Source organism: Triticum urartu, chromosome 2A, assembly GCF_056163025.1.
Source record: "Triticum urartu cultivar PI428250 chromosome 2A, HENAU_Tu73, whole genome shotgun sequence".
In the NCBI taxonomy this organism is placed as follows: Eukaryota; Viridiplantae; Streptophyta; class Magnoliopsida; order Poales; family Poaceae; genus Triticum; species Triticum urartu.
The window spans coordinates 138,836,788-138,908,876 of record NC_141874.1 but is presented as its reverse complement, the minus strand read 5'-3'; the positions used below and the strand labels follow the sequence as shown (position 1 = coordinate 138,908,876).

Here is a 72,089-nt window from a genome sequence, read left to right as displayed (position 1 = left end):
AGAGAGGCTAAAACCTAGAAGCTAGCCTATGGTATGATTGTATGTTGTCCTACGGACTAAAACCCTCCGGTTTATATAGACATCGGAGGGGGCTAGGGTTACACAAGGTCGGTTACAAAGGGGGAGATATCCATATCCGTATTGCCTAGCTTGCCTTCCACGCCAAGTAGAGTCCCATCCATACACGGGACGAAATCTTCAATCTTGTATCTTCATAGTCCAACAGTCCGGCCAAAGGATATAGTCCGGCTGTCCAGAGACCCCCTAATCCAGGACTCCCTCAAGTACGCTCCACCTTTTACTCTTGAGAGCTGCCAGCTCTCTAGAAGGTTACGTGTCAAGTCTTTCAAAGAGCAAGAGTAATTGTGATTCAAGAAGACAAAGTCTGTGAAGGTTTGGAGATCGCCTCAATCATCTACCACGAGTGATCGACACTAGTTGACAAACAATTGTCAAGAAAAATGGGACAAAAAGAGTTTATCTTCAGTGTTGAATCACAAGTCACTCCAACCATATGTAGTCCTTTTGCAGAAGGGCGAATAGGTCTACGAAGTGTTGTGTTGCCATCGAGCATAACTTGTTTCATCTTAACCCTGTTTTATATTTGATAGTATATCTTCGGTTAAGTTTCAACCATGTTATTTATGTTCGGTTAACCCTGTTTTTCGGTAGTTGTTATCCGTAGACTTGTTTCTGTTCCATCTATTCCACTGTCATGTTCTAAGGTATTTGAAGTTACTCAAAAGAAATTTTAAATCTCCCACTCACACCCTTCTCTGGTAGACACACTTCGTTCCAACACTTATCGACTCTAGAAATAACACTTTCAACCTATCTGCCATCATTTTGGATATTACCTTGTAGACTACATTACATAAGTTGATGGGACGATATTGTATGATATTCTACGGATTATTAGTTGTCGGAATGAGTACAAGTGTGGTGTCATTCCATCCCTCTGGTATTGTACCCAAATTAATAGCTTACAGAATAGCCGAAACCAAATCATCCAAGTGTGGTGTCATTCCATTCCTTCGGTATTGTACCCAAATTAATAGCTTACGGAATAGCCGAAACCAAATCATCCCCAAGCAACGACCATTTTTTTAAATAAAAAACCATGTAAAGTTTGTCAAGACCAGTGCCTTAGAGATCACCAATGCTAAATAAAGCTTTTTTCACGTCTTCCGCTGTGTATGGATCTGTTAATGACTCATTCATATACTTTGTAATCCTCGGATTAACTTTATTAATAGCTTCCATATCTGGGTTAATAACATCCGCACAAAATAGATTAGCAAAATAAGATGAAATGAGACCATCAAAATTATCACTACCTTCACGCCAGTTTCCATCACCCCCTTGAGTTGTTTAATAAAATTGAGTTTCTTTTAGGTTGTAGAAAAAATCTGGAAGAGAATACTATTGCGGTGTCCATTCTTAAGCCAATTTGCACGGCAGCGTTGCAACCAATAAATTTCCTCATGTTCTAGTACATATTCAATTTCCATTAAGATTTCCCATAACCGAGCTGAATTATCATTTATTGGCTACTCCCTACGGGCCACCTCAAGCCTTAGGGTCCCGTTGGTTCACGGGAGTCTGAAAATGTGGAAATATGAAAAACATAGGATTAGAATGCCATGCTCATCTCAATTATACAGGATTTTAGGTTGTTTGATAGCATCCTAGAAAAAACAAAGTAATCTTTCAGATAAGCTTGAGTGGATGCTAAAAATCCTATGAGAAATAGTAGTACAAAGAAATCCTTGGTAAAAAATCCTATAGGATACAATCCTATGAATGATACAACCAATATAGAAAAAAGTCCTAGGGCTAGATTCTAACCCTCTAAGGCCTCCTTTGTTTGTAGGAATGTCATAGGATTTCTATAGGATAGGATTTGCATAGGAAAATTTCCTTTGAGGCCCTTTGGTTTGTAGGAATGGATTCCTATTCCCATATAGGATACGAATCAATCCTTCACATTTTGAAGGAAAAAAACATTAGCTAAGACTCAATGGAAAAATTCCTATCCTATGCATCAAATGACATCTTTTTCTCTATAGGAATTGAGATGCATGTCATCTCACTTCCTATGATTTTCCTATTCCTACGACGCTGCCTACCGTTAACGTCTTTGGTATCCGAGGTATCCGGATTCCTTGATGTGTTGTTGCTGCGAGCCAGCCAGCTGTCCTCGCCCGTACAAAAGCAGGTCATGAGTGTTGTGAGGGCTGCCATAGATTTCGGCTTCTCCTGGCCGAGGTGGTGGGCGAGCCACTCGTCGCGGATGTTATGCTTGAATGCCGCTAGGGCTTATGCATCCGGACAGTCTACAATTTGATTTTTCTTAGTCAGGAACCGTGTCCAGAATTGTCTGGCCGATTCCCCTGACTGCTGGGTTATGTGGCTCAAGTCATCAGCGTCCGGTGGCCGCACATAAGTGCCCTATAAGTTGTCAAGAAATGCATCTCCCAAATCCTCCCAACTGCCGACGGAATCTGTTGGCAAGCTATTCAGCCAATGTCGAGCTGGTCCTTTGAGTTTTAGTGGGAGGTACTTGATGGCATGTAGATCGTCACTGCGAGCCATGTGGAAGTGAAGGAGGAAATCCTCAATCCATACCGCGGGATCTGTTATGCTGTCGTATGATTCGATATTTACGGGTTTGAAACCCTCCGGGAATTCGTGATTCACAACTTCATCAGTGAAGCATAGGGGTGTGCGGTGCCTCTGTGTCGGGCTATATCCTGACGTAGTTCGTATGAGTCTTGTCTGCTGTATTCGGCCCGGCCGGATTTACTCTTGGTGTATCCGACGCGACAGTCATCGTCCCGTGTGGGCGCACGTGTTCGTGTCCCGTATATTGACCTTGCGATTTTTGCCTTGCTGTCCAAGATATCTCGCAGGTCCTCTGTGTTGCCCCAGGCCTTAGTATCTTTGACTGAGTGGCGACGGGGTGCGGGCTGAACTTTGGGCTGAAACGCCTCTCTGGCTCGGCCGCGTAGTGGCCGGTCCGCCACATTGTACACTGGTGAATGAGGTCTGAATGCTTCCTCCTCGAGGTGAGGTAGCAACCTGCGTTTTGGGTAACTCTTGGATGGGCGCTCGAGTTCATGCTCCTTGGTCGCAAGGACTTCGGTCCATCTGTCTGCTAGCAAGTCTTGATCAGCTTGAAGCTATTGCTGTTTCTTCTTTAGGCTATTTGCCGTGGCCATAAGTCGGCGCTTGAAGCGCTCTTGCTCGACGGGGTCCTCAGGCACGATAAATTCGTCGTCGTCGAGGCTCGCCTCGTCTTCGGAGAGAGGCATGTAATTGTCCTCCTCTGGTTCTCCATCTGCTGCCTGCTCTGGAGGGCTAGCTTGTTCGTCCTCCAGCTCTTCGCCGTGCTGGAGGGGATTGTTGTTGTCTTCGGCGCTATCCGGAGTGTTATTATCTCCTGTGCCGGTATCGCTGCTCTTACTGTGGCGGGACTTAGAGCGGCGCCGCTGACGTCGGCGCTTGGGTTGCATCTTGGAGGGGTCATCCTCCGCTTTCTCCTCGCCATTGGCTTCTTTGGGGGTGTCCACCATATATATATATATCATATGATGAGGTGGCGGTCCAGTGCCCCGAGGGCGATGGATCCTGTTCGTCTCCGGCTTCGTCGTCCATACCGTCGAAGTCTTCGGAGCCGAAGTCGAGCATGTCGGTTAAGTCGTCGACAGTGGCTACTAAGTGGGTGGTGGGTGGGCAGCGAATTTCTTCGTCGTCCGCATCCCATTCTAGCCGGACATAGTTCGGCCAAGGTTCTCCTGACAGGGAGAGAGACCTTAATGAATTTAGCACATCTCCAAAAGGTGAGTGCTGAAAGATATCCGCGGAGGTGAACTCCATGATCGGCGCCCATTCGGACTCGACGGGCACGGATACGAGCGGCTCGGAGTCCGTGGCCGAAGATGAATCCAGTGGTTCGGCAACACGACTCTCGTAAGGGGTGAAGTCAGTATCCGGCTCTATCTCCGCTGAGAGTGCGGCCTCCATGGCGGGGTCCATCCCTCCGCTCTCGAATGGCGTGACTTGCTCCAGATTAAAGGCCGGAGTAGCTGCGGATGCGATCTCCCGAACACTGTCCGAAGGTAGAGTTACGTCTTGCTCTTCGTGACTGTGCGGCGCATCCGGCATGGGCTCGAATCCGTGAAGATCAAGTCTCCGCGGATATCGGCCGTGTAGTTCAAATTTCCAAATCTGACCTGATGGCCAGGGGCGTAGCTCTCAATCTGCTCCAGCTGGCCAAGCGAATTGGCCCGCAGTGCAAAGCCGCCGAATATGAAGATTTGTCCGGGGAGGAAAGCCTTACCTTGGACCCCATCGCTAGCGATGATCGAAGGAGCCATCGAGCCTTATGGTGACGACACAGAGGAACTCTCAATGAAAGCACCAATGTCGGTGTCAAAACCGACGGATCTCGGGTAGGGGGTCCCGAACTGTGCGTCTAAGGCGGATGGTAACAGGAGGCAGGGGACACGATGTTTACCCAGGTTCGGGCCCTCTTGATAGAGGTAATACCCTACGTCATGCTTGATTGTTCTTGATGATATGAGTATTACAAGAGTTGATCTACCACGAGATCAGAGAGGCTAAACCCTAGAAGCTAGCCTATGGTATGATTGTATGTTGTCCTACGGACTAAAACCCTCCGGTTTATATAGACATCAGAGGGGGCTAGGGTTACACAAGGTCGGTTACAAAGGGGGAGATATCCATATCCGTATTGCCTAGCTTGCCTTCCACGCCAAGTAGAGTCCCATCCAGACACGGGACGAAATCTTCAATCTTGTATCTTCATAGTCCAACAGTCCGGCCAAAGGATATAGTCCGGCTGTCCAGAGACCCCCTAATCCAGGACTCCCTCAAGTACGCTCCACCTTTTACTCTTGAGAGCTGCCAGCTCTCTAGAAGGTTACGTGTCAAGTCTTTCAAAGAGCAAGAGTAATTGTGATTCAAGAAGACAAAGTCTGTGAAGGTTTGGAGATCGCCTCAATCATCTACCACGAGTGATCGACACTAGTTGACAAACAATTGTCAAGAAAAACGGGACAAAAAGAGTTTATCTTCAGTGTTGAATCACAAGTCACTCCAACCATATGTAGTCCTTTTGTAGAAGGGCGAATAGGTCTACGAAGTGTTGTGTTGCCATCGAGCATAACTTGTTTCATCTTAACCCTGTTTTATATTTGATAGTATATCTTCGGTTAAGTTTCAACCATGTTATTTATGTTCGGTTAACCCTGTTTTTCGGTAGTTGTTATCCGTAGACTTGTTTCTGTTCCATCTATTCCACTGTCATGTTCTAAGGTATTTGAAGTTCCTCAAAAGAAATTTTAAATCTCCCACTCACACCCTTCTCTGGTAGACACACTTCGTTCCAACACTTATCGACTCTAGAAATAACACTTTCAACCTATCTGCCATCATTTTGGATATTACCTTGTAGACTACATTACATAAGTTGATGGGACGATATTGTATGATATTCTACGGATTATTAGTTGTCGGAATGAGTACAAGTGTGGTGTCATTCCATCCCTCTGGTATTGTACCCAAATTAATAGCTTACAGAATAGCCGAAACCAAATCATCCAAGTGTGGTGTCATTCCATTTCTTCGGTATTGTACCCAAATTAATAGCTTACGGAATAGCCGAAACCAAATCATCCCCAAGCAACGACCATTTTTTTAAATAAAAAACCATGTAAAGTTTGTCAAGACCAGTGCCTTAGAGATCACCAATGCTAAATAAAGCTTTTTTCACGTCTTCCGCTGTGTATGGATCTGTTAATGACTCATTCATATACTTTGTAATCCTCGGATTAACTTTATTAATAGCTTCCATATCTGGGTTAATAACATCCGCACAAAATAGATTAGCAAAATAAGATGAAATGAGACCATCAAAATTATCACTACCTTCACGCCAGTTTCCATCACCCCCTTGAGTTGTTTAATAAAATTGAGTTTCTTTCAGGTTGTAGAAAAAATCTGGAAGAGAATACTATTGCGGTGTCCATTCTTAAGCCAATTTGCACGGCAGCGTTGCAACCAATAAATTTCCTCATGTTCTAGTACATATTCAATTTCCATTAAGATTTCCCATAACCGAGCTGAATTATCATTTATTGGCTACTCCCTACGGGCCACCTCAAGCCTTAGGGTCCCGTTGGTTCACGGGAGTCTGAAAATGTGGAAATATGAGAAACATAGGATTAGAATGCCATGTTCATCTTAATTATACAGGATTTTAGGTTGTTTGATAGCATCGTAGAAAAAACAAAGTAATCTTTCAGATAAGCTTGAGTGGATGCTAAAAATCCTATGAGAAATAGTAGTACAAAGAAATCCTTGGTAAAAATTCCTATAGGATACAATCTTATGAATGATACAACCAATATAGAAAAAAGTCCTAGGGCTGGATTCTAACCCTCTAAGGCCTCCTTTGTTTGTAGGAATGTCATAGGATTTCTATAGGATAGGATTTGCATAGGAAAATTTCCTTTGAGGCCCTTTGGTTTGTAGGAATGGATTCCTATTCCCATATAGGATACGAATCAATCCTTCACATTTTGAAGGAAAAAAAACATTAGCTAAGACTCAATGAAAAAATTCCTATCCTATGCATCAAATGACATCTTTTTCTTTATAGGAATTGAGATGCATGTCATCTCACTTCCTATGATTTTCCTATTCCTACAACATTTCTATCCTATGAACCAAAGGAGACCTAAAATTCATGTGAAAATCCTTTGAATCGAAGGAGCCCTTACTTTCACATCTTCCAGCCTCTTTTTTTGGGGCCTTCAGAAATTATTTGTCCCACTAGTAAAGCTCAGCATGCACTAGAGCTGTACGCGCAACGAAATTAGGCACCCCTGCTGCATCATCACATGCCTTAACTGGCGTTTCATGTATCAATTTTTCCTGTGACCAACCGAGCTTCAAACTTCTTGCATCCACTTGACCAAAGGATAGGGGCATCATTCGGCTCCAGATAAATTCGTATAAGCAGACGGTGGTCAAACTTGCAATGATCTCCATTTGTTACCGTAGCTGAAGGAAATAGACTTTGCCACGATCCGTTCCCTACAGCACGATCAAGACGTTACTTAATGTGACCTCTGCACCAGGTGAACATATCTCCAAAGTAACCAAGGTCCTCTAAAAGCATGCTTAATAATATAGTCAATGGTCGGTTATAAAAAGTTGTCATGTCATCTACAGCTAAGCTCTTAGCCGGCATGTGCAATAATAAGTTTTAAATATGTATCTATTTTGGAACGGAGGGAGTATTAATTTATCAGTAGTTGGCTCATCTTACATCCTCACAAAGTGTCTTGGGTCTCGTGTTGCAGCTGGCTACTAACCAAGAGGGTGCTTGGTTCCAAGGGACTATTTTTAGTCTGACTAAAAATAGTTTCTTTTAGAGGCTAAAGTTCCAAGCACCCCTGACTAAAGAGAGGGTAGGACTAGTCTTGAGGCTAAAAATTTTTAGTCATAGGAAACTTACTAAAATATGTATTAGCCCTCTCTCTCTTCATTTAATTTCTCTCCTTTAACACATGCGAGTTCTGAATTGGAGGGTTTGGAGGATAATAAATGTTCAATAAATTAATTTTAGTCTCTTTAGTATTTGGATCCAAGCATGGGTGAGGCTAGGAAGTTTTAGTCCCACTACTTTTAGTCATGAGACTAAAACGTATTCAAGCAGCCTCCAAGAGCCCGCTTCTCTTCTCTCTCATCTTCCAACTAAGTAAAGAAATATTATTCTATTCTTTATAGCCTACTTATGCCATCTTATTGTACTTGCTCCAACCCATAGTCAACTAGTGCCTCCTTGAAAACCTCCATCAATTTAATCAGTCTCAGGTTACCACCCTCATTTTCATAAGAATACAAGATCTTGTTAAAATCACCAACCAAAAATCAAGGGATATTAGCTTGATGGTGATGATATCTTAGATTACTCCATGAGAGGTGCCTCCTCTCCCACGTCGGTTCTCCATAGAAGCAAGTTAATCTCCAAATATTTTCATCTTTGTTTTCTACTCGCACATCAATAAAACCAGGTTGACTAAAGTGCGGAAAATTATTGACTGAATTCTTCCACATTAACAGCAAACCTCCATCCGACACATCACTTTCCAAACATTCAAATGAATCCAGATCCAAATGTTTTGTGAGCTTTGATGTCTTAACTTTGTTTATAAATGCGACTCAAACAGAAAAATCACATCTGACCACACTCTGGATTTCTAGGAGCGATCTTTTGCCGCCACACTGCCAATGCCGCGACAATTCCACACTAATAATTCATTGCTTATGATCAGCCCCCTCGGAGGCCACCGATCCAATCTGCAACCTTAATTCCCCGCAAAAAATAAAAGAGTAATGCTCGTTAACTTTGTATCCGCATGCAAGGGAGCACAAGTCCCTAAACGTCACAGCGAAGCACAACACGGGTCATCCGTGATTTTCCCGTTGCGAGTCTCAAACGTCGCGGTAAAACTTAAAACTCGTGCGTTGATGGTTCCCAACACATGCAGCTATCCAATGTATTGTTGGCAGAATTTATTAGTAATTGATCATGAGATTACGAGGGGCACTACGATCCAGAACATGGTCATCTTTTCCTTCCTTGATCTTTGACGTCTTCTCTGGAATGGACGAGAGTATAAAAAAACTAAGCAATGTGACGTTTAATACGCACTTTCCACACCTCCATCTCTGCCTATCGAGTCAACTCCCCACCACTCCCCAAACCCGGCCACTAGAGCGAGAAACATGGAGTCGTTCTCATCTGCAATGATCGACGCGATCTTCTGGGCCGTGATCCTGGCGGTCGTGGTGGCCGTCTACGCCCGCTTCTTCTCGCCGGCCGAGATGACGAAGGCGCCGGGCGACGCAGGGATCTTAGTTTCGCGGGAGGCATGCGCGTGCGCCGCCCACCCGGAGCTAGCTTCCCTGCTCGTTGGCTTTCGCCACTCGTTGACCCTCGCCATGGGTCATTTTCTCGCTTCGGAAGCACTGCCGCCGGTTTCGTATATGGCCGTCTTCTTCGTGGTTGCTTCATCCCTCTCGTGTCTTCTCTTTTGAGCTCCGCGGGCGCCGTCGCTGCTTTCGTATTTGGTAGTCTTCTCCCACGTCTCCTGACCTGCGTTGCGTTCTTCGTATCCAGCTCAGGAAGCTACGTCGCTGGTTTTCTAAGCCTTCTTTGTGGTTCCCTGATCCCCGTCATGTCATCTCTTTTGAGCTTCGGATCCGGCGTCGCCAGTTTCACGTACGCTAGGCTTGTCCGTGGTTTCTTGATCCCTGTCGTGTGTTCGTTCTTGAGCTTCGCAGGCGGTGTCGCTGGCTTAATGTATAGCGGCCTTCTATGTGGTTTCTTGGTTCCCGTCCTGCGTTCTCTTCTGAGCTTCGGGGGCGCTACCGTCGGGCTCGCGTATGCTAGTCTTATTCGTGGCTTCTTGATTCCCGTCGTGTGTTCTCTCGGAGGCCTCGTCGTCAGCGTCGCCGGCTTCGTATATGGTGACATTCTTCTTGGCATCTTGATCCCTGCCGTGTGCTCTCTCTGGAGCTTCGGAGGTGACCTTGTGGCGTGCTTCCTGACCCACTTACAGTGTTTCCTATTTGGATGACTGATGACTAGTAACTATTCCAGCTCGAGCGCGTGTACATGCGCTTCTCCTGCACGCATGCTACACGCATATATGGTGTACGTGTGGAAATGTTCTGTGCGCTCTCGTATCTCACGTGGTGTCTGTCATGTCTCAAGTCTCAAGTATGTCATGGTGTACGTGTGGAAATGTTCTGTGCGCTCGTATCAACATGGAGACTCGTCCTAAATTGCGAATGTGTCACTGCTCTTTCTTTATGTGTTTGCAATGCAGCTCTCGTGTGTAGGCTCGGCAGCACATCAAGTCCTACCGTTTTTTCTTTCAGTTTTGGTAAATGTTAGTTTCCTGATTATTATTATTTTGAGGGGGGTTGGTTTTTAAATTTGGGTTGGTCAATTCACGCGAGAAAGAAGGAAGAGACACAGCGAAGCACCGAGGCTGTCGGTTGCGTGAGCGTAGTGAGGGCCGGGACGTCAGCAAGGCCTTAGACAAGAACAAGCTGAGCTGGTGGAGGGGAGTCGGAGGTAGACGGTGGTGAGAGAGCAGGGCCAGGCTCATCGCTAAAGTCTGGTGGTGTGATAGTTTAGAAAGATGGTCGGGAAGGGGCATGCTTAGTGGTGGGTGGCGGTGAGGGGAGGTGGGGCAGCGAGGCTGGCGCGGGAGCAACAACTCCAAGTCGGTGTGGCGGAGGCAGGTGGTTCAATTTCTGGTCTAGATCCCGCGGCGGTCAGATGGGCTAAATTATAAGGGATTGGCTAGAGATGCCCTTACATCCATTGACAGCGACACTGCTGACCGACTCAGGAGCAAGGTGTACGGCATGTTCTCCTAACCGTCTACAAAGATCTTGTCCAGGAATGGGATGAAGTCATGAGGGTTGAGGTGGCGGAGCGTGTGTCGTGTCGGTGCAGGTTACGTGTCACATGTCATGGTTACGAAGGCCAGAACAGAGTAACAACTCAAACTAAACTTTCTTTGTCAACACACCAACCATCCTTGAAGGCCTGTAGGAGTCGGCGAGTGGGTGGCGGGAATTAATCAATCCCAAAAAAGCCATCATCTTGCACTCATCTGTGACAATCATATATTGTGCCCATGAAGATCAACCCAGAAAAGTGTCAAACACGAAATGAATGCAACACACAACCTCCAAGTCATGTCTCCAAATATGATGCTCCCAACAAAGAAATGGCGTCAAGGAGCGCCACCATCATCAATATGAAACCGAACCTAGGCTTTTGCCCTTAGACAACAACCCAAATGAGACGGAGTGGGATGCTGGCACACCTCAGTTATGCATCCAAGGAGGGAAAACGACACCCACAGGTGTCGTCACTGCTGGCACTGATCAAAGACGGGCAGGACATTCATTTGTATCATCGCACACCTCATCCTAGCCCACTGGACTTAGGCAACGCCGTTCACATTGGTCCAATCCGCCGCCGCCGCTCGGCCAACACCATCACACAAAGGACCAGTTAAATCCGCTGTCGCTGCTCCTCATCGTCTAAGCCATAACGGCCATCACCACCACAGCAAGCACACATCACATCATGATGCCTGCCTGAAGCCCGACGACTCCAAGCCTGCTTGAAGCATGCCCTGGGCCCGTAATCTCACACAGATCCTAGTTGGTGGGTCAAGAGCCCCAAGTCGCAGCCGCCACCGAGGCAGCACCACTGGACGGATCCCTGCCCTTCACCCCCTCCACCGAGCCGAGGAAACCTTCACCTCCCCCCCCCCCCCCGGGTTGAGGAACCGTTCATCCATGTCGCCTCCCATACTATATATAATATTTGACATTGTAGATTTTTTTTCTTACATTTTTTATTAAACTTGGCCAGACTTTAAATATTTCGACTTAGGACAATTCTAAAACTTCAACTATTTTGATACCGAAAAAATATTAAGCTATGATGTTACCACCATATACGGCTATATATTATATGCATGATACTAACGTGTAAGGGTGTAGATAGATTTCAGTCGATTGAGATTTAACCAAGTCTCAGTCAACTGATATAGTGTAAGAAGAAAAAAAACTAAAAGAAAATTTATGTACGAATCTTCATGCAGGATCAAAGGAATATAACATCGACTGAGACATAACGAAATCTAAGTCGACTGAGACTTAGCAAAACTGAACGTGTAGGTATTACTCCGTACCATCTCTTGTGCCACTTGAGTTCGAGACAACCTGCATATATGATCCTGTAAAAAGGAGTGATACATAAGTGGCATGGCAGCTACTTCCTCCTTTCCGGTTTATAGGGTTTATTTCAAAATTTTAGTTTTTTCATTTTATAAGGCTCAATTTGGTTGTTCCCCATCACATGTTCAGACTTCAAGATGCATTAAATCATTGCATGCAAGTATTAAGAGAAAACTGAGCAATGCATGCAATTTATGCATGCATATATTGTAATTAATGCATTCGTAAATATATTTTGTTAAGAAAAACAAGAGCATTAATTGAATAAGCAAACTATAAAAAATATTACACCACTCATAAATTGAGCCTTATAAACCGGAAAGAAGGAAGTACCATGTAGCCAGCAGTTGACGATAGTTAACCATTCTCTGAAGTGACCATGGAATGCGAAACGGCTGTCCACGGAACAATACTCGGAGTATGACAGGGCGCCTGTTTGCATTCCATCTTGTAAATTGCACTTGCTATGCTAGTCTTGGAATTGCAACAGAGCCGCCTCGTACTCTGCAGACTAGCTACCGGGTCTTCTCGCCTTCCCAGCTCAAGCTCTCCCAGTCCCAAGAATGCAGAAAATGCACCGGCGCGGCAGCACAATATATAATGCTCCTCAAGCTCTGTGTTAATCCACCCCATCTCACCACCCGTTTCTCCCCTTCCTTCTGCCATACACCAAGACAAAAAAAAAAAAACTCGTACCGAGCGCGACTGATGGCGGTTCCGGCGGGCTTCATCTTCGGGGCAGCCGCGGCGGCGGTGATCGCCGTGGGCGCGTACATGTTCTTCTGGCCGGCGTCGGCGGCCGTGGCCATGATGAAAGCACCTGGATCCGGCGGCCTGCTGATATCCCGCCTGGCGTTCGAGGCCAACCCGCAGCGCTACTACTACCTCCTCCGCACCGCCGGCGCCGCGGTGGCCGCCGCCGCTTTCGCTCCGTGAGCGAGGCGATCGCCTGCTTTCACAAGCTGTTGCAACGGTGATCTTCAGCGTACTAGTAGCATCCAGTGGAGTATACCGGCAGTTATGTAGATGTCTGTCCAATGCATCAGTCGTCCGCTACTGCAGTACTGATTCTACTGAACTAAACCGTGGGGCTTGTGCACCAATAATCGTTTGATGCTGACAAGTTCGGTGAACGAAACAAACTTGTCACTTATTGTCAAAATGTTGCAATCGACAATCATAGTTAAAACCTTTATTCGATGATGTATGCAGTGATTGTGCCGAGAACAGCATCTCTTTATTCTAAATCAAACGTGCGCCAGCAGCCAAGCATACAGTACAATCGAATCACGCATGCAGATTGTCCCGATCACGGAGCCGCGAGCCCCGTGCCGCGAAACTTGTCACGGACGACCTCATCCAGCCGCGTCGCCATCTCCGGCGTCATGTGGTTCACCCAGTCGCCGGCGACCCCTTTCCTGAAGAAAGAGTCCCGGGGCATGGCGTGGTACGCCCCCGCCGAGCCCTTCTTGTTCACCTCCAGCCCCTTCATCTTCTCGAAGCTGCACAGCTCCACCACCGCCTCCACGGCGCCCTCGTCGGCGGGCGAGAACGGCCGCCCCATGAACTCCGCCAGCCGCCTGACGTGCTTCCCCGTGTCCAGCAGCAGGTCCTCGTACCTGAGGAAGAGCACCCTGTCGGGCCGCGCGAGGCTCGCGCGCCAGTAGCTGAGCACGTGGTCCCAGATCGGGCCGACGGCCACGGCGCCGTCGCACACGTGCTCGAACAGCTCCGCGAACGGGAGCTCCGGCTGCCGGCGCCGGAGGAAGTGCCACAGCGACACCACCATGTCCTTGGGATCCCTGCAGACGTACGCCACCTTGCACCCGGCGATGACCGACTCGGGGAGCAGGGTGTGCGGCATGTGCGTGTTCATGAGGCGCGGCGACGGGAGCCTCTCCAGCTTGGCCTCCTGCCCGTCCGCGAAGATCTCGTCCAGGAACGGGACGCAGTCGTGCGGGTTGAGGCGGAGCAGCGGGTGCTGCGCCGGCGCCGGGTACGCGTCGCGCGTCATGGTGGCGAACGCCAGCGCCTTGAGCCACGTGGTGCCGCACTTGGGGTAGCTGGCCAGGATCACGTCGTCGGGGCGCGGGGCGAAGCGGCGCTGGAAGACCACGGTGCCCGCGACCCAGTGGTCCGGCAGCCAGAATCCCTGGTACAGGCGCAGCTCCAGGCCGGCCTGATGCTTGCGCGGCAGCGCTGCGACGAGGTCCCCGAACTCCTCCTTGGCTGGGCGCTTCGGCACCGTGCCGTCGTCCACGTCCGTGAACGGAACAGGGCCGGAAGTGTTGGTGGCCATGGCGGCCATTGGAGATGGAAACAGACTGACTGTCCGCACGCCGCGTCGCGCGCGAGCAGAAAAGTGTAGTGTGGTCAATCAAGTGAGAGCAGGCTGACACTTCCACTGGTTTGGGGGAGAATATATATCTGTGAATGTTGGCACGTTGCATCACGCATGTGCCTTTTGTTCACTTCATTAACGATGGATCAAATTTTGACTTTGAATGTCGAAAGCGAAGTGGTACTACCTTGCCGTGGCCGCCAAGGAGCAGACCCCAACCTCATCATGATTAGTTTTTCTTCCTTAAAAACAGGGAGTAGTTGCTGTCTTAGTTGAATACAAGAGTGAGAATGATGACACGTTCGAGTAGGGTTATAAATACGAGTTTAGCTCGAATAAATTGGAAGTTAGGAAATGCAAAATGAAAAAGGTGTATTTCAAAATTGAATCTGAGAAAAAAAATAAGGAAGGTTGGAGTGAATATTGTGGGTCTCCTACTTGTTGTCAGGGGCTCCGGGTGAAAACCCTACCATGTTATTTTGGGCTTGGCTGAAAATCATAGTATGTTCTTTCGGAGCTTGCCGTCGTGTCATGTTGTGTCATCACATTCTTGGGGTCGTTATTGGAGAGTTCGGATGCCTATTGGTTGATACGCGTCTGGGCTTTTGGCATGCTTTGATCCTGGTGTCAAACTTCTTCGACTGGCATGAGATTGTCTCTTTTGTCTCCTACCTTTCACACGTGACCTTGTGGTCCTCGTTCTCGGGGCAGTACTGTTCGTAGACTGGGTTGATGCTCCGCGGCCTGAAATGAGACGGCATGTGACCCTCTCAGACGACGCCCTGGTGTGTTTGTTGCAACAACGTCCAGTGGTTGTGCAAGTAGGGTACAGTCTTGGAGTTATTCTGATTGCGCCAAGTTTTCGAGTCGTCGAGACGCTCATCAGAATGAAGCCCAGCCTCTATCTTTGCAAGATCCAGGGTCGCACCACCGCCAAAGAGGCTTTTAGAGCCAAAGAAAAGGCTCACTGCAAGCAACGAGGCACATATCGACGTGGCGCATCGGTTGGGAATTGTCCTCGTGCTAGTCTGGACTTGAATCTACTGCACTATACTGGCGAGGTCGGGGAAGAGAACCAGATACGCCGCCTACAAGCCATCTCCCCGTTCCAGGAATACCAATTCGTCTCGGCTGTTGGCGTTGCCACAACATGTAGCAACCACCATTCATGAACAAAAAGACTAAACTCGTCGTGCCGAGAGAACGACAAATACACAAAGCCGACTCTTCATTGATGCCATGGAGAGCATCGCCGTGCTGAGGAAGAAACCAAGGCAAATTTATTCGATGCAACACTGTCCTCATTGCCCCAGCACTACCGAATGAAACAATAACTCTACCTGAAACAACACGGAAGAGAAATAGGAGCCCTCCTCCATCTGCCACCGAAGCAGCAGATGGAGGGGGACGAAAGCAGTTATGTTGTCAGCGTTCGCCAGATGAAAACTTGTCGCCTCCGAATCGCCTATCCACGGATGTTGGGAATGAAGCGGTTCGTACGCGAGTAGCCCGCTAGACGTTAAAAGCGATGAACAGGAGCTCCCCCTCCTAGGGCCTCTTTAACTTGCATGATTTCAAAACACATGAATATTATAGATTTGTATGTGAAAAATAGAGGAATGAAAAACACATAAATTCTGCATATTTTTATGTTTGATTCATGGGAGTAGGAAAAACACATGAATTCCAAAAAGTACGCCCAAATTAGGACTAAAAATTGTGCAGTAGTAAAATTATGTTTATATAATGCTAGTTATGGCCTTGCCTTTGTTTTTCGCGTATAGAATGTGAAAAAAGAGGTTTCGTGGATTATAGAATCCTTTTTATCTCTATGGAATTCCAACTAAATTTGTATGCTAATTCTTTGATCCATTCTTTTGAGTCAAATGAATGAATAGTGTCACCATAAGAAACTTTTGTATTCATATCCTTTTCTGATTTGTCCACAAATCAAAAGGTCCCCATGATGCGCAGTCCATAGCTGATCACAAGATCATATGCTCCCGGGTGAACACTAAACTAAAAAATTCTGAAAATAGCAAAAAAAAATCAAATTTTCATGGTGATTTTGATATCGGATGAGCCCGGGATAAAAAAAGCATCGCTCCAAAATAAAAGATCTTGAAACGCCGTTTTTTTTTGTCCGGAGCTCCTCCATTGTCAAATGGTCATGAAATTTTGCATACACCTAGAAAACTTGTGCATCTTTGGTGACAAAAATTTAAAATACTAAAATTCCTTTTTCCATTTATTTTGATTTACTTTTTAGGTGAATTTATTTCGATTTACTTTCTTTGGGGGCAAATTTATTTCGATTTTCTGTTCATCCTGCTCCACAGCCTCACTCCACAGCCCGTACCGCCTCGCACCCGGCCTCATCCTGCTCGGCCCACGTTGCGGCAGCGAAGCGTCTGAAGCCCAAAGCGGGGCGCCCACCGGCCTGTAACTGCTAGGAGGGGGAGACCGACGACAGCCCCAAGTGCGCAACCGCCGCCATCGTCCTCCTCGCGGCGCGCGCCAAAACCCGCCGGCCGGATACCCACCCACACCCTCCTCCCTCCCGTACGAGCCGCTGCGGCCGCCGGCTCCCGCAGCGCTCCGATGGCGCAGGAGGAGAGGGAGCTCCAGGTCCGAGCCCTCGACGGGCGGTCCACCGCCGTAACGCTCGCCGCCGCCGCCTCCGTCCGGGACCTCAAGGTCGCGCTCCGGGGCTCCTTCCCTCCCGCGCAGATCTCAAGCAACTTCCATCTCTTCCTCAAGGTGCGCCATCCACTCCACCCTCCCCCGTCTCTCTGTGACCGTTCTGGTATGGTTTTGTCACGCTCCGCGGCATTGCTGCATTTGCCGCTTTTTCTGATGACGGCATGGTTTCTCATGATGAAGGGTGCTAAACTGCGATTAGAGGCAGAGATTGGCAGCCTTGCCACCGGCAATGGTGAATTCATTGTTCTCGTTCCCTTTACACGGAAGTCAGCGCAGAGTTCTTCAGTGGCCATGCCAGCCGAAGAGCAGAGTGCAAATCCACCAATATCACAGGAAGTGGCGACTGGGGCTAATTCAGCCTGGCAAGGCATTATGGATGACCTTTCATCAATACCGAATAGCACAAACGTTGATGATGTATTGAAAAATTTGTATTCCTCTAGCATCCCCTGTTCGGGGAGCTATGCAGAGGATGGGCCGACAGGTAAAAACCTGTCAACTGGATGTTCAAGGAAAAGGAGAAAACTGTGCAAGGAAAATGGAAATGGTTCCAGTGATGCACCTGGAGTGGAAGGTGCATCGAAGCAGCCTAGCATGAATAAGAAGAGTAGTTTTGTCAGATCTGCTGCATCGTCATGCCATGTAGGTTTCCATCGATTGAGTTTTCTGTTTTGCCTTGTCAATTTTAGCTTAGCTTTCACCCCAGGTAGCATGAATCCAAACTGCAGCCTGGTGTAGTTTCCATAAAGAGGAGCCTTTAGGCATATGCTAAGCATTGGTTTGTAGGACAGTATGTTGACAATGCATTTGGATTGCAGGATAAACACCCCTTAGGGCCTGCCGAAATGGTTGAGCATCTGAAAAATGGCCTTGGAAAGGAGGGGCAGGTTTTCACTCTGTTTCAATTTCTTGAAGTAACAATGCAAATAAAATCATAATCTTTATGTTGCTGATTATTTGTTTCAGATTGTACATATTGAAGAGATTCCATGTAGACGGGCATCATATTCAGAACTTCCTCGTGATCTTTCAAAAGTTATGAGGAAAGCACTAGAAAGTATTGGAATATCTAGATTGTATAGCCATCAGGTATAATGGGGTATGTCATCTACCATATTTTCCTATATTCTGTTGTTGAGGCTAATTTCTTATGTTGACTTGAACTCAAGTGCAGTCTGAAGCTATACAATCTTCCATTTCTGGGAAGCATGTTGCGGTAGCAACTTCAACATCAAGTGGAAAGTCTTTGTGCTACAATATTCCTGTTCTTGAATCTCTCTCTCAAGACTTGATGGCGTGTGCTTTATATATATTTCCGACGAAGGTCTAGGCAGAACCCACTATGTTGTAAGCATGGTTATGTGAAATCTTGTGAGAAACCCACTTGGCTGTTGTATTGCAGGCTTTAGCTCAAGATCAGTTGAGGACTATAGTGGAGATGAAGAAAGCATTTCACACTGATATTAATGTTAGCATCTATGATGGAGATACCCCTAGACAAGATCGTCTCTGGATCAGGGATAATGCACGACTGGTAAATATGTGCTCCCTGGTCTATAGAGTTATGCTTAACTTTTATTTATTTTGGTGTGTCTAATCACTTACTCTCCTCACTCTCAGCTCATTACCAACCCAGATATGCTTCACGTGTCAGTCTTGCCATGTCACAGTCAATTCAAAAGGATCTTGTCAAATCTCAGGTGGAACTAAATGATTTACTTAGTTATGTCAATAATTTTATTTGAACATCGAGTGTCAGTTCTTAAAAAAGAACTGATACCTGATATCAAATGTCAGGTGGAAGTAGAGGAGAGTTTCCTTATTTTATTTTGTTAACGGTGTTATTTCATCGGGTGGTATCATATTTCTTTCTATTTATACTTTCTTATTTGGTAAGCATATCATTTATTGTTCATTTGATAACATGTTTCTGCCATAATCTACTCAGGTATATTGTCATTGATGAAGCTCATTCATATAAAGGAGTATTTGGCTGCCATACTGCACTTATACTTAGAAGATTGAAGCGCATTTGTTCAAATAGTATGTATACTTTGTTGAACCATTCAATAGTTGTTAGTCCACTCAAAAGGTTCCATTGATCTCGCTACAAGAGAACTCTGAAATGCCAATTAGCTTCTCAAAATTTGTACTCCCTCCGATCCATATTAATTGTCGCAGCCTTAGTACAACGTTAGTACAAAGTTGTACTAAAGCTGCTGTATTTAATTTGGATCGGAGGGAGTACTTAATTTTATTAAATTGTGAGATATAACTTAGTAGATATACTTTAGTTCAGGTATTACTGATACAATTCCTAAGCATCTTGGTCTATATGCAGTTTATGGCCGTCATCCTACATTCACGTTTTGTACAGCTACTTCAGCTAACCCACGTGAGCATGTTATGGTAGGTTATATCTTCTCCTCACTGTAGTTTTGAAAATATGTGGTTGTAACTAAAAGAAAATAAACCAGCTCCCTCTGACAATTTTACTGTATGTAAAACTTGCTCCTCCTTGCAGTAGTTTTTTCAAAACATATCAGTTTTGGTCAACCTTTTCTTATGCAGGAACACATTAATGAGTTGAACAAGAACTTATTGTGTTAGATAATATTATTTTGGGATGGCCATCTTAATTTGCTATCTCTGCAGACTTATTTATATGGACTCTTCTGGGAATTGCATACATTTGTCTTCAAGCATTCTGTTTCTATCTCAGGAGCTGGCCAAATTGGATAATGTCGAGTTGATTCAGAATGATGGAAGTCCGTGTGGTTCTAAATATTTTCTCTTGTGGAATCCCCCATTACATATGAAAAAAGAGGGAGGCTCACGAGGTAGTTCAGTAACTAGACGCTCAAGGTATTCACACCCTTTTTATAATTAATGCTATTGTTACTTTTTGTTCATTGTAGTTCTACATTTCAACTTTCATAACTGCTTGTCTTTTTGTCCATCAGGCATGATATTTAATTTGTAATGACCCATATATCATCATTCTTTGGTGTCTAGCATGACATTGCAATTTCCCCAGTGTCATTTTTCACTTGTTTCAAAATGCTAAGGTCCCTAAGCAACCACTTAGTGGAAAAGGAAGTGATCGAGTGATGAAAACCAGGAGGTGGGCTTGGAAGCAGCCATCCTGCTAATAATAACAGTTGTATTGCTGGGTCGACTCCTAACAGGATGGCTCAAGAGTTCAAATGTAGTTTTACTTTAACACACCATATTACTTGTGGTTGAAACCTTTGTCAAGTGACGCACTCCTAATTGTGACACCATCATTCTCAAGTCAATATGCTATGTTGCTATTGCTTCAAAGTAAGGCATCTTTGACTTTAGTATGGTGCTGTGATTACTCTACATAAAAATGTGCGATGTATGAGCTTAAGATACAGAAGATATCAAGTGGAAAAGCTTGAGCCATCATTTAGGATGCAGAATTTATTCAATCTTGAATGTATTCATTTTCATACTGCGTGCCAGTTCTTATTTGTTCATATACCCTGCAATTATTTTCTGATAACTTCTTTTTCTGACAAAAAAACTGATATATCATAATTTTATTTGTTAGCCCAATAGTAGAGGTTTCTTATCTGTTCTCTGAGATGGTTCAACATGGGCTCCGCTGCATTGCATTCTGTAAAACAAGGAAGCTATGTGAGCTCGTTCTGTCTTACACGTAAGAGCACATTTTCCTATCTCTTTTTTACTTTTTCATTTTCCCAGTTTTTTGTACTTTTTCTATGTGCAGTTTCTTAGTTCTTTAGATGATCTATCTGTTATTGTAGGCGTGAAATTCTTGAGGTGACTGGAAAAGAATTGGTAGATTCTATCTGTGTATATCGTGCTGGCTACATTGCAGAGGTTGTTATTTTTTGCCATTTTCCTAATATATTCTGACATCCTACTTATGATTCTTTAATTCTGATCTAGGGTTTAGCATGAAGATTGTCTTTAATCTCACTCGTGATTTGCAACATCTATTAATCTCTAATGCATAGATAAAGGTATCCTTGCGATACAAGTGTTACCAGCAGTTGCATCACATACACCTTAATTTGATGTTGTAGCAACTATGTTTGTTCATGAGAGAATGAATCCCTTTGTTTATGTTTTAATAGAAGCAGCCGACCAGGTACAGAAGAGAAGAAAACAATGATCTTTTATCTTTTATCGAAGTGTATAATTTGTTAGGAAACATTATTACATGAATTCTACGATGCTTCTGGTGCCGCTCGTCCTTGTCTTAGTTTATTTTCCGCTTGGCCTCATCGTCGCGATGATCACTCGCATGTTCGTTGTCAGTGCTGGAGTCTGAAGATTCCCTCGAGCATGTCCACCACTTTCAGTCGCCGTGATCGCGCACATCGATCGAGTCTGTGGTCTTTGTCATACTGACTATAACTGACTATATGCTTACTTGCCACAAGACTATGCAAGATGACACCTCACCACCGCCCCCCCCCCCCCCCCTGCTCGTCTACCGTCGAAGATAGAGATCACCTATTCTTTTCATGCCCTCATGCATTGGTTGTGGCAACGGCTTGATATTGTTACATTGTCCTCTCAGTTCAGCCCTGACCTGGGACACAGGCATGTCTCAGGTCATCAGTGACGCGATCTGTCCTTCGGTGCTCCTAATCATTTTTTGGAAAATCTGGGGCACTTGTAATGCAAAAGTTTTCCGAAGCCAAGAGATTGATGATGTTGATCTAACTGTGTAGTCTGTTTGGCTCAGGAATCTGGACCATAAGATAGCAGCCCTTGACTATCTATCGTTGCGTTAATTGTAATCTTGTAAAACTCTTGATTTTGAAGTAATGAATTCAGGTGTCCCCTCCCTCCCCCTTTGATTGCTCAGTTTTTTTTTCTCTTACATGTGAGAGTCGAAAACAAATTATTGCAGGACAGAAGAAAAATTGAGGCTGACCTCTTTGAGGGAAAACTTCGTGGCGTTGCTGCCACAAATGCTCTTGAGCTGGGAATTGATGTTGGACATATTGATGCAACATTGCATCTTGGATTTCCTGGGAGTGTTGCGAGGTAGGTGAAAGAGATCATTCGAGTAGAGTCTTATGTTTCTTTGTGAAGCCCACTAAGATACAGAATTTTAATTGTAGTTTATGGCAGCAAGCCGGAAGATCTGGAAGGAGAGCAAAGCAATCATTAGCCATTTATGTTGCCTTTGAGGGTCCTTTAGATCAGTATTTCATGAAATCCCCAGATAAACTATTTGGCAAGCCAATTGAACATTGCCAAGTTGATTCACATAACCCAAAGGTGCGTAGATCTGTGCTTATTTGAACTGACTATGTTGTTATATTGAAATACTCGAGTATCTAACTCTTCGCTTGGTTTCTCGGGATATGAAATTCGTTGCAGGTTTTAGGACAGCACATTGCCTGTGCTGCTTATGAACATCCAATCTGCCTGCAATATGATGAGAATCATTTTGGTTCTACTTTGGATAGTATAATGACAACTCTAAAGGACAAAGGTTTTCTGGTCAACAACCCGTCTGAACCTTTTTCTTCAACTATGTGGAATTATATTGGACCAGAGGTTTGTTCCTTGTTCATTCTCAGTTATATAAAATAACTCCTTCTCTTGTTACGTCAGTGCTCAGTAGTATTTGGATTTCTGCAGAAAAATCCTTCACAGACAATTAGCATACGAGCAATTGAGCATGACAAGTACAAAGTGATAGATAAGTTAAATAACAGATTACTTGAGGAAATTGAGGAAAGTAAGGCATTTTTCCAGGTAATATGTTTTAACTGTTCCAAAAGTACATGGCCACTGTTATGCTTTTATGGCTCTTTAAATATTCCCCACTGTCGGCGAAGCAGGTAGATAAATTCATGAATTTATGCACCATAGCTTTTTTTTTAAAACAATTTATGTATGCAATCTATACTTGAGCCATTGATGAGAACTGTGGATCTGCCGTTCTGAGTTCTGCTGTTATTTGCTTATTATCTCAAGTGCCCTTTTCTCAATTTCAGGTGTATGAGGGCGCTATTTACATGCATCAGGGTGTTAATTACTTAGTTGAGGAGTTTGATTTGTCATCAAGGACAGCTTTCTGCAGGAAAGTTGATGTGAAGTATTACACAAAGACACGAGACTACACTGACATCAATGTCCTTGGAGGAGATTTTGTATGTTCTTGAAAGCATTACATCATTTGATCTTATACATTCTTCTATTATGAAGTTATATCCGCTACAATATTGTTGAGCAATACATAGTTTATATCTCTTTTATCTAGATTTTCTAGACCCTAGCTAATTCCCTAATTCTGAGGACTATCTACCATCTCCTTTTCCGGTAGATGTCAATGACATCACCTTATACTATTCATTGATTTATTTGAACCCCGAGTTCCATGTTTTGTCCACATTTTTTCCTTTTCCTTTCTTGGAGAACCCCATAATTGCTTGATGTATAACATGAAATAGGATAATTGTTCCGTCTGAGATGCTTGATCATGCTTTTGATTCTTTTCGATACCTTTTTTTCATCTAAAAAAGTTAACGCCAGTAAGTCCTGAACTTCCCTTTAAGTGAAATCTTTGTGATTTGCTAGTATACTGATATTTTGTTCTCAATGGTTAATTGTCTCTTGTAAAAAATCTTGAAGGCTTATCTTCCGGCATTCAAAACCAACCATTTGAAGACAACTACACAAGCAAATAGTTGCAAGGTGTCGACTAAATGGTTTGGCTTTCATCGGATATGTAAATCGAGCAGTAAAATATTAGACACAGTTGAACTTAGACTACCTCCATACTCCTATGATTCTGAGGTTTGTGACTCAACTAATAAATCTTAGCAACATTATGATGCATTTCTCATGATTTTTACACTTGTATTTTTTATATGATGCCACAATAGGCTGTTTGGATACGAATTCCACGGTCAGCAAAAATAGCTGTGGAGGAAAGGAAACTAGAGTTTCGTGGTGGTTCACATGCTGCTTCACACGCACTCTTGAATATATTGCCTCTGTAAGTTCTCATTTACTGCTGTTATAATGGTTTGTGGTAGACACTAGTAATTTTGAAGCACAATTGTTTGGCACTGGTCTTAAAGAAGAATACTGCCAACCACTTGTTGTTTAACTGTTAATGCTATTCTTGCATTGTATTCTGTCATAATTTTGTTGCATCCTTTGCCTTTACTAATTTAGCTCTTTTAACTGGGATTGCTTGTGCGATTTGTGCAGGCATATGATGTGTAGTGCTTCTGACCTGGGAACTGAGTGCGTAAATCCTCATGAAACCCGTGGTATGCCTGAAAGAATTCTTTTATACGATAAACACCCAGGTGGTATCGGCCTGGCAACGCAGGTAATTTCAGATATTCGGCTATCTAGGCTATGTGAATGATCTTGGTGTAAACCGCAGTTTGTCTGTTCAATCATGCAGGTTAAAAAACTTTTTGGGGAACTTCTGCTTGCTGCTTTAGAGCTTGTTTCAACATGCAGTTGCGCTAGTGCTTCTGGCTGTCCGAATTGTATCCAAGTAAGTTTGAATGTTGTTTTTATTTTTTGAAAGATCCAGCACTGCTGGCTTTTCATTGATTAAGCAGGGAGCATGCGGAAAAAAAATTCATGATCAAGTGATCATGGTGGGGGTTACAGAGTTGACCCCACTAGAGGGGTCGCCATTTGCCTAAAAATTGAACAGAGATCAGCCTGGGTCACCAAGTGGTGTTTCCAGGCATTTGGCTCCGGCAAGCCTCCAGGAATCCATGTCTTGCCTGATTGCTGCAAGGATTTCAGCACTCTGACGCTGGCGATCTCTGAAGGTTCTTGCATTCCTCTCCAGCCAAATATGCCAGGCCACCAGCATCATTGTAGACTGCACCCTTTTCCTGTTTGCCGTTCCTGCTGCGCGCATGGCTCGTCTGAACCGTTGCTTTGACGTCCCGGAGGCCCGTTTGGAGCGGCTAAGATACTGGCGCACCCCGGGAGGGAGGCAACCTTTCGCCAAATTTCCTGAGACAGTGGGCACTCCCAGAGCAGATGAACTGATGATTCAAGGCTTCGCATGCACAGCCGGCAGAAGTAGCCATTTACCCATCCCCTCCTCTGCAATCTGTCGTTGCACCATAGCCTATCCTGGAGCAGCAGCCAACAGAAGAACTTCACCTTGGCAGGGGCCCAAGCTTCCCATAGGAGAGCCTTGTTGTCCGTCTGTTGAGTCTCCGTGAATTGGACCTTGTATGCCGAGCCTGCTGAGTATTTCCCGGAGGCGTCAAAAATCCATCTGATGGTGTCTTGGGTCCCTGCTTGCAACAGCGTGTTTGCACCCGCAATGACTCGCCACATGAGAAGGAAGCTTGTAGCGATGTCGTCGTAGCCTCGATGTCGCAGATCCTGAATCCATGAGTCATTATGCAGCGCAGCCGCCACCGTTTTCTGTTTTCCTCTCGATCTTTTGAACAGGTCGGGGAACAAGGCGGCCAACGGTGGCGAGGTGAGCCAGGTGGAGCTCCAAAAGGAGGCCGTCTTCCCGTCGCCGAGGGTCACCGTTGTGGCAGCAGCAAACAGAGCCATGTCTTGCTGATCGGATGGCAGCTCAGTGCCTGCCCACGGGCGTTCTTGGTGGTGCCAGGCAAGCCATAGCCAGCGCAACCGGAGGGCTCTGGAGAATTTGCTTAAGTTGTGGATTCCCAATCCCCCTTTTTCCGTTGGCGAGCAAACCGTCGTCCAGTTGACCTTGCATTTTCCTCCGGCGAGGTCATCATCCTGTGCCCAGAGAAAGCGCCGCCTTGCTTTGTCAACTTCCTTGAAGAATTTTTTCGGCGCTCGCAACACGGATAGGGCAAAAGTGGGGATTGCCGTGAGGACACAGCGGACTAACACCCTTCTTCCAGCAATTGATATTAACTTGCCCTTCCAGCCGGCCAGCCTAGCTCTTATCCTATCAAGTACAAATTGCAGATGCACAAGTCGTAGTCGTCCCAGCCTGATCGAAAGACCAAGGTATGTTATTGGGAAAGGCCTGATTTGCCCTCCAAAACTCTGCAGAATGAGATCCAGGTCCAGCTCATCGCAGCTGATGGGGCTTATTGAGGATTTTGCTTGGTTGAGGTGCAGGCCAGAGGCGTCACCGAACAGCTTAAGGAGTTGTAGCAGCTTGTCAATTTCCTCCTTGTCTGGGTTTGCAAATATTATTGCATCATCTGCATATAGACTGACTCTGAGCTTTACATCTCTGCCCGGCAATGGTGCAATGATCCCATCAGCGGCCGCCTTAGAGATGAGACGATGAAGGGGGTCAATAGCCAAGATGAATAGCAGAGGGGACAACGGATCGCCCTGCCTTAGGCCTTTCTTGTGTTTGATCTGGGCACCCGGGATGCCATTTAGCATGAAAGCAGAAGAGGAGGAGGAAAGCAGGAGGGCAATCCAGTCCCTCCACCTGGCGCTGAAGCCCAAGACTGTGAGGAGTTCCAGAATGTATTCCCAGGACACGGAGTCGAAGGCTCGAGCAATATCCAATTTGATCAGGAGGGCAGCCTTCTTCTTGCGGTGCAGGGGACGGACACAATTTTGGACATAAAGGAAGTTGTCTTGCAGGCATCTTGATTTCATGAAAGCACTTTGGGCTGGCGAAATGAGTGCGTCCATAACCGTTGAAAGGCGCATGGATAAAACCTTTGCAATAAGCTTAGGGATCGAGTTAATCAGACTAATCGGTCTGAAGTCTCCAACTCTTTCAGCCCCATCTTTCTTTGGCAGCAGCGCCACTAGAGCATCGTTTATGCGCTCAAAGTTTGCTCCAGATAAGCTGTGAAACTGCTGGAACATGGTCATAACATCGCCCTTGATTATGTCCCAGCAAGAGCGGTAGAAAACTCCATTAAAACCATCAGGACCCGGCGCCTTCTCGCTTGGGGAGGCAAGCACGGCAGCCCACACTTCCTCCTCCGTGAAGGGATTATCCAGCCCTTCTGCCGCCACCCTTGGGAGTCCCAGCTCTTGCCAGTTCAAGGTGCAGGATCGCTGCTCTTTTGTGCCCAGGATGGAGTGGAAATGATCTTGTATAATCTCTGCCTTGTCGTCATGCTCCGTTGCAAGGGTTGTGTCAGTGCGGAGATGGTGGATGAAGTTCTTCCTCTTTCGCGAGTTGATCTTGGCGTTGAAAAAGGACGTGTTTGCGTCGCCGGCCCGCAGCCAAGTGACCCGTGACGCCTGTCTTCTTCGTGCCCGCTCCACCGCTGCAAGCCCAAGCACCCGTTGCTTAAGCAGTTTTCTGAATCTGAACTCTTGTGGCGTCAGCTGTCGCGTCTCCATGGCAATATCAAATCTGAGGATAAGCTCATTTGCCATATGGAACTGTACTTTGGCATCGCTGAAGATGGTCTTGCTCCACAGCTTGAGGTCGTTTGCCACTCTTTCCATCTTTGTTTTGATTCTGGCAAACGCGCAGGTCTGGTTTACTGGGCGGTGCCAAGCCCGTTGCACTGTTTCTCTGAAGTGGGGGAATTTGGGCCAGAATCCCTCGAACCTGAACCTTGCCCGGGTTGGGGGAGTTGTCACACTAGCGAGCATCAGGGGGCAGTGATCGGAGCAGGAGGATGATGCAGCCATCAACATGTATGATGGGAAGAGGGCTTCCCACGCCGTGTTGGCGAAGAATTTGTCGATGCTAACTAACGTCGGCGACTCCCGCTCGTTACTCCACGTGAAACGCCTATTTTTGCACTTAATCTCTCTAAGAGATGCTGAATCTATAGCCCTTCTAAACCTACCCATGATTCTTCTATTAAGGTTTAGGTTGCTTTTGTCCCTAGCCTCGTAGATGACATTAAAATCGCCGTTGATTAGCCACGGGGATCCTCCGGGCGGTGCACTTCTAACCAATTCTTGCAGAAAATCCTCCTTTTTCGCGTCGTCCGTTGGGCCGTAGACAGTGGTAAGGAAAAAGCGCTCATTTGTGCTAAGCACGGTGACCTGGGCCGTGATGCTAAATTCACCTATCGCCTGCGAAACTACTGAGATGATATTCCTATTCCAGAAGATTGTTGCGCCACCACAGGTTCCAATCGCTGGAAGGACAATGCAGTCCTGAAGTGTGTTGCCTCCTATATCTAACACCATCTGCCGCGACCAAATATCTATTTTGGTCTCTTGCATACACAGGATGGCTGTTCTATGTGATGTTGCAATCTCGCGGACCGATTCTCTCTTTGCAGGCATGTTTAGACCCCTAACATTCCAGGAAACAATACTGCAGTTCGTACTACTCATGGGGCACAAGGATTTTTCTCCAGGAGCAAATCTTGACTACTAAGATTGAGATACACCACCTTACAATCAGGGCTCGCCGGCGGCCACCAATAGGCCCCAACTCCCGCCGACAGAGAAACACCACCGCCATCCTAGCACTACGAAGCAATCCTAACTCGAGCCGGCTTAAGGCCAGCCGCCCCTGGAGGCTACAATGACTAAGAACATCATACATGATCACACCTGGGCCGCCATGGCTGCTCCTTCAGGGCCAAGAAGCCCCGCAGCGATGCAGAGCGCTTCTTTGTTAAGGCGGGTGAGTTTGGCGAGCCCCTCCATGTCTTTCTCCGTGAGGGGTTCCTCGAACTTCTTGACCAGCGCTGCCGCCGCCTTGGGAGTCCACTTGTCCTTGGGGCCGAGTAGACCTAGCTCGCGCACAATCCTGAGAGCCGCGCGGTTGGCGACAGGCACCTGGGAGGTGTTGCTGGCCTGCCTTGCACTCTGGCGGGTTGGCACTGAGGTAGCTCTCGATCTTGGAGGAGCAGATGGCCGCTGCGACGGCGCCTTGGCAATGACTGGTGGAGGGATGTTGGTGAAGAGGGAGCGCATTGCAGAAGGGGGGGGGGGGGCGCTGGCGTCAATCGCCAGGTGCTGCACTTCCTGGGTCACCACATCAAGCTGCACCGCAACAGAGGACGCTGGAGCTTGTGCCTGGCATGCCATGGTTGATGTGCCTCCATGTTCTGCCACCAAAGCCGCTGCAGCATCGACTGGGGTCTTCTCCAGGGGGAAGTCGGGCGGCTCCACCAGGGCCGCGGCAGCAGCAGAGTCGATCTCCTCAGCCATCCCAAGTGATGCAGCCGGCGTGACCTGGCCCCTGTCTTCCTCGAAGAAACTTGCCACCGGGTCTGGGGAGGGGAGCCGGGCCGCTGCAGTGACCCTGGGGACCGCCAACTTGCTCTTGCTACGGGGCGCCGCCGCCTGCCTGCCCTTCCTTCCGGTAGGGCGCTGACGACTGGTGGGGGTGCGGCTCCGGTGGCGAGGCTCCCGGGAACCCGACTCCTGCTTGGGGTCCTTGCCACGGTCGCTGCGGCCCCGCCCAAGCAGGGTGTCTTTCCACGAGCGCCGGCTGCTGTCGTCGTCTCCATCATGGCCGCGCCTGTGGCCGCCAAAAGGCAGCCCATGGCAGCCCGTGGAGGCAACCGGGGGCCTCTGGCGCTACTCCTGGCCTTGCGGCGCCGTGCCGTCCTCCATCTTCATGTACCAGGTAGCAGGGTAGACAGCCGGGAAGGGGCGGTCGTCGGCTCCCGATTCCGAAGAGGGGAGACCGCTCTGGGGTGATGAAGAAGAGCGCGGCGAGAGCGGAGTCCAATCTTCCACGAGGTCCACGTGAAGCAGCAGGTCACGTCGCTTCACCCAGGGCGGCGGCGCGACGGCGCGGCTCGGCGGCGAGAAGCCGAGCATCTCCTTTGTTCTGCCAGCCCCGCGCTTGATCATCCAGAGCGTGCGTTTGGTCGGGATGTGGGCAACATCCCAAACCCGAACCCAGCAGGCAAAAGTCTTCGTGTGCCCACGCTCGAATGTGCGGCTGTCGAGGCGGTCCACCCTGCACCTGTCGCCGATGGCCTCCTCCGCACCTTCCAGGGACCAGAACTGCATTGGGAGATCTTCAATGACGACGCGGACGTGCAGCTTGAAGTTGTCGTGGGTGACGTGGTCGTCCTCGTGCCAGGCCTTGATCCTGAAGGCAGCGCCATCCACCGTCACTGTCCCCTCTCTGATGGCGTTGTCGTGGTGCGCAGGGAACTCGAAGTGGACGAAGAACTCCTCCGGGTGGTGGTATGTCACCCGCAGCAAGTGCAGCGGGATCTTGAGCAGCGCCTCCAGAGCCCGGCCCACCGCCATGGGGTTCGACGGCCGCGTCTTGTCCACCGCCGAGAGGAGCACCGCGTGATGCCCGAGGAAGAACTCCTGGTGCTCCATCGCCGGCGACGAGATGACCACCTTGTGGCTCTCCCGCGGGCGCCGAGACGGGTCGGTGAGGAAGCTACGAAGGTCCATCCCCGCCACGACGGGTGGTGGGATGGCTGGAGGAGAGGGGAAGCGCAGCCGGGAGTGCACTGCTGCCCTAGGAGGCACCGGCCCCAGCCTACCCTTGGCCGGACCGCCCCCCCCCCCCCCCCCCGATGATTTCTCGGATTTTGTGGACACTCTGCCAAAATGGCCTTGACGCTTACAGATGATGCAGCGGAGCGGGTCTCTACAATCTATTCTTCGGTGTTCAGTGCTGAGGCATCGAAAACACAAGCCCTTGAACTGGCTTAAGAAGGCCTCGCGGCGTGGGTCGGCATTGAAGGGCGGCCGGTGTGGAGGCCGACGACGCGACCGGCCTGCACCGGGAGCCAGCTGTTTCTCGCTAGCCTTCCGGCTCTTGCGCGACTGATAAATCGACCAGCCACCTTCGTCGCCGGAAGAGGAATGGGCGGTGGCGGGGGAAGGCACTACTATGATGGATCTGAGCTTGCTTTGCTGAACATGGGGTGGATCTGGAGCGACCGCTGTGTCCGCGGCTGGCCTAGCCTTGGAACTCTCGCCCCGGAGAAGCAGCCGCGGTTGCGGGTGGGTAGGCGTGGAGGACAGGGCCTGGGTCTCCGGCACCATGGATTGACCATTGGGCGAAAGGGGATCCGCCGAGGATCCCGGCGAATCCCATCCCAGGCTGCCCGATGGTGGCCGGCGGGGGGTCTGAGGTTGGGAGGGAGGGCAGGAGGCCATGGGTGGCGCCGCTGCCCACACGGACAGCGACGGAGGCTGGTGGCCGCCGCGGCCGGAGCGGCCGGTGGCGTGGGGGAGGGTTGGGGCAGGGAAGGAGCTCTAGATGTCGCCAATCTCAAGTTTGAATGTTGTACTGAGCTCGCTATTGAGACAAAAACGATGTTAGCGTCTTAGAGCTGATAATATGTTTCTTCTTATTCTTTTCAGTCATTGACATGTAGTGAATATAATGAGGTTTTGGACAAGGAGGCGGCGATTTTGATCCTGAAGGTTTAATGATTTCTGCTTGCTAGTACAATTACCCAATCACCCTCCATCCTGCTGCATTTATTGCAACACATAAAACTTTCCTGCTCTGAGATGCGTTGCGTGTGCAGGGAGTGATTGAACACGAGAGGTCGTATTTTGAAGTGGAAGAAGCTTCTGATCGAAGCTGACGTGCGAGCAAGGTACAAACCGCGTGTTGGTGATGCATTAACTAACAATGTTTCTAGGCCTTGTCCTTTTTTTTGCGGGAAGGTTTACCAATTCAGAAATTCATTGCATGTGCACGTTTTATTCACAGAATTGAGATCCGATTATACATCCTCTCTGATTCACGCGTGCATGGGATTTCAAGGCATTTAGGAACCACCAGCTCCATGAACTAGTGTTTGTAAAACTCAAGGGCTTCTGTTCGTTAAAGCCTGCATTTTTTCATTTCATTTTTCGGTGGTGGCTGTAAACTAGTGTTTGTATAACTTCTTTTTCAAAACAGGCTTTCACCCTGCTTTATATAAAGCAACCACCGAAGCAGTACACGGCCCCTTGCATAACTTAAGTGCTTCAGATCATTAAAGTTGGACGAGGGCCTCCTTTTTAAAAAAAAAGAGTAGTCAATATCTGAATGCTAGGCATCTGTTTTTTTGGTGAATAGACAGCGTTCGTGCTGGATAACCCGAAAGTATGGCATCGTAAAACGACAGAGCAGGACGGCCGCTCCCCACGCGCGCTGCGCCGTCCGGGGCTCTCAGGATCACAAATCGCGGCACCGGTGGGTCACACACGACGCCCCCACGCCGCCGCGAGAGCGTCCACCGCCCGATCGACCCGGCTGCCGGCCGGCGCGCGCGAGAGCCGAACGAACGACACGCGCATGGAAAAATATCTCGCACCGCATCCACGCACTCCACTGCCCTCCAGCTGAGGCGTTGACATCCCACCCCCTCCCCACGACCACCCGTCCCGCCGCCCGCTCAGCCTCCAAAAATATCCACGCGCACCATCGTTGACGACGACGGCTTTTCTCCCCCTAGGTGTAGGTGGCTTCCGGCAGGGGAGCACGGCGCGGCTCGTCCACTGGCCAGGCGGTTCATCGTACGCAGAGGGTTGACCGGGAGGCGGCATGGACTTATCAAGTTATCATACTCTCCCAGCCAGCTGCCACGCATCGTGCCGTGGTGGCTGCGGCCGCGTAGCCACTACGGTGTGCATATTCTGCGCACGCACGATACGAACGAGATCTTTTGGCTGTTTGGGCTTCGGTGGCGTTGACCGCTGGAACTTCCACAGGTACTCCACTACTCGTGTTTCGGCTGTGTGGCGGGTCAACTCGAGCGACTCTCGTTTAGGTAGAAGAAAAGTGGTCAACTGCCTTCCCAATTAGAACAGGAATCCTTAAACATACTCGGACCATATACGTTGTCTATGCAAATGCGCCACATACCTGCAACTGGCTGATGCTAATGGGGATACTAAGCACACTCACATGTGCGTACATGTGGGCGAGTGGCCGATAGTGGGGGATGAACCGACGTGGAGTTGTGCTCTCAACATCTTCCTTTTCACATAAAAGGCTCTGGATGAGCCGGTTTTGAATTAACGAAAACATCAACCGGCCATGAATTACAACATCCTTATAGCAACTTCAACGGGCTAACCCAAACGAATGGCGATTTTGTCCGTTTTTTGTCCGTTTGGATCGGCCAGACGAACACGGATGTCCGCTTCCGTATTTGGGTCGGTGTGCGCCCAACGCTGGCCTGAACCCATTTTTGACGGCGCAAAAAAAATATGAACGCATGCATATTAAAAAAGAGAAACAACATTAATTAAACATTAAAACCGGCTACGAAGGCCGGCGAGAGTCCACGCGTCCATATTTGCATTTTAAAAAAAAACTGCCTAAACTACGAGGCGGCGCGCTGCCCTAGGCGTCCTCGTCGTCGTCCTCGGGGTCCGTGAGGTCGATGAGCGTCGGCGTCGACCCGGCCCAGGCGAACGCCGTGTTTCAAAGCGCCGTCATGTCGGGCTGTGCTGGCGAGGGGGGTTGTGTGGCTGCCTGTGCAACCACGGCCTGGCACGCCTCCTCCTCGGCCTCGCACTGCTCCTCCTCGAGGTCGCGCTCGAGCATCTTGAGGTACTCGCCGTTGCGGCGCTCCTCGGCCACCCTGATCTTGCGCCAGTACTCGAGGTATGCCTGCTCCTGCGCCGGCGTCGCTCCCATCCAGACCGGCGGCGCGCGTACCCACTCGCGCACTACTCCCGTCCAGGAGTAGCGCTTGATGGGGGACGGCTCGGGCTCCGACTCCGGCTTGATGGGGACGGCGGTGCTACCGGCGGCACCACGCTGTCGCCCGCCGCGGAGAGGGCAAGGGCCTGCGCCATTGCTGCCTCGTACCGAGCCTCCTCTTCCGCCTCCACCGCCTCCGCCCTGCGCCACTCGTCCTCCTCGCTCTCCCGGCAGACGGCCGCAAGGGCCGCCTGGTAGGCGTCCTCCGCCGCCTGGTCCTCCTCGCGGACGACGAGCGCCGGTGGCGGCGACCTCCGGTCGACCTCGCGCACGCCCCGGCGTCTAGCCTCCTAGTGCTCGAAGGCGAACCACCTCGCCCAGTTGGGCGAGTCGGTTGCGTAGGCGAGGTCGCTGCGCTGCTTTGGCGTCAGCAGCGCCCGCCCGCGCCGCACCTCCTCCGCGTGAGCACGAGCCGACCGCGGCGTCGCCGGCACTGGGATCCTATCTGGATCTAGATGCCAGTCGTGCAGTAGCGTCACATCAGGATACGGAAGAGGCTGGCGGTGCTGCCAGTGCCACTCCGCCTGGTGCACTGGCACGTTCACGCGCTGCCTCTGCCGGCGAGGCGTCGGTGCCGGCGAAGGCGGGAGGAAAGGGGTGGCGGGGGACTTGCCATTGGCCTTGCTGCCGCGGGCGCCGGAGAAGAGGCCCATCTCGCCGTGGTTGTGGTGGCTAGGGTTTGCCGGCGATGAGGGAGCAAAGGATGGCAGATGTGGACGGCGAGTTTGGATGAGGACGGCCCCGCCGCACGGTCGGCTTAAAAAAGGACGAGCGTCGTTGCTGACGCGTGGGCCCGTCTTCATAAGTTAAGCTGGCCGCGTGGGCAGCGGGTAGTTGGACGGCCGCCATCTGGGGACGCGGCGGACAGCGGGAAGGCGCGCGAAGCGTCCGTTCTATGTCCGCGCCGACGCATTTGGGGCGCAAATTTGGGCCGCAAATGCGTCGGCGCGGACGCGACACAGACGTGATTTGGGTTTGGGTCGGCATGTTGGGCCGTCACTTGTGTCCGCGCCGACCCAAACAGACGCAGGCGAACGAAATGGGTCGGCCCTTTGGAGTTGCTCTTACAAACCGTAACGACCAAACTGATACAATGGGTCTAACTAAAAAGCTAAGAGCATCTACAACCAGACTCGGTAAATCAGACCCCTCAAACGCCAACGGAAATGTCCGGACGCGTCCGCGTGCAGTGGTCAATCACGCCTCAAATTATCCATTCCTCATTCGAACACCTCAATTAGCATACCTCAAATCCATACAAACTCATTCAACCACGTAAACGATGCATCACACACATCGTCTGGCTACTTCATCAGGACATGCCATCGGACTACCAAAATTTAGAATGTTCTGCCTACATGCTAGAAATGGAAAAAGATCATCCACGGCCGCCCTTGCCCTTCCCAGCGCCCTTGTCGTCCTTCCCATAGAAGTAGCGGTCAAAGACGCGGTATGGATCCAGCCGAATCTGCACATCGTCGGAGCAGTCCGAGCCATCTTTGTCCTCCTTCTCCTCCTTGGGGGGGGGGGGGGCAGTTCGGCCATGGCACGGACTTCCCGATTCTGCTCTCGGGCGAGGGCGCAGGCGTTCCTCCGTTGACACGTCTTTACAATGGGACGCAGATGGCTTCCTCCTCTGCGGCAGCCCACGCTGTTGTTGGGGAACATAGTAATTTCAAAAAGTTTCATACGCACACGCAAGATCATGGTGATGCATAGCAACGAGAGGGGAGAGTGTTGTCCACATACCCTCATAGACCAAAAGCGGAAGCGTTAGCACAACGCGGTTGATGTAGTCGTACGTCTTCACGATCCGACCGATCAAGCACCGAACGTACGACACCTCCGAGTTCAGCACACATTCAGCCCGATGACGTCCCTCGAACTCCGATCCAGCCGAGTGTTGAGGGAGAGTTTCGTCAGCACGACGGCGTGGTGACGATGATGATGTTCTACCGACGCAGGGCTTCGCCTAAGCACTGCTACAATATTATCGAGGTGGACTATGGTGGAGGGAGGCACCGCACACGGCTAAAAGATCAAACGATCAATTGTTGTGTCTATGGGGTGCCCCCTGCCCTCGTATATAAAGGAGCAAGGAGGGTGCGGCCGGCCTAGAGAGGGGCGCGCCAGGAGGAGTCCTACTCCTACCGGGAGTAGGACTCCCCCCTTTTCCTTGTTGGACTAGGAGAGATATGGGAAAGAGGTGGAGGAGAAGAAGGAAGGGGGGCGCCCCCCTCTCCTTGTCCTATTCGGACTAGGGGGGAGGGGGCGCGACCCATGCCCTAGCCGCCTCTCCTCTCTTTCCACCAAGGCCCACTAAGGCCCATTAAGTCCCCGGGGGGTTCCGGTAACCTCCCGGTACTCCGGTAAAATCCTGATTTCACCCGGAACACTTCCGATATCCAAACATAGGCTTTCAATATATCAATCTTCATGTCTCGACCATTTCGAGACTCCTCGTCATGTCCGTGATCATATCCGGGACTCTGAACAACCTTCGGTACATCAAAACATATAAACTCATAATATAACTGTCATCGAAATGTTAAGCGTGCAGACCCTATGGGTTCGAGAACTATGTAGACATGACCGAGACACGTCTCCGGTCAATAACCAATAGCGGAACCTGGATGTTCATATTGGCTCCCACGTATTCTACGAAGATCTTTATCGGTCACATCGCATAACAACATACGTTATTCCCTTTGTCATGTCATCGGTATGTTACTTGCCCGAGATTCGATCGTCGGTATCTCAATACCTAGTTTCAATCTCGTTACCGGCAAGTCTCTTTACTCGTTCCGTAATACATCATCCCGCAACTAACTCATTAGTTGCAATGCTTGCAAGGCTTAAGTGATGTGCATTACCGAGAGGGCCCAGAGATACCTCTCCGACAATCGAAGTGACAAATCCTAATCTCGAAATACGCCAACCCAACAAGTACCTTTGGAGAAACCTGCAGAGCACCTTTATAATCACCCAGTTATGTTGTGACGTTTGGTAGCACACAAAGTGTTCCTCAGGTAAACGGGAGTTGCATAATCTCATAGTCATAGGAACATGTATAAGTCATGAATAAAGCAATAGCATCATACTAAACGATCATGTGCTAAGATAACGGAATGGGTCAAGTCAATCACATCATTCTCCTAATGATGTGATCTCATTAATCAAGTGACAACTCTTTGGCTATGGTTAGGAAACTTAACCATCTTTGATCAACGAGCTAGTCAAGTAGAGGCATACTAGTGACATATTGTTTGTCTATGTATTCACACATGTATTATGTTTCCGGTTAATACAATTATAGCATGAATAATAAACATTTATCATGATATAAGGAAATAAATAATAATTTTATTATTGCCTCTAGGGCATATTTCCTTCAGTCTCCCACTTGCACTAGATTCAATAATCTAGATTACACAGTAATGATTCTAACACCCATGGAGTCTTGGTGCTGATCATGTTTTGCTCGTGGAAGAGGCTTAGTCAACGGATCTGCAACATTCAGATCCGTATGTATCTTGCAAATTTCTATGTCTCCCACTTGGACTAAATCCCGGATGGAATTGAAGCGTCTCTTGATGTGCTTGGTTCTCTTGTGAAATCTGGATTCCTTCGCCAAGGCAATTGCACCAGTATTGTCACAAAAAAATTTCATTGGACCCGATGCACTAGTTATGACACATAGATCGGATATGAACTCCTTCATCCAGACTCCTTCATTTGCTGCTTCTGAAGCAGCTATGTATTCCACTTCACACGTAGATCCCGCCACAACGCTTTGTTTAGAACTGCACCTACTGACAGCTCCATCGTTCAATGTAAACACGTATCCGGTTTGCGATTTAGAATCGTCCGGATTAGTGTCAAAGCTTGCATCAATGTAACCGTTTACGATGAGCTCTTTGTCACCTCCATAAACGAGAAACATATCCTTAGTCCTTTTCAGGTATTTCAAGATGTTTTTGACCGCTGTCCAGTGATCCACTCCTGGATTACTTTGGTACCTCCCTGCTAGACTTATAGCAAGGCACACATCAGGTCTGGTACACAGCATTGCATACATGATAGAGCCTATGGCTGAAGCATAGGGAACATCTTTCATTTTCTCTCTATCTTCTGCTGTGGTCTGGCATTGAGTCTTACTCAACTTCACATCTTGTAACACAGGCAAGAACCCTTTCTTTGCTTGATCCATTTTGAACTTCTTCAAAACTTTGTCAAGGTATGTGCTTTGTGAAAGTCCAATTAAGCGTCTTGATCTATCTCTATAGATCTTGATGCCCAATATATAAGCAGCTTCACCGAGGTATTTCACTGAAAAAATCTTATTCAAGTATCCCTTTATGCTATCCATAAATTCTATATCATTTCCAATCAACAATATGTCATCCACATATAATATTAGTAATGCTATAGAGCTCCCACTCACTTTCTTGTAAATACAGGCTTCTCCAAAAGTCTGTATAAAACCAAATGCTTTGATCACACTATCAAAGCGTTTATTCCAACTCCGAGAGGCTTGCACCAGTCCATAAATGAATCGCTGGAGCTTGCACACTTTGTTATCTCCCTTTGAATCAACAAAACCTTCCGGTTGCATCATATACAACTCTTCTTCCAGAAATCCATTCAGGAATGCAGTTTTGACATCCATTTGCCAAATTTCATAATCATAAAATGCGGCAATTGCTAACATGATTCAGACATACTTAAGCATCGCTACGGGTGAGAAGGTCTCATCGTAGTCAATCCCTTGAACTTGTCGAAAACCTTTTGCAACAAGTCGAGCTTTATAGACAGTAACATTACCGTCAGCGTCAGTCTTCTTCTTGAAGATCCATTTATTCTCAATTGCTTGCCGATCAACGGGCAAGTCAACCAAAGTCCACACTTTGTTCTCATACATGGATCCTATCTCAGATTTCATGGCCTCAAGCCATTTTGCGAAATCAGGGCTCACCATCGCTTCTTCATAGTTCGTAGGTTCGTCATGGTCTAGTAACATAACTTCCAAAACAGGATTACCGTACCACTCTGGTGCGGATCTTACTCTGGTTGACCTACGAGGTTCAGTAACAACTTGATCTAAAGTTTCATGATCATCATCATTAACTTCCTCACTAATTGGTGTAGGTGTCGCAGAAACCGGTTTCTTTGATGAACTACTTTCCAATAAGGGAGCAGGTGTAGTTACCTCATCAAGTTCTACTTTCCTCCCACTCACTTATTTAGAGAGAAACTCTTTCTCTAGAAAAACTCCGAATTTAGCAACAAAAGTCTTGCCTTCGGATCTGTGATAGAAGGTGTACCCAACAATCTCCTTTGGGTATCCTATGAAGACACATTTCTCCGATTTGGGTTCGAGCTTATCAGGTTGAAGCTTTTTTACATAAGCATCGCAACCCCAAACTTTCAGAAATGACAACTTTGATTTCTTACCAAACCACAGTTCATAAGGTGTCGTCTCAACGGATTTCGATGGTGCCCTATTTAACATGAATGCGGCCGTCTCTAAAGCATAACCCCAAAAGATAGCGGTAAATCAGTAAGAGACATCATAGATCGCACCATATCTAGTAAAGTACGAATACGACGTTCGGACACACCATTACGCTGTGGTGTTCCGGGTGGCGTGAGTTGCGAAACTATTCCGCATTGTTTCAAATGAAGACCAAACTCATAACTCAAATATTCTCCTCCACGATCAGATCGTAGAAACTTTATTTTCTTGTTACGATGATTTTCAACTTCACTCTGAAATTCTTTCAACTTTTCAAATGTTTCAGACTTATGTTTTATTAAGTAGATATACTCATATCTGCTTAAATCATCTGCGAAGGTGAGAAAATAACGATATCCGCCACGAGCCTCAACATTCATCGGACCACATACATCTGTATGTATAATCTCCAACAAATCTGTTGCTCTCTCCATAGTTCCGGAGAACGACGTTTTAGTCATCTTGCTCATGAGGCATGGTTCGCAAGTACCAAGTGATTCATAATCAAGTGGTTCTAAAAGTCCATCAGTATGGAGTTTCTTCATGCGCTTTACACCGATATGACCTAAACGGCAGTGCCACAAATAAGTTGCACTATCATTATTAACTCTGCATCTTTTGGCTTCAATATTATGAATATGTGTATCACTACTATCGAGATTTAGCAAAAATAGACCACTCTTCAAGGGTGCATGACCATAAAAGATATTACTCATATAAATAGAACAACCATTATTCTCTGATTTAAATGAATAACCGTCTCGCATCAAACAAGATCCAGATATAATGTTCATGCTCAATGCTGGCACCAAATAAGAATTATTTAGGTCTAGTACTAATCCCGAAGGTAGATGTAGAGGTAGCGTGCCGACCGCGATCACATCGACTTTGGAACCATTTCCCACGCGCATCGTCACCTCGTCCTTAGCCAATCTTCGCTTAATCTGTAGCCCCTGTTTCGAGTTGCAAATATTAGCAACAGAACCAGTATCAAATACCCAGGTGCTACTGCGAGCATTAGTAAGGTACACATCAATAACATGTATATCACATATACCTTTGTTCACCTTGCCATCCTTCTTATCCGCCAAATACTTGGGGCATTTCCGCTTCCAGTGACCAGTCTGCTTGCAGTAGAAGCACTCAGTCTCAGGCTTAGGTTGAGACTTGGGTTTCTTCTCCTGAGCAGCAACTTGCTTGCTGTTCTTCTTGAAGTTCCCCTTCTTCTTCCCTTTGCCCTTTTTCTTGAAACTGGTGGTCTTATTGACCATCAACACTTGATGCTCCTTCTTGATTTCTACCTCCGCTGCCTTTAGCATTGCGAAGAGCTCGAGAATTGTCTTATGCATCCCTTGCATATTATAGTTCATCACGAAGCTCTTGTAGCTTGGTGGCAGTGATTGGAGAATTCTATCAATGACGCTATCATCCGGAAGATTAACTCCTAATTGAATCAAGTGATTGTAGTACCCAGACATCTTGAGTATATGCTCACTGACAGAACTATTCTCCTCCATCTTGTAGCTATAGAACTTATTGGAGACTTCATATCTCTCAATCCGGGCATTTGCTTGAAATATTAACTTCAACTCTTGGAACATCTCCTATGCTCCATGACGTTCAAAACGTCGTTAAAGTCCCGGTTCTAAGCCGTAAAGCATGGCACATTGAACTATTGAGTAGTCATCAGCTTTGTCCTGCCAGACGTTCTTAACGTCGTCAGTTGCATCAGCAGCAGGCCTGGCACTCAGCGGTGCTTCCAGGACGTAATTCTTCTGAGCAGCAATGAGGATAATCCTCAAGTTACGGACCCAGTTCGTGTAATTGCTACCATCATCTTTCAACTTTTCTTTCTCAAGGAATGCATTAAAATTCAACGGAACAACAGCACGGGCCATCTATCTACAATCAACATAGACAAGCAAGATACTATCAGGTACTAAGTTCATGATAAATTTAAGTTCAATTAATCATATTACTTAAGAACTCCCACTTAGATAGACATCTCTCTAATCCTCTAAGTGATCACGTGATCCATATCAACTAAACCATGTCCGATCATCACGTGAGATGGAGTAGTTTCAACGGTGAACATCACTATGTTGATCATATCTACTATATGATTCACGGTCGACCTTCCGGTCTCCGTGTTCTGAGGCCATATCTGTTATATGCTAGGCTCGTCAAGTTTAACCTGAGTATTCCGCGTGTGCAACTGTTTTGCATCCGTTGTATTTGAACGTAGAGCCTATCACACCCGATCATCACGTGGTGTCTCAGCACGAAGAACTTTTGCAACGGTGCATACTCAGGGAGAACACCTATACTTTGATAATTTAGTGAGGGATCATCTTATAAAGCTACCGTCAATCAAAGCAAGATAAGATGCATAAAAGATAAACATCACATGCAATCAATATAAGTGATATGATATGGCCATCATCATCTTGTGCTTGTGATATCCATCTCCGAAGCACCGTCATGATCACCATCGTCACCGGCGCGACACCTTGATCTCCATCGTAGCATCGTTGTCGTCTCGCCAATATTTATGCATCTACGACTATCGCTACCGCTTAGTGATAAAGTAAAGCATTACAGGGTGATTGCATTGCATACAATAAAGTGACAACCATATGGCTCCTGCCAGTTGCCGATAACTCGGTTACAAAACATGATCATCTCATACAATAAAATTTATCATCATGTCTTGACCATATCACATCACAACATGCCCTGCAAAAACAAGTTAGACGTCCTCTACTTTGTTGTTGCAAGTTTTACGTGGCTGCTACGGGCTTAGCAAGAACCGTTCTTACCTACGCATCAAAACCACAATGATAGTTTGTCAAGTTGGTGCTGTTTTAACCTTCGCAGGGACAAGGCGTAGCCACACTCGGTTCAACTAAAGTTGGAGAAACTGACACCCGCCAGCCACCTGTGTGCAAAGCACGTCGGTAGAACCAGTCTCGTGTAAGCGTACGTGTAATGTCGGTCCGGGCCGCTTCATCCAACAATACCGCCGAACCAAAGTATGACATGCTGGTAAGCAGTATGACTTATATCTCCCACAACTCACTTGTGTTCTACTCGTGCATATGACATCTACGCATAAAATCAGGCTCGGATGCCACTGTTGGGGAACGTAGTCATTTCAAAAAAATTCCTACACACACAAGATCATGGTGATGCATAGCAACGAGAGGGGAGAGTGTTGCCCACGTACCCTCGTAGACCAAAAGCGGAAGCGTTAGCACAACGCGGTTGATGTAGTCGTACGTCTTCATGATCCGACCGATCAAGCACCGAACGTACGACACCTCCGAGTTTAGCACACGTTCAGCCCGATGACGTCACTCGAACTCCGATCCAACCGAGTGTTGAGGGAGAGTTTCGTCAGCACGATGGCGTGGTGACGATGATGATGTTCTACCGACGCGGGGCTTCGCCTAAGCACCGCTATAGTATTATCATGGTGGACTATGATGGAGGGAGGCAGCGCACACGGCTAAAAGATCAAACGATCAATTGTTGTGTCTATGGGGTGCCCCCTGCCCCCGTATATAAAGGAGCAAGGGGGTGCGGCTGGCCTAGAGAGGGGCGCGCCAGGAGGAGTCCTACTCCTACCGGGAGTAGGACTCCCCCCTTTTCCTTGTTGGAGTAGGAGAGAGAGGGGAAAGAGGTGGAGGAGAAGAAGGAAGGGGGGGGGCGCCGTCCCCCTCTCCTTGTCCTATTTGGACTAGGGGGGAGGGGGCGCAGCCCATGCCCTGGCCGCCTCTCCTCTCTTTCCACCAAGGCCCACTAAGGCCCATTAAGTCCCCGGGGAGTTCCGGTAACCTCCCGGTACTCCGGTAAAATCCCGATTTCATTCGGAACACTTCCGATATCCAAACATAGGCATCCAATATATCAATCTTCATGTCTCGATCATTTCAAGACTCCTCGTCATGTCCATGATCATATCCGGGACTCCGAACAACTTTCGGTACATCAAAACATATAAACTCATAATATAACTGTCATCGAAACGTTAAGCGTGCGGACCCTACGGGTTCGAGAACTATGTAGACATGACCGAGACATGTCTCCGGTCAATAACCAATAGTGGAATCTGGATGTTCATATTGGCTCCCACATATTCTACGAAGATCTTTATCGGTCAGACCGCATAACAACATACGTTGTTCCCTTTGTCATCGGTATGTTACTTGCCCGAGATTCGATCGTCGGTATCTCAATACCTAGTTTCAATCTCGTTACTGGCAAGTCTCTTTACTCGTTCCGTAATACATCATCCCGCAACTAACTCATTAGTTGCAATGCTTGCAAGGTTTAAGTGATGTGCATTACCGAGAGGGCCCAGAGATACCTCTCTGACAATCGGAGTGAGAAATCCTAATCTCGAAATACGCCAACCCAACAAGTACCTTTGGAGACACCTGTAGAGCACCTTTATAATCACCTAGTTACGTTGTGACGTTTGGTAGCACACAAAGTGTTCCTCTGGTAAACGGGAGTTGCATAATCTCATAGTCATAGGAACATGTATAAGTCATGAAGAAAGCAATAGCATCATACTAAACGATCGTGTGCTAAGCTAACGGAATGGGTCAAGTCAATCACATCATTCTCCTAATGATGTGATCTCATTAATCAAATGACAACTCTTTGGCTATGGTTAGGAAACTTAACCATCTTTGATCAACGAGCTAGTCAAGTAGAGGCATACTGTTTGTCTATGTATTCACACATGTATTATGTTTCCGGTTAATACAATTCTAGCATGAATAATAAATATTTATCATGATATAAGGAAATAAATAATAACTTTATTATTGCCTCTAGGGCATATTTTCTTCAGCTGCTGCACCAGCCACCTCCGCCGCCGCCATTCCAGCAGCGAGGCGCGCCTCGACCACCCTCATCCTCTCCTTCCCACGGCAGGCACACCGGTCCCGGTAGCTCTCATGCTTCGGTGGACCGGTGATGGGGAAAACGAGATTGGAAGACTCCCGGGAGGACCTCGATGAGGAGATAACATAGAATCACACCGTGAAAGGCCTACCAAAACACCAAATTATAAATATATAAATAAAACACTCCATCATCTCCCCCACTCACCAAACCAAATATTCCGTGAGTACCAAAATATAAGGTGTATTAATTTTGAAAAATTAAAATTTCTTTAATTTTACCAAGTTCAGAACCAAAAATATCAACATCCACATACCAAATAAATAATATATGAAAATCCACTTCATGATGAATCTAATGATACCGATTTGATATTATTGATATTGATATATTTCTTTATAAATTTGGTCAGACTTAAAGAGATTTGACTTTTCAAAAAACAAATACATATTATATTTTGAAACGGAGTGAGTAACTTTTTTATAAAAATCCAACAACAAATGGCGCAGCAAAGTGCGCCCAACCCTTCGAGTATAGACTGTGAAGATTCATCAGTGTAAGTGTCAATTGTAAGTATTGTCTTCACTGAGGCCAACTCCACCGCGCGACCCTATCCTGTCCGGCCCCGTCCGTTTGGGGTAAAACGGACAAACGAGGCGGCCCAACGCGCGACGGCCCGGACTTATCTGGTCCGTTTTGTGTCCGGGCCGACCCATTTCAAGCGCATCTTTGCGTCGGGTTTGGGTCGCCGCGGACACCGAACAGACGCGCTGCTCGTCCGCGTCTGGCCGCGTGGCGGGGCGGCCACCTACCTCCCGGCCGCCAACATCTGCGCACGGGTGGCAGACCCCACCTGTCATCGGCTCAGTGAAAGGTCGTCGTCCTTCTTAAATGGGGACCCGTGAACCGGTCGTCGTCCTCATTTCCCACTCCGGCCCCTCTCTGCCCCCTCGAAAGCCGACACCCTAGAAACCCTAGCCACTCCCCGTCCTCGAACTCGCCGGCCGGCCGCAGCCATGGGCCTTTGGAACTACGGCCGCAAGGGGAAGCACGACCGCGAGGCCGGCCCCTCCTCGGACCGCCGCCGCGTATCCGTGAAGGAGGAGCAAAACGCGTCACCACCGTGCTCCTCCCGTCGAGCCCCCGCGTCACCGCCGCGCTCCTCCCGTCGAGCCCCCGCGTCACCGCCGCGCTCCTCCCGTCGAGCCCCCGCGCCGGCCCCCTTCACCATTGCCCCTAGGCCCGCCGGCTACCGCGACCGGCAGTACATCTGCGCGGACGTGTGCCGGAGGTACTGGGAGACGAGGACGTCGGTCCCGTGGAGCGACGCCCACCTCCCCAACGGATGGCACCTCTCCGCGGACCGGGTCCCCATCCCGCCAGTGCCGCCGACCGGCCGTGCCCGGCGCGATGAGATCGCGCGCCGTCGCCTCCTCCCCGACGACCTGTACTACGACCACATGTATGCCCTTGACTCCCCGCTGTGGGACACATGGCTCCAGGACAAGCACGACACGCGGCGCGCGTCGTACTTCGCCGGCACCGTTTCGGGGCCGCGGAGGCCACGTGCAGAGGCGCGCGGGCGTACGCGGGTGCGCGGCCTGACACCCACGTCGTCGCCTTCGCCGTCTCCGTCGCCTCCTCCACCTCCTCGCATGACAGCGGAGGAGGAGGCCCGTCTCCTGCAGCGTGTCATGGACGACTCTATGAACACGCACGACGAGCGGCAGTGGAACGGCCTGGAGGAGGCCATGGCGCTCTCTGCCGCCGGGGACGTCGCCTTCCCGGAGCTGCAGGCGATGGGGGAGGACCCGCCGGCCGCGTTCCAGCAGCTGCTGGGCCAGGGGTGGGGCTGGTCCTACACTGCTCTGGAGATGGCCGCCGGCGTGGGCGTGAACTGGTGCCCCACTCTGCCACGCTCACCGGAGCGGGAGGCGTCGCCACGGGAGGAGGTGGTGCAGACACCTCCGGCCGTCCAGCCCGCCCCCGTCCACCATGCACCTCCGGCCCACCTGTGGACGCCGCCGGCCTACGTCGACCTCGTCAGCGACGACGACGACGACAGCGGCGGCCAGTGAAGACGGCGACGGCCACGGCACCGACGGGCGCGGCAGGAGCGGGCGGGGGGAGTTTTTTATTTTGTTTTTATATGTTAATTATGAAACTGGGCCTTTTAAGTGGCCGTGAAAACTGGGCCGTTTTGTGGCCGACCCCTATATATGTTTTATGTTTTTTTAAATGCGTTTACTTACTTTTTTAGTTATTTCTATATTTTTTTGTTCACGTCCATCCCGGACACGATTTGGAGTGCGGCCACGCACGACCCATCTAACAAAACCGGACATGAGCGAACCCATCGGCACCCCAAACGGACAGAATCCGGCCAATCCAGACGTCCGTTTGAGGTCGTGCGGTGGAGTTGGCCTGACGTGGGAGGGTAGGAGAAGCAACATCTGTCTAGACTGCTGCACGCACAACACCAAATTAGCATCGCTGTCTGAAAGTTCCACGCCTAAAATTCTGCACATATCCTCTCATAACAAATTGGCATGTTCCGATGCCAAAGCGTGCGCACGGCATACTTTTCCACTCCCATGTGTATCTCGCCCCCCTTTGCACCAAGCGATTCTCTCTTTTCTCGCTTTTACCACACGGCCAAGAATATCTCACCTCCGATCTCCCCAGCAACATGTGTCTCCTCGCCAAGAGCGAGCGAGTGAGTGGACAGCGACCTCAATAATGAGAAATGTCAAACAGAACCAGCCCTTTAGCACGCTTCTTCTCCCCATGCAAAGGGCAAAATCGAGGTGGCCCGGACCTCTCTGCACGGACGAAGAAGAAGAAGAAGAAGAAGAAGCTGCTGCCGCAGATGGTGCCAATGCACGTACCTGTCGTCCAATTAGCAGCGAGATCTTTCCCTGGCCAATGGAATCCAGCCTCACTCGCCGCTGCTCCCAAAAGGCCAGTGGAAACTTCCACCTCAGGGCAGTAAACCCCAAGTGCTATCCATCCGTCCGTCCATCCATCCTTATCTTCCTTGCCTTTTCTCCTTTATTAATTTCGCCCTTTCTTGCCGCCTGTGGCTCTGTGACTGAAAGCTAAGTGCAACTAACTGCTCACTCATCCGGATAAACAATGACGTTTTAGAGCCTGCTCAGCCTGCATAAACTTTACACTATCTAGCTAGCCTCTTTTGAATTAAATTAAATTAAATTAATTCAGGGTGGGTTGGTAACTCATCACAGGCCAGCAGTTTGTGCCTGTCGTTTAGCTGCCCGTTGATGACGTGCCATCTCACGATATTTGTTTAATGGCCTTGTTTATGCGCGGCTTGTGCCCACGTGTCAACCTTGGAGGCTGGAGGCTTTGGAAACGAAGGATTCAGATTTAGTCCTGCGTTTCCATCAGTTAACTGAAGAATGTTGGTGTTTCTTCAGTTCCCTTCAGTGTTTCATTTCCTAATACGTACAGTGCTAACCACTCTGACATCTTAGCAGTACACTAGAGCTCAGAAGACCCGGTATTCGGAATAAGTCTCCTCATCCAAGGATTATCCATGCCGACACCTGAGATCACACGACCGACACCCGATATTCCAAATTATCTCCACGGAAAAGTACCAATCAGGCAGTACCACTGCCCAGCCAGAGTATGTATGCGCATTCGTGTGACCACAGAACATGCTCGATCGTCAGTACTACACTGTCAAAATGCACTTGCCATTAATTTTTGTATGTAAATGCACCTTGTCAGTAGCCCATTTTACAGTAGCGGGCTAGATGCAACTAGTCGCGCTGGTGCTGCTAATTTGGAATAAAATCGACTGACTTAAACCACATTCAGAACACAAAAAAGGAGTAGTACTGTGGAGATTAACTGGCCTGGCGGCTGGCCGTTGGCAACTCCGGTTACCAGTAAAACAGACACGCCAACGAACAAGCTCGTGCAAGCAGGGTAGGTCATGCCCTGTCTTGCCTGCCGAACGGTGAGGACGACGAAGACCCGCCGCCGGCGCCGGCGTCGCCGTAGCCGTACCCGCCTTGCCCTCCCGTCATCATCTGGTGGTGATGCTGCAGATGTTGGTACCCTGCCGCCGGCGGGGACCCGTACATGGGCTGCCCCATCATCATGAACATGCCGCCGCCGCCGCCTCCCCCTGCCCCGGGGCCGCCGTACATGCCGCCATAGCCGCCGGCCTCACCGCCTCCGCCATTGTTCCTTGGCGTCGACTCCCTCTGCTGCGAGCCGGAGCCGCCGGGGGAGGGTAACACGCCAACGCCGCCGGCGCCGACGGCCTTCTCGCCCTCCAGCTCGCGGAACTTGTGCAGGTAGAGCTTGAGCGGCTCCATGTAGTCCTCGAAGCCGAGCGTGGTCATGGCCCACAGCAGGTCGTCGCCGTTGATGGTCTTGCGCTTCTCGCGCTGGCACTTGTCGGAGGCCTCGCCGGTGATGAAGGAGATGAACTCGGACACGCACTCCTGCACCGTCTCCTTGGCGTCCTTGGAGATCTTGGCGTTGGCCGGCAGCGCCTTCTTCATGATCCGGCTCACGTTCGCGATCGGCAGGAACCTGTCCTGCTCCTTGGGCGACGAGAAGTCCGCGTTGCTCGGCCCGCCGGAGTCGTTGTCGGAGTCCGGCATCGCCGCCCGCCGAAATTAGCCAAGAAACAGAGCAACTCCTCCCTTCTCCGGTCAACTCTAAAGCCGATCAAACGACCCAGCTCCGAATCAGCGGCTCCAAGAACAGGAGTGGAAGCGCGTCAATCGCAGGTGGAACCGGCGGGGCGGCGAGAATTTGTAGGAACCGGCGGGAGGAGGGGGTTGGCCTCCGCTAGTGGCGAGTGAGGTGGGAGGCGAGGGGGTTTGAGACTTTGACGAGGGGGAGTGGAGAGTGGCAGGGCCCGTCGGACGGATCGTGGGGATAAGAACGCATCGAGGGGGTGACGTGGCGAGACGTGGGCCGTTTGTTTGTCGATAAGTATTGCTGGGCCGGCGCCCGCGATGCCGTCCGCAGGTGCCACGCTGGCGGCATCCGGGGGAATTCGGTGCATCGATCGGCGCGGGTGGTCCATGCAGCCGTGGCGGAGGTCTGCCACGTCGGGTGCCTACGTGGAGCAGCTGGGTCTGACGTGGCCACCTCCCGGGCCTATTTTTATTTTTAACTCCGTTGGTCGGCGTAAGAATCTTGCTGTCACTTGCCTCCATTATTTGGGCATGCACCTACTCGCCTTTTGAGCGGCATCCCAATCAAAGTTAATGACAAGATCCTCCATAATGCAATCAAGTGGCATAGCGTACGCTCAAGTTCTATCAGCAAATATCTATGAGATCATGAGAAATGGGCCTATTGATGATACAACGATCTCATGCTCTCCGACTCAAACATTTGGTACGACGTTGATGAGAGGTCCTTGAAAAAACGTTGACAAGAGACCACACATATTTCATTTCGTCCAATCATTTGCTTTGTTTTTATTAATTTTAGGCCTCTGGAGGTATTTACCGCACCACAAACGAAAGAAGAATTGTGAATACCTTTGAGAGATCGAGCTCGCGTATATTGAGATTAACGAAGTCGTCGCAAACCATGTCGCAGTCGACGAACATATCATATCACTGAAAGAATACTGCTGAAAAGTCAAATTCAACAAATATACGAGCATTCATATCAAATCTAAAACTTAAACCCAGATTGATTGATTACATCATTAGAAATCTACCCATCTGTACTAAGCTTAGCTTGTGAACTATGAATACTTGGAGAGTCTCACTGTCTAATCCAATACAATAAGACACATTTTACGCGAATTGAAGATGTCTCCGTCAAAAATTATACCACGTCACGACATGCCACCTAGCAAGCATAGATCCGATATAAAAACACAATAGCTTTTCGCCACTATGCACCAACAACTTTGAAAAGAAGTGCTTTTTGAGTGATGCAAAAGCTTGCTGACCACGTTGCTACACAGGGCAACCAAGTCAAGCCTTTGTACCCATTGACAAGTGGCATCAAATCTAGTGCCCTTCCAAGTGCCATACTTTTTCAATGCCGCTGTTTTACTTCTCTTGCAAGCTAGTGTTAGTGCTTACGCATAAACCACTACCCTTCCGGTGGAAATTTTTTAAATCCATCTTATTTATCGGAAATCCTCTTTGGTGCCCGAGCACCATGTAGCTCGGAATCACGGCCATCACATTGGCTCGTGATTTCTGCCCTGTGCGCGTCTCATCGAAGTATATGGACCGTATTCCCACCATAGCAGGTCGGTAAGAGACATAAATGGCACGGGTTGAGGTGTCCAATTGATGGGCTAGAAAAGATGCTGGACAGGGGTTTGTTCAGTCTTGACTAATTTATGTCTATCTAATTTATTAGTGTGTACTTAGCGAGAACGGACGTTTGGCTCTTGGCCTTCATAGAGGCCTTTAAAAAAAATCAAATTTCAAACTTTTTGGTTTCAAAAAAGTCTAAAAAAATTTGTGCAAGTAAACAAGGATGTTATGTGTATGTATGTAAAATTTCAAGATGAATTGAAATGCGACCTGTACAAAAAAGATAAATTCATGCTCGCGAGGATGAATAGTATCATGTGTTAAAAATCCCCAGATTTGTCTTTTTTTGCATAGCCCTCATTTCAACGTATTTTGACCTGAAAATTTACACACATGTGTGTTCTGCCTCCATGTATATCTGTATTTTCTTCAGAATTTTTTAAAACATAGAAAATATGAAAATTGACGAAATTTAATTTTTTCAAAATCGAGCTCCGCCTCCAAAGGCAATATCCTGTACTTAGCATGATGTCAACTGCATAAACCTTCAATGTTATGAATATTAATGTAATCAAGGGCATAGATCTTCCTGACACTATTTACTAATGTTCTGCCCATGATTTTTAGTAATTGATAGGATTTTTTTTTACTAAAGCAACTAGGGCTGTTATATATTCTCCAGATGAAGACATTCTTATCGGTCAGTTTGGCAATCAAAAAGTACACTTCACTTCAATGTCCTCCATGATTCAAATGATAACACCACAAATTGACCCCAATAAATCAAAATGGGCACATTATGAAATTTCAAAATTAATATGGAGCTTTTTTTTCACGATTAAGTACCACATCATGGCATATTGCCCCAAACAAATTATCTGGCCATGCATGAAATGAAGGACAACCAAAGATCCGTATAAGCAAACTTAGAAAAAAAACAATGTTCAATCACTGCACAGAAAAAGAAAAGAAAAGAAAATGAATTTCAAAAGAAAACATATGTAAAGAAAATAGGAAAACAAGGAATGATGAAAAATAATGAAAAAAATTAACAAAGAGAAAAGAAGCCTTCCTAGTGTTTTGAGCCACCAGAAAAAAAAGTTCAGTGTTTCCACCATCGTACTTAATCATCATTCTTTTAAGCAATAATGCTACAGTTATACGCAAATATTTATATATTGGAATTATGGGCTGATGTGAAATGATGGAGTTGGCCGGTTGAAAATCACAAAGGACACATCAAGAAAAATCAGGGGAGGAGATAGGATTACCAGAGAGACCGCCCCGTAAACCATCATCAATAAACATTTGCCTGTCGGTGTAGTAATTTTTTTTCTTTATGGGGCTGTGTCTTTCTTAGTGAATTTCAGGAACATACTTAATTATCTCTTAATGCGCAAAAATAGTTAATTATCTCTTTTTAGAGCCGTAGTTTTCTTTTCTTGAGAATTTATTTAGAGCCGTTGTTAACTGTTCTGCATGTATTACATGGGCCCATACTAAGAAATAGGTGCGCAACAGTTGACTGCCAACCATCCACCTGGGCCACTTCAAAACCAAAGCAAATATTCGCACATCTGTTCACGTGATGAGCCTGGGCCAGCCGCATACAACAACGCTGTTGAAACTCGATGTATTCAAGTCCGTATTGTCTGGCTAAATAAATTTGGCTCAGATCCCCATGCTCCACCGAACGATTGGGATACCGAGCGCCATGTCGCTCGTGACCCAAAACGCCGTACTCCTTATTTATAGGCTTTTTAATGTATTTTAAGTTCTCTATAAAAGTTGTGAGTAGGGAGATGGTGGGAATTGAGGTTTACATTCTTTTTCTCAAATTACTTGAGTATCGAATTGAATTGATTAGCCAGAGAGCCAAGACATCTTTAGGTAAAGACCCAAACAATTCAATAAGAAAGTATGACTAGAGTGTAATGCCATGTCGTATCTCCCAAATGGCTTGCCCACCTCCATATTTAGGCAGCATGCATTTCTATCACAATATTTGTTCCGCTCATTGAAGTCAGGGCCAGTTCAATCATATAGCTAACGCAAAGTTGTGCTATTATTTCAAAGCATAATTCTCCACTTCTATCTTTTATAAAATGTTTGAAAAGATACATATGAGCGCATATAACCATTTTTTTGACTGAATACCCATATAATCATTTACCAAGTGTATTATCCTCTTATATATCCATGCTTAGATAACGGGGGAATAAGGATGCAAACGGATCGGATCGGACTGGATCGGACAATGCTTTTCCCATATCCTTGACCATATTTCTTTGTCGGATTTAAAGCAGAGCGGATAATAACTGGATGCAGATCAAATGCAGATTTTATCGGATTACGGATTCAGAGCAAAATCAGAGCGGACTTAGATCGGACACGTACGATTACAATGGGACATGATTTAAATTCTACTGTGCAAACAAAATGAACAAATTTATATTCAGCTGCATAATATTAGAGAGTGAACAAGCATTTAAAGTCATAACTCTCAGCAATACAACAACAATTTATATGCGATGATTGTAGTTAGTGGGCTAATTGGATATTTGGGCTTGTCGATTGGACTAATTTATTAGGTAATTCTATTTGATTACCTCGGGTAATCCGCAAAAAACACCGGATAATCCACAACCGTCGAATATTACCGCTACCATATCCGCTAGATATCATGTTGACCAGATTCGTATCCGCATCCATATCCAGCGGATTCGTGCAACATATTCTTAGAAACGGATGCGGGTGCAAAACCGAAATGAAAATTATCCGTAGAATTTACATCCCTACTAGGGAAAGACTAGAGTACAAGCAACTGTCGGGTGCAAAAAAATGGAAAAATAAATGCAGGCCATCAGATCTCTGACATCTCGATGCTTTTCTCAATTGTATGATTGGGATGGCATATGGACTGACCACATGGAATCTGGTGGAGGGATTTGTTTTGCATATACCTGTCTATTCGTTAGCAGGGATTTCATGAAATGATTATATCCTTCCACTATCTTTTGAGCAGCCAATCTAGATCATTCATCGAAGACACAACGTCCAACGTTGATTTTTTTTCTATATTTGCACCCTAAGCTCAACTTCAATTGTAGACTTCCCTACAAAACTCTCGTGATGTAGGTGGTCATCATGTCGTTTCTCCGAGGATCTGAGACACATACGCTCCCAAACATGTATATACACTCACCCATATAAGGGCATCTCTATATGATCCCTTATAGTTTAGCCCCTTATATGTCTCCTTAAACTTTACCCCTTTATTTCAGGAGTTAAAAAATGTGGTTCTTAGCGAAACTCTTAAAATTAAATACCTAAAACTTTTTTCACACAAATTTGAACATAGATAACACAGTTTGATTCAAACTAAATTGCATAATACGGATATAACATAGATAACACAATTTGATTCGAACTACATTGCATAACACAGATTTAAAGTAGTCGATTTGAACGAAATAAAACTAAAAAAACTAATCTAGGCATCGGCTTCGGAGCCAGAGTCTTTTTTCGGCCAGGATCTTCTCCCAATTCATGTTGCCTAGGCCGGATGAAAGGATCGATATAGTTGACTAGAGGGGGGGGGGGGGTGAATAGGCAACTAACAATTTTAGCTTTTCTTTACGAATTTAAACTTTGCATCAAAGTAGGTTGTCTAGATATGCAACTAGGTGAGCAACCTATATGATGCAACAACAATAAGTACACAAACAAGCAAGAGAAACAACACAAAAGTTTGCACAAGTAAAGGCACGAGATAACCAAGAGTGGAGCCGGTGAAGACGAGGATGTGTTACCGAAGTTCCTTCCTTTTGAGGGGAAGTACGTCTCCGTTGGAGTGGTGTGGAGGCACAATGCTCCCCAAGAAGCCACTAGGGCCACTGTATTCTCCTCACGCCCTCACACAATGCGAGATGCCGTGATTCCACTATTGGTGCCCTTGGAGGCGGCGACCGGACCTTTACAAACAAGGTTGGGGCTCTCTCCACAACCGAATTGGAGGCTCCCAACGAAACCACGGAGCTTCACCACAATGAAATATGGCTCCAAGGTGACCTCAACCATCTAGGGTGCTCAAACACCCAAGAGTAACAAGATCCACAAAGAATGAGTGGGGGAAATCAAATTTCTCTTGGTGGAAGTGTAGATCTGGGCCTTCTCAACCAATCCCTAGACAATCAATAAGTTTGATTGGCTAGGGAGAGAGATCGGGCGAAAATGAGCTTTGGAGTAACAATGGAGCTTGGGGAAAACGAGGTCAGTCAACTTAGAGAAGAAGACCTCCTTTTATAAGGGGGAGACAATCCAACGGTTACCCCCGCTCAGCCCCGCACAGGGCGGTACTACCGCTGGGGGGGGGGTACTACCGCTATGGCCAGCGGTACTACCGTTCCACCTCGCGGTACTGCCGCACAATGAGAAGTGAGCGAGAAGCAGAGCAGGGCCTGGACCCAGGGTGGTACTACCGTGGTGATAAGGGCGGTAATACCGCCTATGAGCGGTACTACCGCCTCTACTGCCGCAGCTAGTGCCACAAAACCCGACACGAGAGGAGAACCCTCAAATCGAGGCGGTAGGAGCACGGAGCCGCATCGGTACTACGGCTGAGAGCTCCAAGCAGTACTACCGCTATGGAGCGGTACTACCGCTTTGTAGCTCTTGAGCGGTACTACCGCTGGGACCAGATCTCGTGAGAGGACCGCAAGGGAGCCTTCAACGAAGGGGAAAAACTCAGAGGGTGCAAAGGGGATGTGTACGTGTTGATTACACCCTAGCCTAACCAATGCGGATCCCCTCTTGATAGTACGATGATTCTTACGACACAAGACCACCAAAACTGAATCGAAAGGGCTACACCGTCTTTGCTTCAAACTCTGAGGGGAGGGAATCGTCTCGCCAAAGGATGAATCTCTGAAATACTCAACGCACATGATTAGTCCGCAAATATGTTGTCATCAATCACCAAAACTACTTAGAGAGAAACATGCCTTAACAATCTCCCCCTTTTTGGTGGATTGATGACAACACGGGATTTGCACAAGAAGGTAAGACAAGAAAGTAGCACTACTAGGGAAAACCTTATACACAAAATCTTAGCAGCAGCGCGGTCTAAAAACAGACGCTACTGCTAATTAGCAGTAGCGAGCTTCCAAAACCGCGCTACTAATAGCACGGTAGCAGTAGTGGTCTAGGTGAAACAAGCGCTACTACTATAATTGCCACGGCGTTGCCCCCAGGCTAGATATTGTAGTAGCGCCCTTCCGAGGACGCGCTACTGCTAAAGTACTTAGTAGCAACGTTTTTCTTCAAAACACGCTACCGCTAAGTATTGCACCTAATTAAGTTTAGTCCCATACTGCTAAGCGAACAAGGTGTTTACCACCTTAAATATGTTACTTCTCAAACTATCTCGAGCACTTGGTCTTCATTGAACTATATGTGTAGGATTTGTGGCTGCAATATGAATCTTCACCTGTGCCTATACAGGTACTGTGAGGATTCATGTTGACTATTTAGGTTCTACACAAAAAGATTAATGATGACCAATGTATATTTTTGAAGTTTTTATATGCTTAGACTTAGCAATAGCGTTTTTTCAGGGCAAAGCGCTACTGATATTATAAAACAGAATGGAATAGCTATAGCGCATTTTGCTTGACACGCTATAGCTAACTTAGCATAGCGCGTTCCGGCAAAACACGCTGCTACTAGTTTGACTTAACCACCGGCCGCGCGGGCTCAAAATTTCGCTAAGTCCTTCCCCTCCACTTCCCCCTCTCCCCCATCTGCTCCATCGCTGTCGTCGCCCTGCTGCTCTCGACCTCGCCGCCGCCGCCCTCAACCTCACCACCGCCGCCTCTCGCCGCACACCCTCGACGCCGTCCCCGACCCCGACCTCAACGCCGCCCTGACCTCGACGCCGCCCCCGACCCCGACATCGACGCCGCCCTCCGCCGCGCGCCCAAGCCCCGACCCCGTCCTCGACGCCACCTGCCCCTCGCTCGCCGCAGTCACCGTAAGGCTCTGCCTCTCCTCTCCCCTACCCTCCTCTCTCTCTGCTAGGGCAATTCATATATGTGTTGATGCTGTGTTGATGTTCATATGAACCCTAGGTGTTCATATGAACCCTAGATTTGTTTAGGGCAGTAGGCATTTTTTAGCATTTAGGAAAAATGATTAACAATTTTTTTTAGGAAATTAGCTAGGGCAAATTTTTATGAAAATGCCTAAACAGTAATTTCATTCAAAAAACAAAAAACAGAATTGTTTTTCTTTCAAAAACTTGGTTAAACTAATTGTTGCTATGTAAACAAAAAATAAGATTGTTGTTATATGATATATGTCATTGATGTTCATTTGCATATTCCATTATTGAAGTGGTTCGATTGTGCCCAAGTTGCTTTGTTGTTTCCAGGGAATGAAGTCGAGTGGCCTATGTTTTGCCGGAATGTTGATTCATTTCCATTCCAGCAAATTTCAGGTTCTCGATTTGTCCACTTTTTTAGTAAAAGTCATGCCGAAATTTTTCATGAATTTCAGCATGACTTGTGCTACAAACTAGGACATATCGAGTGCCCGGGATTTGCCGCACCGGGAAGGAGTCAACATTCCTGCAAAAGCATAGGCCTTTTTTATGTCATTATTCATTTTATTAGGTATAGAATTAATTGATTAGATTTAATTGTAAGAACTAGTTGAGTTAATAGAACTAGTTGAACATGTCACATTTGTTGTTATTTTTTTAGTTAAAGAAACTTTTCCCGCATCGACGTCGACGATGCCTATCCCACATCCTCGTCATCGAGTCGGCGGAGGACACCTGCATCACCAGATGGGCCATGTCTGGGACTGGGCTCCGCCGGGGTGGTACTGGGAGGCGCTACCTATCGGGGGCGCAGGTTGGTGAGGAGCCAGCCTGTCGTTGACCCGAACCTTCTTTGGTGGCGGTCGCGTGGGCTAGTGACGGTCCAGAGGCTCGAGGACCCCGCGGAGGTGGTGCGTCACCGTGTCAGTGAGGAGGACGCGCACGTCCGTCGCTACTAGTTTGCATTGGAGCACATGTTCTCCAATACCTGGCAGGTTCTTCAGGGATCTCACTAGAGCTATGATCCTGTGATGGTTCCTTCTCTTTGGGTGCCCACCGCCCGCGCCGATACCCATCGTGCGCTAGGGTTTTAGTTGTATTAGTGATGTTATATGTATGATACTATTCGAGATGTATTAGTGATAATATTCGACGATGTACGGACGCATGAGATGATTTACTTTTGCTTATTGAATGCATGCTAATTTGAATACTTATTTATTTTATGATTTGGTTTTGCTTATTGGATGCTCATATAAATATGAGCCCTATAAGATATTTTGAGTATCCTGGTAGTTGTCTTCGTTTGATTTTCAATTGATGTTTCAACTATGAACATAGGAAATGTCTGACAACGAAAAGGATTTCGGTATTTGCAAATACTGCGAAGACGAGCGCGGCCTGTGTGACGGAATCTTCCTAGATGATGATAGGCGCTTCAACATCAAGCTGGACGTGAACTTCAAAGTGGATACAGTAAGTCACAACGACAAATATTTTTTCGTAATTAAGCATGACATCTGATTCATTTGCTTCAACTTATAATTTAATTTTTTTACTATTCTACTAGCGTATCCCCTGCCATGCAAGAGTTTTTGTCTTGGATAAGATAGGTTTCAGTCATACTATGGAGGTAAAGAAAGTTTACTTGAAGACCGAGCATGGTTGTATTTTCCACGCAAAATTATACAACACACACGACTACACCTATTTTGGATGCAAAACTTGGCGAGCACTATGCAAGACTTATGCATTTGAGCCCGATATGGTTATCACCTTTGATATTCGTCCGGAAGATGATATTGAAGGTAATATCGACATCTGGGTGGATGTGCAGACGCCTCCAGTTATACCATTATGTGAGTTTCTCAACCATATTTATGTCTTTGATATTGTTTATTCAAAAATAGTTGACAACTAATTTCTATTGTCAGCTTATTTCCGTTCAAGCAAACATGTCCAGCGCTTGGTAGACAGGACCTACTACTGTCTCGGGGCTGAACTAAACTGCGAGGAGCTAAGTCATTATGTTTCATGGCTTGAAGATCTTGATACTGTCAAGACAAATTTTCTTCCTGCACTTAGAAATGTTAGTACTGAAAACGTGCGACCAATAGTGTTCGTAATGAACTACGGTCACATCTATTTAGGAAAGATGGTAAGATTTTTACTATTTGTCCTTAGTGCATCTTTTGCATACATTATTTTTAAGCTAAACTTCATTGCTAAGTATGTTAGTATACGATGTTATTCAACAGGGACTCCCGATGAATGTTGTTCCTCATGGGATCGAGACTAAAGGTACCATGAGTATTGTTAGCTTACGGCCAAGATATCCTACAATGCACTTTAGTGCATTCAGGATTTCTAATAGCAAGCAATGCTTAATAGTGAAAGATTGGACCCAATTTGTGATGGAGGAGCGCAGAGAAGTACTAGGGGGCAGCAATCAGAAGCGTAACCCACGATTAGGAGACAGGTTCATCTGCATGCTCCAACTTGATGAAGGAGGAGAGCTACACATGTTTTATGTTATTTTACCCGAGAGAGAGCAGCAGGAGTGATTAGCTAGCTAGAAATGAGTTTGAATATGATGATGTGCTACACTATGACTATGATGATTAAATAGCTAGTGTTGGTGGTAATGACTATGATGATTATTATTAGCTAGTGTAGGTGGTGATTAGATAGCTACCACATCTAGTGTTGGTGGTGATTAGCTAGCTAGAATGAGTTTGATCGGATGATGATGTGCTACACTATGACTATGGTGATTAAATAAATACTGTTGGTGGTAATGACTATGATGATGATTAAATAGCCTGTGTTGGCGGATTAGATTCAAGTGGAGGCAACATGTGATGCACATCGAAAGCACTACTAGTCCAAACTAGATCAAGTTTGGATTAGTAGTATACTTTTGACATGCACCACATATTGCCTCCACTTGAACCTAATCCACCTTCATTTGACACACTGTTATGGACATAATGATATAAACCTTATAATTGGTATTGTACCAAAATTTGTATAACGACGTATAAATACACTAAAGATAAAAAAATGAAAAAAAGAATACTAGTAGCGATGGATAGTAAACATGCTGCAACTAGCTAGATTAGCAGCAGCGCGGGAGAGAACAAGCGTTGCCGCTATGTGTCTTAGCAGTAGCGCGTGTCGCACGCGCTACTGCTAAGTAATAGCTGTAGCGCCTTATTAATTAGTAGCGCGGCAGCCCGTGCTACTACTAGGGTTTTTCCTAGTAGTGTAGATGAACACCAGAACTACAAAATATAGACAGAGCTCCCCCTGAATGTGTGCACCTAAGAAGAGGAGACAAAGTAAAGCAAAGCACATACATTGGGATCAATGCTCCCCTATCTTTTGTAGTCTGACAACATTAGCAACAGGTAATGGAACATATAGAACTAGGAAGCATAAGGTACTTGAAAAACTAGATAATACCATATGAAAGAGAGCATATGTCTCACACCATATGAAAGGGTACCGGTTCTCACAAACAAAAACCAAACAAGCGCCAAACACGAGAAAAGAGTTTGCGAGAAAGACATGCAAGGCAAACACGCCACGCAAACACACGCTCGCAACTCAACACGACAAATCCCTAAGCTCACTCCCCCTTCGGCATCGAGACACCAAAAAGGCAAAGAGCGCTGCTCCAGGTGATAGCAAACTGAGGGGCTCCATCATCACATCCCGGTGGGATCGTCTGCACTGCCATCCTCAGTCGGAAACTGCTCGGTGTCTGAATCGGTCCACGGACAGTGCTGCTGAATCCACTCCTCCTCATCAGTGATCTTACCCTCAGATCCGCTGGCAACAGTCGCACCCAACTGGCACATGAGCTCCTTGTGACGACTCCTAGCCTGCTTCTCAGCTACATGAGTCATGTACTGACCATGAGACTCCATGCAGAAGAGTTTCTTCATCTTGCGCTTGAGCTTCTTCGCCCAAGAGGGCTCTGCTCCAGAAGGCTCATAGTTATCGTCATCATCAGCATCAGCCTCGGTCTCCATGTCAGCAGCTCCAGGCGGAACGCCAGAACTCGGAGCTGCGGTGCCACAATTCTTCTTCTTCCTCAGATGCTTGATCTCATGAGAACCTAGATCCCCAGTCTCCAACACCACCTTAGGATGAACACGCTCCAGGGCCTTCTCAATGAGCAACATGATAAACGGTCCATAGATAGGGCACTTTCGCTCAGAGATGGCGGAGACCAACTCAGACCACATGACATGAGAGATATCCAAAGAGTCTCCAGTGTTTTCTTCCTTCTCATGTTGACAGAAAAGAAGCATGTCCACAAGGAAAAAGTGTACCATATCCAAGTTGCCAATGCGAGGGAAGAGGGTCTCCCTGAAGATACGATGCATAATGTATAGAAATGCAGGCAGCTTGATGTCTACTACACAACCTTCTTCTTGTAGACGTTGTTGGGCCTCCAAGTGCAGAGGTTTGTAGGACAGTAGCAAATTTCCCTCAAGTGGATGACCTAAGGTTTATCAATCCGTAGGAGGCATAGGATGAAGATGGTCTCTCTCAAGCAACCCTGCAACCAAATAACAAAGAGTCTCTTGTGTCCCCAACACACTCAATACAATGGTAAATTTTATAGGTGCACTAGTTCGGCGAAGAGATGGTGATACAAGTGCAATATGGATGGTAGATATAGGTTTTTGTAATATGAAAATTTAAAAACAGCAAGGTAACAAATGGTAAAAGTGAGCGTAAACGGTATTGCAATGCTAGGAAACAAGGCCTAGGGTTCATACTTCTTCTAGCACTTGAGCACAATTATCCTTTCCATCATACTCACGAAAGATATTAAAAAGGTGAAGCGTATGAGACAAACTCAATTCCATCTTTATAATTTTCTTTTATAAACTAAACTAGTGATAAAACAAGAAACTAAAAGACTTGATTGCAAGATCTAAAGACATACCTTCAAGCGCTAACCTCCCCGGCAACGGCGCCAGAAAAGAGCTTGATGTCTACCACACAACCTTCTTCTTGTAGACGTTGTTGGGCCTCCAAGTGCAAAGGTTTGTAGGACAGTAGAAAATTTCCCTCAAGTGGATGACCTAAGGTTTATCAATCCGTAGGAGGCGTAGGATGAAGATGGTCTCTCTCAAGCAACCCTGCAACCAAATAACAAAGAGTCTCTTGTGTCCCCAACACACCCAATACAATGGTAAATTGTATAGGTGCACTAGTTCGGCGAAGAGATGGTGATACAAGTGGTATATGGATAGTAGATAATAGTTTTTGTAATCTGAAAATATAAAAACAGCAAGGTAGCAAGTGATAAAAGTGAGCGTAAACGGTATTGCAATGCGTTGAAACAAGGCCTAGGGTTCATACTTTCGCTAGTGTAAGTTCCCTCAACAATAATATCATAATTGGATCACATAACTATCCCTCAACATGCAACAAAGAGTCACTCCAAAGTTACTAATAGCGGAGAACGAACGAAGAGATTATGGTAGGGTACGAAACCACCTCAAAGTTATTCTTTCCAATCAATCCGTTGGGCTATTCCTATAAGTGTCACAAACAGCCCTAGAGTTCGTACTAGAATAACACCTTAAGACACACATCAACCAAAACCCTAATGTCACCTAGATACTCCAATGTCACCTCAAGTATCCGTGGGTATGATTATACGATATGCATCACACAATCTCAGATTCATCTATTCAACCAACACAAAGAACTTCAAAGAGTGCCCCAAAGTTTCTACCGGAGAGTTTTCATGTGCCAACCCCTATGCATAAGTTCACGAGGTCACGGAACTCGCAAGTTGATCACCAAAACATACATCAAGTGGATCACATGATATCCCATTGTCACCACAGATAAGCACGTGCAAGACATACATCAAGTGTTCTCAAATCCTTAAAGACTCAATCTGATAAGACAACTTCAAAGGGAAAACTCAATCCATTATAAGAGAGTAGAGGGGGAGAAACATCATAAGATCCAACTATAATAGCAAAGCTCGCGATACATCAAGATCGTACCACCCCAAGAACACGAGAGAGAGAGAGAGATCAAACACATAGCTACTTGTACATACCCTCAGCCCCGAGGGTGGACTACTCCCTCGTCTTCATGGAGAGCGCCAGGATGATGAAGATGGCCACCGGAGAGGGATTCTTCGCTCCGGCAGGGTGCCGGAACGGGTCTAGATTGGTTTTTGGTGGCTACAGAGGCTTCTGGCGGCGGAACTCCCGATCTATTCTGCCCCTCGATGTTTTTAGGGTATATGGACATATATAGGCGAAAGAAGTCGGCCAGGGGAGCCACGAGGGGCCCACAAGGGTGGGGGCACGCCCAGGGGGGCAGGCGCGCCTCCCTGCCTCATGGCCACCTCGAAGCTTCCCTCACGTCTACTCCAAGTCTCCTGGATTGCTTCCGTTCCAAAAATAACTCTCCCAAAGGTTTCATTCCGTTTGGACTCCGTTTGATTTTCCTTTTCTTCAAAACACTGAAATAGGCAAGAAAACAACAATTTGGGTTGGGCCTCCGGTTAATAGGTTAGTCCCAAAAATAATATAAAAGTTTATAATAAAGCCCGTAAACATCCAAAACAGATAATATAATAGCATGGAACAATAAAAAATTATAGATACGTTGGAGATGTATCAGCATCCCCAAGCTTAATTCCTACTCGTCCTCGAGTAGGTAAATGATAAAAACAGAATTTTTGATGTGGAATGCTACCTAACATATTTATCGATGTAATTTTCTTTATTGTGGTGAGAATATTCAGATCCATAAGATTCAAAAAAAAGTTTAATATTGACATGAAAATAATAATACTTCAAGCATACTAACAAAGCAATCATGTCTTCTCAAAATAGCATGGCCAAAGAAAGCTATCCCTACAAAATCATATAGTCTGGCTATGCTCTATCTTCATCACACAAAATATTTAAATCATGCACAACCCCGATGACAAGCCAAGCAATTGTTTCATACTTTTGATGTTCTCAAACTTTTTCAATCTTCACGCAATACATGAGCGTGAGCCATGGACATAACACTATAGGTGGAATATAATGGTGGTTGTGGAGAAGACAAAAAGGGAGAAGATAGTCTCACATCAACTAGGCGTATCAACGGGCTATGGAGATGCCCATCAATAGATATCAATGTGAGTGAGTAGGGATTGCCATGCAACGGATGCACTAGAGTTATAAGTGTATGAAATCTCAACAAAAGAAACTAAGTGGGTGTGCATCCAACTCACTTGCTCACGAAGACCTAGGGCATTTTGAGGAAGCCCATCATTGGAATATACAAGCCAAGTTCTTTAATGAAAGATTCCCACTAGTATATGAAAGTGACAACATAAGAGACTCTCTATCATGAAGATCATGGTGCTACTTTGAAGCACACGTGTGGAAAAAGGATAGTAACATTGTCCCTTCTCTCTTTTTCTCTCATTTCATTTTTTTATTTTATTTATTTATTATTTGGGCCTTCTCTCTCTTTTTATTTTTCCTTTTTGGCCTCTTTTTTCTTTTTCTTTTTATTTTTCGTCCGGAGTCTCATCCCGACTTGTGGGGGAATCATGGTCTCCATCATCCTTTCCTCACTGGGACAATGCTTTAATAATGATGATCATCACACTTCTTTTTACTTACAACTCAATACTTAGAACAAAATATAACTCTATATGAATGCCTTCGGCGGTGTACCGGGATGTGCAATGATTCATGAGTGACATGTATGAAAGAATTATGAACGATGGCTTTGCCACAAATACGATGTCAACTACATGATCATGCAAAGCAGTATGACAATGATGGAGTGTGTCATAATAAACGGAACGGTGGAAAGTTTCATGGCAATATATCTCGGAATGGCTATGGAAATGCCATAATAGGTAGGTATGGTGGCTGTCTTGAGTAAGATATATGTTGGGTTTATGGTACCGGCGAAAGTTGCGCGGTACTAGAGAGGCTAGCAATGGTGGAAGGGTGAGAGTGCGTATAATCCATGGACTCAACATTAGTCATAAAGAACTCACATACTTATTGCGAAAATCTATTAGTTATCGAAACAAAGTACTACGCGCATGCTCCTAGGGGTATAGATTGGTAGGAAAAGACCATCGCTCATCCCCGACCACCACTCATAAGGAAGGCAATAAATAAATAAATCATGCTCCGACTTCATCACATAACGGTTCACCATACGTGCATGCTACGGGAATCACAAACTTCAACACAAGTATTTCTCAAATTCACAACTACTCAACTAGCATGACTCTAATATCACCATCTCCATATGTCAAAACAATTATCAAGTATCAAACTTTTCTTAGTATTCAATGCACTTATATGAAAGTTTTTATTATGCCTAAAAGCAAATTGCCATGTTGTTCTAAAGGACTCTCAAAATAATATAAGTGAAGCATGAGAGATCGATTATTTCTATAAAATAGAACCACCGCCGTGCTCTAAAAGGATATAAGTGAAGCACTAGAGCAAATGACAAACTACTCCGAAAGATATAAGTGAAGATCAATGAGTAGTCGAATAATTATGTAACTATATGAAGACTCTCTAACATTTAATAATTTCAGATCTTGGTATTTTATTCAAACAGCAAGCAAAACAAAAGAAAATGAAATGACGCTCCAAGAAAAACACATATCATGTGGCGAATAAAAATATAGCTCCAAGTAAAGTTACCGATGAACGAAGACGCAAGAGGGGATGCCATCCGGGGCATCCCCAAGCTTCGGCTCTTGGTTTTCCTTGAATATTACCTTGGGGTGCCTTGGGCATCCCCAATCTTAGGCTCTTGCCACTCCTTATTCCATAGTCCATCGAATCTTTACCCAAAACTTGAAACTTTCACAACACAAAACTTAACAGAAAACTCGTAAGCTCTGTTAGTATAAGAAAATAAATCACTGCTACGTCTTGAGCTTGCATTGGTTTTCCCCAAAGAGGAAGGGATGATGCAGCAGAGTAGCGTAAGTATTTCCCTCAGTTTTTGAGAACCAAGGTATCAATCCAGTAGGAGCCCACGCTCAAGTCCCTCGTACCTGCACAAAGTGATAGCTACTCGCAACCAACGCGATTAGGGGTTGTCAAGCCCTTCGGGGTCACTTACGAGAGTGAGATCTGATAGATAGAATATTTTTCATATTTTTGATATAAAGATGCAAAGTAAAAAGTAAAAGCAAAGTAAATAGCAAAACAATATTAAAGTGATGGAGATTGATATGATGAGAATAGACCCGGAGGCCATAGGTTTCACTAGTGGCTTCTCTCAAGAGCATAAGTATTCTACGGTGGGTGAACAAATTACTGTTGAGCAATTGATAGAATTGAGCATAATTATGAGAATATCTAGGCATGATCATGTATATAGGCATCACGTCCGTGACAAGTAGATCGAAATGATTCTGCATCTACTACTATTACTCCACTCATCGACTGCTATCTAGCATGCATCTAGAGTATTAAGTTAAAAATAGAGTAACGCCTTAAGCAAGATGACATGATGTAGAGAGATAAATTCATGCAATATGAAATAAACCCCATCTTGTTATCCTCGATGGCAACAATACAATACGTGCCTTGCAGCCCCTTCTGTCACTGTGTAAGGACACCGCAAGATCGAACCCAAAGCTAAGCACTTCTCCCATGGCAAGAACTACCAATCTAGTTGGCCAAACCAAACGGATAATTCGAAGAGACTTGAAAAGATAACCAATCATACATAAAAGAATTCAGAGAAGATTCAAATATTATTCATAGATAGACTTGCTCATAAACCCACAATTCATCGGTCTCAACAAACACACCGCAAAAAGAAGATTACATCGAATAGATCTCCACGAGAGAGGGGGAGAACTTTGTATTGAGATTCAAAGAGAGAGAAGAAGCCATCTAGCTACTAACTATGGACCCGAAGGTCTGAGGTAAACTACTCACACTTCATCGGAGAGGCTATGGTGATGTAGAAGCCCTCCGTGATGACAGCCCTCTTCCGGCGGAGCTCCAGGACAGGCCCCAAGATGGGATCTCGTGGATACAGAAAGTTGCAGCGGTGGAATTAGGTTTTTGGCTCCTGTTCTGATCGTTTGGGGGTACGTGTGTATATATAGGAGGAAGGAGTACGTCGGTGGAGCACCGAGGGGCCCACGAGGCAGGGGGCGCGCCCTGGGGGGGCGCCCCCCACCTCGTGACCACCTCTTTGATCCCTTGCAGTAGGGTCCAAGTTTCCTGGATCACGTTCGGTGAGAAAATCACATTTCCGAAGATTTTATTCCGTTTGGACTCCGTTTATCCGAAACACTAAAATAGGCAAAAAACAGCAATTCTGGGCTGGGCCTCCGGTTAATAGGTTAGTCCCAAAAATAATATAAAAGTGGAAAATAAAGCCCAATATAGTCCAAAACAGTAGATAATATAGCATGGAGCAATCAAAAATTATAGATACGTTGGAGACGTATCAGGCATCCCCAAGCTTAATTCCTTCTCGTCCTCGAGTAGGTAAATGATAAAAAGAGAATTTTTGATGCGGAGTGCTACTTGGCATAATTTCAGTGCAAATCTTATTAATTGTGGTATGAATATTCAGATTAGAAAGATTCAAGATAAAAGTTTATATTGACATAGAAAATAATAATACTTCAAGCATACTAACAAAGCAATTATGTCTTCTCAAAATAACATGGCCAAAGAAAGTTATCCCTACAAAATCATATAGTCTGGCTATGCTCCATCTTCCCCACACAAAGTATTTAAATCATGCACAACCCCGATGACAAGCCAAGCAATTGTTTCATACACTAACATTTTCAAAACTTTTTCAATCTTCACGCAAATACATGAGCGTGAGCCATGGATATAGCACTATAGGTGGAATAGAATGGTGGTTGTGGAGAAGACAAAAAGGGAGAATATAGTCTCACATCAACTAGGCATATCAACGGGCTATGGAGATGCCCATTAATAGATATCAATGTGAGTGAGTAGGGATTGCCATGCAATGGATGCACTAGAGCTATAAGTATATGAAAGCTCAACAAAAGAAACTAGTGGGTGTGCATCCAACTTGCTTGCTCATGAAGACCTAGGGCAATTTGAGGAAGCCCATCATTGGAATATACAAGCCAAGTTCTATAATGAAAGATTCCCACTAGTATATGAAAGTGATAACATGAGAGACTCTCTACTATGAAGATCATGGTGCTACTTTGAAGCACAAGTGTGGTAAAAGGATAGTAACATTGTCCCTTCTCTCTTTTTCTCTCATATATATATATATTATATGGCTTTCTCTTTTTTATGGCCTTTCTCTTTTTTTATTTGGGCTTCTTTTGCCTCTTTTTTTTTGTCTGGAGTCTCATCCCGACTTGTGGGGGAATCATAGTCTCCATCATTCTTTCCTCACTGGGACAATGCTCTAATAATGATGATCATCACACTTTTATTTTTCTTACAACTCAACAATTACAACTCGATACTAAAACAAGGTATGACTCCATATGAATGCCTCCAGCGGTGTACCGGGATATGCAATATGACAATGATGGATGTGTCATGATGAACTAGATGGTGGAAAGTTGCATGGCAATATATCTCAGAATGGCTATGGAAATGCCATAATAGGTAGGTATGGTGGCTGTTTTGAGGAAGGTATATGGTAGGTGTATGATACCGGCGAAAGGTGCACGATATTGGAAAGGCTAGCAAGGGTGGAAGGGTGGGAGTGCGTATAATCCATGGACTCAACATTAGTCATAAAGAACTCATATACTTATTGCAAAAATTTAGAAGCTATCAAAGCAAAGTACTACGTGCATGCTCCTAGGGGGATAGATTGGTAGGAAAAGACCATCGCTCGTCCCTGACCGCCACTCTTAAGGAAGACAATCAATAAATAAATCATGCTCCGACTTCATCACATAACGGTTCACCATACGTGCATGCTACGGGAATCACAAACTTCAACACAAGTATTCTTTAAATTCACAACTACTCAACTAGCATGACTTTAATATTATCACCTCCATATCTCAAAACAATTATCATGCTTCAATCTTTTCTTAGTATTCAACACACTCAAAAGAAAGTTTCACAAATCTTGAATACCAAGCATATTATTATTAGGCAAATTACCATGCTATTAAGAGACTCTCAAATTAATTTAAGTGAAGCATGAGAGATCAATAGTTTCTTTAAAACGAATCCACCACTGTGCTCTAAAAGATCTAAGTGAAGCACATAGAGTATTCTATCAAATTTTAATTCATGTATGGCTCTCTCAAAAGGTGTGTACAGCAAGGATGATTGTGGTATACTAGCAAACAAATACACAAATAATATAAGACGCTCCAAGCAAAACACATATCATGTTGGTGAATAAAAATATAGCTCCAAGTAAATTACCGATGGAAGTGGATGAAAGAGGGGATGCCTTCCGGGGGCATCCCCAAGCTTTAACTTTTTGGTGTCCCTGGATTATATTGGGGGTTCCATGTGCATCCCCAAGCATAGGCTCTTGCCACTCCTTGTTACATGATCCATCAAAAGAATTCACCCAAAACTTGAAAACTTCACAACACAAAACTCAAAATTGAAAACTCGTGAGCTCCGTTAGCGAAAGAAAACAAAAGACCACTTCAAGTTACTGTAATGAACTCATTATTTATTTATATTGGTGTTAAACCTACTATATTCCAAATTCTCTATGGATTATAAACTATTTTACTAACCATAGATTCATCAAAATAAGCAAACAACACACGAAAAACAGAATCTGTCAAAAACAGAACAGTCTGTAGTAATCTGTAGCTAGCGGAAGATCTGGAACCCCAAAAATTCTAAAATAAATTTATGGACGTGAGGAATTTATCTATTAATCATCTTCAAAAATAATTAACTAAATATCACTCTTCAAATAAAAATTACAGCAGTTCTCGTGAGCGCTAAAGTTTCTGTTTTTTACAGCAAGTTCAACAAGACTTTCCCCAAGTCTTCCCAACGGTTCTACTTGGCACAAACACTAATTAAACACAAAAAACACAACCTAAACAGAGGCTAAATAATTTATTTATTACTAAACAGGAGCAAAAATCAAGGAATAAAAATAAAATTGGGTTGCCTCCCAACAAGCGCTATCGTTTAACGCCCTTAGCTAGGCATAACAAGCAAGAATAGATCTAGGTATTGCCATCTTTGGTTGGCAATCCATAAGTGGCTCTCAGGATAGTTTCATATGGTAATTTTATTTTATTTCTTGGAAAGTGTTCCATGCCCTTTTTTAATGGAAATTGAAATCTAATATTCCCTTCCTTCATATCAATAATCGCACCAACCGTTCTAAGGAAAGGTCTACCAAGAATAATAGGGCAAGAAGGATTGCAATCTATATCAAGAACAATGAAATCTACGGGCACATAATTCCTATTTGCAACAATAAGAACATCATTATTTCTTCCCGTAGGTTTCTTAATAGTGGAATCCGCAAGATGCAAGTTTGGAGAGCAATCATCAAAATTACGGAAATCTAGTAAATCACACAAAGCCTTCTTGCTACGTCTTGAGCTTGCGTTGGTTTTCCCCGAAGAGGAAGGGATGATGCAGCAGAGTAGCGTAAGTATTTCCCTCAGTTTTTGAGAACCAATGTATCAATCTAGTAGGAGCCCACGCTCAAGTCCCTCGTACCTGCACAAAGCGATAGCTACTCGCAACCAACGCGATTAGGGGTTGTCAAGCCCTTCACGGTCACTTACGAGAGCGAGATATGATAGATAGAATATTTTTGGTATTTTTGATATAAAGATGCAAAGTAAAAACTAAAAGCAAAGTAAATAGCAAAACAATATTAAAGTGATGGAGATTGATATGATGAGAATAGACCCGGAGGCCATAGGTTTCACTAGTGGCTTCTCTCAAGAGCATAAGTATTCTACGGTGGGTGAACAAATTACTGTTGAGCAATTGATAGAATTGAGCATAATTATGAGAATATCTAGGCATGATCATGTATATAGGCATAACGTCCGTGACAAGTAGATCAAAACGATTCTGCATCTACTACTATTACTCCACTCATCGACTGCTATCTAGCATGCATCTAGAGTATTAAGTTAAAAATAGAGTAACGCCTTAAGCAAGATGACATGATGTAGAGAGATAAATTCATGCAATATGAAATAAACCCCATATTGTTATCCTCGATGGCAACGATACAATACGTGCCTTGCTGCCCCTTCTGTCACTGTGTAAGGACACCGCAAGATCGAACCCAAAGCTAAGCACTTCTCCCATGGCAAGAACTACCAATCTAGTTGGCCAAACCAAACGGATAATTCGAAGAGACTTGCAAAGATAACCAATCATACATAAAAGAATTCAGAGAAGATTCAAATATTATTCATAGATAGACTTGCTCATAAACCCACAATTCATCGGTCTCAACAAACACACCGCAAAAAGAAGATTACATCGAATAGATCTCCACGAGAGAGGGGGAGAACTTTGTATTGAGATTCAAAGAGAGAGAAGAAGCCATCTAGCTACTAACTATGGACCCGAAGGTCTGAGGTAAACTACTCACACTTCATCGGAGAGGCTATGGTGATGTAGAAGCCCTCCGTGATGACAGCCCTCTTCCGGCGGAGCTCCAGGACAGGCCCCAAGATGGGATCTCGTGGATACAGAAAGTTGCAGCGGTGGAATTAGGTTTTTGGCTCCTGTTCTGATCGTTTGGGGGTACGTGTGTATATATAGGAGGAAGGAGTACGTCGGTGGAGCACCGAGGGGCCCACGAGGCAGGGGGCGCGCCCTGGGGGGGCGCCCCCCACCTCGTGACCACCTCTTTGATCCCTTGAAGTAGGGTCCAAGTTTCCTAGATCACGTTCGGTGAGAAAATCACGTTTCCGAAGATTTTATTCCGTTTGGACTCCGTTTGATATTCCATTTATCGAAACACTGAAATAGGCAAAAAAAACAACAATTCTGGGCTGGGCCTCCGGTTAATAGGTTAGTCCCAAAAATAATATAAAAGTGTAAAATAAAGCCCAATATAGTCCAAAACAGTAGATAATATAGCATGGAGCAATCAAAAATTATAGATACGTTGGAGACGTATCAATCACCACTTAGGTACTGTTGCAAACTCATTCCAAATTCATATTTGTGTAATATCTACTGTATTCCGACTCATCTATGGTTCATACCCTCCGATACTACTCATAGATTCATCAAAATAAGCAAACAACACGTAGAAAACAGAATCTGTCAAAAACAGAACAGTCTGTAGTAATCTGGATCAAACGTATACTTATGGAACCCCAAAAATTCTAAAATAAATTGATGGACTTGAGTAATTTATCTATTAATGATATTCAAAAAGAATTAACTAAATATCACTCTCCAATAAGAAATTGCAGCAAATCTCGTGAGCGCTAAAGTTTCTGTTTTTTACAGCATGATCGCAAAGACTTTCCCCAAGTCTTCCCAAAGGTTCTACTTGGCACAAACACTAATTAAAACATAAAACCACATATAAACAGAGGCTAGATGAATTGTTTATTACTAAACAGGAGCAAAAAGTAAGGAACAAAAATAAAATTGGGTTGCCTCCCAACAAGCGCTATCGTTTAACGCCCCTAGCTAGGCATGATGATTTCAATGATGATCACATAAAAGATAAGAATTGTAACATAAAGAGAGCATCATGAATAATATTACTAGCACATTTAAGTCTAACCCACTTCCTATGCATAGGGATTTTGTGAGCAAACA

At 46.2% G+C, this 72,089-nt stretch overlaps 3 protein-coding genes and 1 pseudogene across 3 annotated transcripts; 2 read left to right on the top strand and 2 right to left on the bottom strand.

The window, feature by feature from the left end:
- Positions 1–12,994: 12,994 nt before the first annotated feature.
- Positions 12,995–14,291, bottom strand: LOC125536356 (flavonol 3-sulfotransferase). Its single transcript, XM_048699554.2, has one exon. It carries the CDS (start codon positions 14,171–14,173, stop codon positions 13,175–13,177), a length of 999 nt encoding a protein of 332 aa, XP_048555511.1. The 5' UTR covers positions 14,174–14,291; the 3' UTR covers positions 12,995–13,174.
- Positions 14,292–16,647: 2,356 nt separating this feature from the next.
- LOC125536355 (UBQ, helicase-c and DEAD-like helicase domain-containing protein) lies at positions 16,648–31,726 on the top strand. Its single transcript, XM_048699553.2, has 24 exons — positions 16,648–16,966; positions 17,090–17,551; positions 17,728–17,796; positions 17,876–17,998; positions 18,084–18,233; positions 18,312–18,443; positions 18,530–18,609; positions 18,858–18,952; positions 19,251–19,318; positions 19,632–19,774; positions 20,487–20,594; positions 20,704–20,779; positions 21,822–21,958; positions 22,036–22,195; positions 22,298–22,477; positions 22,562–22,678; positions 22,921–23,076; positions 23,558–23,722; positions 23,812–23,924; positions 24,143–24,266; positions 24,345–24,440; positions 31,139–31,201; positions 31,309–31,380; positions 31,497–31,726. Exons 1-23 carry the CDS (start codon positions 16,808–16,810, stop codon positions 31,366–31,368), a joined length of 3,036 nt encoding a protein of 1,011 aa, XP_048555510.1. The 5' UTR covers positions 16,648–16,807; the 3' UTR covers positions 31,369–31,380; positions 31,497–31,726.
- A 12,831-nt stretch (positions 31,727–44,557) lies between these two features.
- On the top strand, positions 44,558–46,009 carry LOC147984289 (uncharacterized). The gene has a single exon (XM_087539729.1). It carries the CDS (start codon positions 44,928–44,930, stop codon positions 45,987–45,989), a length of 1,062 nt encoding a protein of 353 aa, XP_087395855.1. The 5' UTR covers positions 44,558–44,927; the 3' UTR covers positions 45,990–46,009.
- A 1,600-nt stretch (positions 46,010–47,609) lies between these two features.
- On the bottom strand, positions 47,610–48,797 carry LOC125536354 (nuclear transcription factor Y subunit B-3 pseudogene; annotated as a pseudogene).
- Positions 48,798–72,089: the final 23,292 nt, after the last annotated feature.

Coding starts and splice junctions, on each gene's coding strand:
- LOC125536355 (XM_048699553.2), top strand. CDS start 16,808: ATGGCGCAGGAGGAGAGGGAGCTCCAGGTCCGAGCCCTCGACGGGCGG. Junction 20,595..20,703: donor GAGCTCGTTCTGTCTTACAC/GTAAGAGCACAT, acceptor CTGTTATTGTAG/GCGTGAAATTCTTGAGGTGA. Junction 24,441..31,138: donor GCTGTCCGAATTGTATCCAA/GTAAGTTTGAAT, acceptor TATTCTTTTCAG/TCATTGACATGTAGTGAATA.
- LOC147984289 (XM_087539729.1), top strand. CDS start 44,928: ATGGGCCTTTGGAACTACGGCCGCAAGGGGAAGCACGACCGCGAGGCC.
- LOC125536356 (XM_048699554.2), bottom strand. CDS start 14,173: ATGGCCGCCATGGCCACCAACACTTCCGGCCCTGTTCCGTTCACGGAC.